This window comes from Malania oleifera, chromosome 8, assembly GCF_029873635.1.
Source record: "Malania oleifera isolate guangnan ecotype guangnan chromosome 8, ASM2987363v1, whole genome shotgun sequence".
NCBI classification, from domain to species: Eukaryota; Viridiplantae; Streptophyta; class Magnoliopsida; order Santalales; family Ximeniaceae; genus Malania; species Malania oleifera.
Window position 1 is genome coordinate 69,387,409 of NC_080424.1, and position 72,089 is coordinate 69,459,497.

A 72,089-nucleotide genomic window follows, 5' to 3' on the forward strand; every position below is an offset into this window, starting at 1 on the left:
TCCAAATAATAGCTAGCATAAAGGCAAAAATTTTCTGTGTGACGATTGTCCATTTCATGCTTAGTCATATATTGTGACAAAGATGAATTTATTATGTGCATTGCTTGTTGGACTAAAAAAAATTTATAAATGTCTAATTTAGTAAAAATATGGACAAAGCGGAATACACGTATTTAATTTTAATGTACAAATCAACATGTTAACTATCACACTATAGGTATCTTTTTTTTTTTTTTTTTTTGATTACTTTTTTTTTATTACATTGGGTGTTGTGGCTTTTCCGATACATCTAGTTGACACTCTAGTTGACCGGGCACACTCCGGTGGCGACACAAGATACTCAAACTATTCCCACACCCATGCAACAAGGCCCCTCTCACTATGCACGGGTAAATACATGATTTGGTTATTAGGGTAGGATTCGAACCTGGAACTTAAACCAGCAAGTGGCCCATCCCAAGCCCGTCCTTGCCACCCGAGCCATTGCCCGGGGGCAAGTATCTCTTTCTTCTTGTTCGCTTGATTGATCATATACACTTTTAGTGATAAAATTTAGTGGAAAAATGGTAGTGATTGACATGTGAATGTAATACATTGGTTACATTAAAAAAAATTTTAAAGATGAATTGAGACCCGCAGCGTAAATAAGCAATGTTCAGTTTAATTTATAACTATTTTAAATAATTTAAATTATATAGATAGCATCTCATCTTTGAGAGTGTTATGTAATTTAAGGTAATATTTAAAAGTATGAATTTTTCGACTTTAAATTTAGCTTGTATGGGCGTAAAAGAAATTCAGTATGATTTTATATTATATTTAATCTAAATTGAAATCTAGAATTCAATTTATATACTCACATATGTAAGCTAAGAATTTTTAGTATTGCACATGGAATTATGAATTTTGAGTCTAATATTTGGATGATAATAAAGATTAAAAATAAAAATTTACATATAGAATCCTAAGGAGCTGTTTGGTATTATTGTTAAAAATTATAAAAACGAAAATTACGAATGAAAATAAAAAATCAGAAACAAAAATTAAAAATCAGAAACCACTAACTTATTTGGTTAATATTAATAAAATAAAATAAAATTAAAAATTAATTTTAAAAAGCTCATTAATATCTTTAAGTTAAAATGATAAAATTACAAATAATACATATTTTAAAACATTATAATAAAAATAAAAATTATTATAATTATTTTACTTGATTTTTGTACTTTCAAAATGTACTTTACCATAAAAAATTTATTGGACATAATTATTGAAAAATAGTAAAGCTATCCTGCAATTGGCTTTATTATCATTTTTTGAAATTAATATATATTTTTATTTTAATTATATTTAAATTAATATGATTATTTTATTTTAATTTTAATTTAAAAGTGTATAAAATGATGATTTAATCTAAAAGAACTATTTGTAGACATTGAAATTTCTAATAAATAGGTTACCAAAACAAGTGAAAATCATAAAATCCGATTTTTAAATTTTTTGCAAATAAAACAAAATCGACAATAAAAATTAAAAATTAACAACATAAATAAATGCATTTTTATAATTTGTCATTTTATTGTATGGAAATAAAAAATAGAAATTAAAAAATAACAATATTACAAAAGATCCTAAACTTCTAAATTTTTTTTTTTTTTTTTAAAAATAAATATTGCAGACGCGGAAATGCTGGGTCGGGCTAATTTGACCCGCCCAACCACCGGCCGCACCCGCCTTTCCAGTGCTGTACTCCGGACATAGGGCAAGTGAACGCAAGAAAAACGGCGCTAGACGAGAAACGGAAAGGAAAGGAAAGGAGAATGAAGGCGTTAGGATGGTGGTTGATGCTGGTGGGCTTGCTTCGATTGGCCTCGGTTTGGTTCGGTTTCTTCGACATTTGGGCTCTTCGTCTCGCCGTCTTCTCCAAATCTGCAAGTCAGCTTCTTCTTTCCTGAAAATTTACTCGTCTTCATCCCTTTTTTAATTTAAAATTTGGGTGTATCTCATTCATCATTCTGATTGTCCAGGCTATAACTTTTGTCTGATCTCTCTATTATACTCTTTCTTTTTCTTTGATTAATTCGGTCTATTCATGTAATTAATCAATGCTATATGAACCTGATCTCGATGAAGTGCCTCGGTTCGTACAATTGTTTCTGCAATTTAGAAATAATGAAGTTTCTTTGTTAGTAATCTTCACCTCTAGAAATTGAGGATTTCGAGTACGAATGAAGTTGCTAAGCAGAATATAGATTTGATTCCGCGCACTTGGGGACCAGAAAAGTGAATTTTCTTGTTTATGGTGTTAGTTTCTTTGATCAAGTGTGCGAAGAGAGGGCAGATCCCTAAATTTACGGATAGTTGATATGCTTGCTCTTTAGCCAAAGCAAATGTTATGTTATCCGCCAACATACTTTCAGCAAACGTAACCCAGCGAATGTAGTATGTTGGGAGCAAAGTGGACTTCTATTTCTGGAAATTGAAACTTGGAAGGCTGTTTTTGTGGGATTTTTGTTTCTGGGAAGTTGCACATGATACATAAAAATGCATTTCCCACAACCCTTTTTTTTTTTTTCATTTTCACCAAGAAAGGAAATTTGATTTCCAATTTATTTGATTAAATTTTATTTACAATTTACTTTATTTTCCGTCCTAGTGAATCTTATGTGATCTTGTAACTGTATGTTTAAACTAAACTAGAATTAGGCCAAAATAAGAAGGGAGGAATATCTTCTTCCAGTGAATTCAACTGATATTAAAATTCTGTTTGTGGCATTGCAGTGACTTAAATAATGGGTATGTTCTGCCTAGTTAAGGGGCTGTTTGCTATAATGTTCAATTTTTATCTTCTATTTTTGTTGCAGTGCACTGAAAAAAAAAAAAAAAAAACTAAAATAGGCATTGGCGATGTTTATGCACAATGGTTGTTTTTTGTTTCCATTGTCAGTTTTCAACTATTGTGACAAAATTGAAAATTAAATTTTATGATATTTGTTGTATATTCAGTATTCACTTTTGCTTATTAAATCATTCTATATACAATTTTTGATAAAAAGTTAAAATAAGATAATCATGTGAATTTAAAATATAATTGAAGTAAAAATATCCATAAAATTTGAAAATATAAATAAATATTCATTCAAAGAAAATATATTCACCCATTTTCCGTTGTCACACATTTTCTTGGAGCACTAAAAACTAAGTAAAAATGTAATAATTGAGTAAGATAATTATAATTAATTTATATTTTTATATAGTATTTTATATTTTTTATTCAACTCCGCCTGTGATGCACTTAATGTCCTAATTTTTTTACACACAGCCGGTCCCAAGCCTGGGTAAAGGAGGAGGGTTGTGTTAGGTAGCTAATAGTTAGCGTAAAATTTGTCAGATCATTATGATATGAATCCTTATTGAATATTTGCTGGGGCGTCCCCTATTAGTTGGGACGAAATTGCACTTTGACACCAACACGGGTGGTTGTAGCGAAAAAAGTGGGCGAGAGGTGGGGGGCTCTAAGGTCCGTCGCCCGAGCGACCGCCGCCCCGTGTCAACGCCCGGGTTTTACGGTTGGTCCAAATATGCCGAGTGGTTCCTGGATACATGTTTGGGACGTGGGCAGGTTTAAATTATTGTTGTTCCAGGAAACTTAAGATTAGATTGAGCGGTTGGAATTAAGGGACCCACTTATGGGTTTTTTTTTTTGTTACCAAGCATGGAAATTTGTGAATACAATGATTAGAAGGAAGAATTAATGGTAATTTTTCCTTTTCCAAGAACTAAGTTGGGATGGGGGAGTAAAGTTTTAGCGGAAATTTGTATTATAAAATTATGGCTTTAAAACTTTGGTGTAACACTTGGAAAAAAGAATTTAACAGAAGAAATTTGGGAGTAGACATTTATTAAGACAAAAAAAAGTAAAAAAAAAGATTAGCGTGTTTGGAATTGCTAACTAGCGTAAGCGATAGGAATTTTAAAAACTTCACCCAGGATGGTTTATTAGGAAAAAGAGATTATGAAATTATCCCCCCCTCCACACATAGTGGCTTAGTGCGCCTCAAGTTTGGCTTAGCAGGAAAAAAGTTTTAAGAGACCCAAGTTTGGGAAGGATTATGGATAGTATTATTACAAGGGGCCAATGACCAGGGGAAGTTGAGAAAAAATTTTATACGGGAGGATTTGACATATTGGGGACCCACCGTGGAAAGAGAAGATAATAAAAAAACTTATGAAGAGGATAACCATTAGGAAGATATGGATTAGGGAGACTAAAAAAGTAGATTAAATAGAAGTCCCCCCCAAAATAGATTTTTTTGTTTTTTTAACCTCAGGAGGGGTTTTGAGATTGTTATTGAGGCCAAGGGATTTGTAAAGTATTTGCCAGGTGAAACAGCCTAAAACCACATAACATAGAGGTTCTTAGGGTTAGATATATTTCTTTTTTTAAAAAAAACATGAGAAGAAAAAGGATTAAAAAAAACCCGTTTGTAAGGAAAGAACTAAGAGATGGAAAAAAAAAGTAAACTAAAAGGAGACAAAATTATAATTTAAAAAATTTGAAAGATTAAAATTGATCAAAGATTTAGGGATTGGGGAACCAAAATAGAGGAATGGGTTTAAGATAAAACAACATAAATCTTTTGGAATAGATTAGCTAGCTCTTATTTAAAACAATAGGAAATTTTTTTTTGTTTAAAAAAAAAGAGATTTGTAGGTGAAATCATTTTTAGAAGATTCCGATGAGCAAAGGGAGAGTGGTGGGTGGGAATAAAAAGATTATAACAAAAATCATAAAGACAACAACAATAGAAGTGGTTATTGAAAAACGTGGCAAAAATGTTAGAAATAGAGATAAAAAACTTTGAAAAAAAAAAACAATTTTATTTAAGGAGCAAGAAAAGATTGCAAAACAGGCTTGTTATTTGAAGCCGAAAAATAGATCATTTTTATTAGTTTGTATGATGAGATTAGGTTTTTAACAAAAAAGAAGGGGGAAAGGAAGATATATTTTTTAAACTTGCTAAAGTTAGAAGAAAAATTTTGAAGAGTAAAGGGGGAACTTAGGAAAAGTTGTTAAAAAGTGGTATAAAAAAAAAGTGAGGGGATGATATTGGTTCGTGGTTTGGAAGGACCGAAAGTAATGTAAATTAAAAGATGGCGAAGTTAATAGTTAAATGTGTTTTAACGAAAATTTTCCCCCCAAAGTAGAAAGGCTTAAATTTTTTAGGAAATGTCAAATGAGGAAAAGGACTAAAAAATTATAAGAATTTTATTCGGCCCCCAAAAATTTTGAGTTAAAAACCAACAGGTAAGGTTTGCACAAAAAACGATGAACAAAAATGGGAACACGTTTTAGGGACCAGGATTGAACCACCATTGGAAGTTTCGGAAAATGGCTTGGGTTTGGAACGGAATTATATGGTTTTTTAAACTCATTAATTTAATTACCCCCCCAATTTTGTAAATAAAAAAAAACTAAAGAAAATGCAGATTGAATGGAGGGGAACAAAGTACTGTTAAATACCTTATTATACCAAAAATTAAAGGAGATATTCAAAATTTGTAAATGACTATCGTGAATTAAAACTTTATTGAGGGTCCCACAACGGGATGGAATTATGGGAAAGGGTTAGTTTGACCAAAAAAATCTAAGGTTGAGAAAACGAAGATTCTCCAAAAAAAAAATTTCCTCAATTTGGTGTAGGCCTGGGGAGATATACCACAAAGCTATTTATCTTTTAAGGGAAGAATTAAGGGGAAAAAGTTTTTAGGGAAAAAGAAGGGGACTTGGGCATATTGATTATTTATTTTGACATTGAGAAAAGCATATTGAATTAGGATAACGTAGGGGGAGTTTTTATGGTGGGTTTTTGCAGGAAAAAAAAGGTGTTATTGTTGTAGGGTTATATTCATCCAGTAAGGATAGTACGATGTGGAGAAGAATTTTGGGACTAGTGTAAGGGGGGACCCTATAAATGGTGAAAACAACTTTAGGAGAAAATTTCCCATACCCATTGAGGGTGCATCAAGGAATCTGCGTTTATGTCCTTAGCCTTTTGCTTTAGTGGATGGACACAAATTGACTAAGAGTATCAAAGGAGGTTTCCCAGGGTATGTGGTTTTGCAAGAATTGACTAGTTGTAATTTGAATTGACAAAATTAGGGGGACTGAGTTTAGAAGTTGAGTTAGGAATTTATGGGTGGAGGAGAAGCTTTGGGAAAATTCTAGAAGGATTTAGGATAAGTAGGAAAATTAAAAACCAAGAAATATTATGGGAAATTGTTAATTTTTTAGTTAATTGGAGGGAGGGGATATTTGGAGACCCAAAAGTTTTTAAAACTTGATTGATTTGAAAGAAAAATGTTAAAAAATTAAAGCACTGTAGAATTTTCGATTTTACCCTGGAATCTATTTATGTGTGCAAGTAAAGTGAGAAAAATTTGAAGATGATGTAAATGGTTAGAGTTTTTTTTTTTTTTAAAGGCATGTTGAGGTAAAAAGGAGAAGTGCTTGCACGTTGTTGCTATTTTGTGGACGGAGATGACCCTTAAAAAAGTGAAAGGGAAGTTTATTACGGAAGGCTTTTTATAAGATCCAAGATATTGCTTATTGGGATCGGGAAGATGGTGGGCCGACGGAAAAAAAAAAACAATAATATTCCCAAAAAAGTAAAAAAAGTTGTCGAGATGTGGGAAAATTGCTTAGATGGAGGGTTGGGTGTAGGTTAAAAAACATTGGGAAAAAGGATTTTAAAAAATTAAGGAAATAACATATTCGTGGGTAAGTGGTTGTAGTCCGTATAGAGGAGAAGATAAGGAGGGGGGGGACAACTCAGGATGGTATGGGGAACCCACTTGCAACGTGGGCAAATAGTTTTTGCACGTTGGAGAAAGAGGACTTAGGTATTGTGGAGGGGCATGGGAGGAAAGGTGGTTTTTAGGAGAGATCTAAAATAAATTGGGAGGGAGATAGTGGAGTTAAGATTTAAAATTATTTTCTGAAATCTATTTTAAAAAGAAAAATGGTTCCTGGATCCGCATAAAGTTGGCGGAAAAAAAGATTTATTATAGCCCGACCACCACCCCCCACTTAAGTGGGAATAACGGCGTGGGTTTTGGTTGGTGGGTGTTGTTTTTGTAATTTTCCAATTTTATTTCCATTTTTATTTTTTATATTTTTATTCATATTTGTTAATTTTTTTTTATTTTTTTGAGTCAAGGAAAAAAAATGAAACCCAGTATTTTAGTTAAAGGGGAAATTTTAATTGTCCTTAGGTTTGGAACATTGCCCAATTTAAGTGTGACTAGTTTTGCATTTTTTTAGTTTATTGTGTCTTATTTTCATTTCCCACCAGCTCTTGTTCGTGATCGCAAAACGACCCTAATTTGAACTTGTGGCTTTATATTGGGCCTCAAAAAAGAGGGTGTTCAAGCTGGTTCCCCCCACCCACTTTAACCAAATGCTATGAGGATGATCAAATTTTTGATGGAAGGAATTTAAGCCTGCACTCTGACAGTTACCCTCTTCCTCATGGCCTGATTTATGGTCCAACATCTCTAAAAAACTGCATTTGTTTTGGGAAGTTTATTGGTTGTTTGTAAGTAAAACTATTGCGAAAAGTTAAAACCTGCACTTGCTGTGAAACAAAACCAATTCCAAAAACAATTTAGGTGAAAATTATGGCTCATAAGAAATATTTTTTGTTGTTGTTTTAAAATTGGGACTAAATGCCATGCTTTAACAAATTTATTATTGGAAAGGGAAAACTGGTTGGTTGGGTTTTCATTCCTTAGGCTGCCATTATTTGCAGTTTTTCTCATTTTTTTATAGTTTTTATTTTAATTCCCATTCGGAATATGGCTTTATTTTTAAAAATATTAACTGTATAGTTTTTTGTCTATATAAAATTTTTTTTCAGGTTTTTTAAACTGTAATGTGCTTTCAATAGCTTTTAAACTTTGGTCTCTGTTGGGGTTTTCCTTTTAAACAGTTGAAAAATTTGGTGAGTGACTTGGCGGTTCATTGGAAAAGGACCATTTGGGAGTTTGGGGGGAAACCACTTGACTTGCCACTCTTTGCTTTATTTGTGCATTGTTAACACTTGAAAAAAAAAACACCAGGGAGCACCCTCTATTCTGGCTTAAATTTTTATAGTTTATTATTGTTCTTGGTTTTCATTTCTTGACTTGAATTATTCCTCATATATTTCCCATTTCCAATTGGGCCATTGGGACAATTTGGGGGACAACATTGGCATTTCTTTTGCAGGATGGGCGTTCTTTTAATTAAGTGTTTCTACTTATTTGTTGAATAATTTAATAATGTGGCCTTTTTTTTTTGAGCTTGCTTTGGAAATGGCCAAACTGTTTGACGCGCCCAGGCATTGTTTCATCAGGAAGGTCTTTTTATATAGTTTGAAGTAAGATGGGAATTTTTGTGCGGATTTGTTATTATTTAATTCTAGACCATTTAATGTAATTGTTCTGTTTATTGCAAATCTTTTGGTCGGGAAATTGGGCACTGTGCCAGTTTAAATGTTTCTAAGGGTTTCCCGAGATGGAGGTAATGGTGCACCTTCCCTGGTTTATTAGGGTGCAAAAAATTCTTGCCCAATAACCGAAAAGCCGCCATTCAGGGGTCTGGTGGAGGGGGACTGTTTTGTAGTGAAGCTCAGCAGTGTTGGGGACATGGGATTTTTGAACTTACAAGGTGTCTACGTGGCCAATTGTCATTTCAAATGTCCCCAATTTTCCCATTTTTGATAGTTTGATTTGGGGGGGACATGCTCTTTAGCCTGTGGATGGGCCACCATTGATTCAGGCTTTTGTAACTTTTTTTGAAATTTGTTCTGAAAAAAAGGCAAAAGCACACCAGAGACAATTTTATTTTTCAAGAAATGTTTTGCAAACCATACCCCTCCTTTACTTATGAGCTTTGAGAAAAGGTGGGAGAATTCTTCTTGACTTCATGAGGGGGTTTATTTACCAAAGGAGAAACAAGAAATGGGAGGGAAAAAAAAACTAATTCTCAAATTCTCTAATATTGGTTCCAGTTCCTCTGCTTGTGACTTACAAGCTGGCCCCAGGCCTTTGACTCCCCAAATTACTACATATGAAAGGGCCACAAGGAATCTCTTATTCTTCAAAGGGATCCGCCTTGCTGACTCTCTTGCGCAAAGAGCCCCCTTTTCTTGCTGAGAGTATTTATTACCCAGAAAAAATGCTTTTTCAGTCATAAGGTGATTGTCAAGACTTTTTAAAATTCTTGGGTTTTTACCCCTCATGAGCTTTAATAAGCAAAAGCCACACAGCCCCAAAGGGAACAGAAAAGAAAATTTAAAAAAAAAAGGAAATACACCAAAAAAGATTTTAAGTCTTTTTCTGTGAAAACATCTTACATTTGACATTGAAAAAGGGGGGAATTTTCGGGTTTAATTTTAACTTCAGAAAGAAAAGGGGATATTGCTGGAAAAGAAAGCAGCCAGGCTTTCTGCTGAAAGCTAAGCGAGCGCCTTTGCTTTTTCAATTATGTAGTTTTTTAAATTTTGAAGTTCAGGGGCCTCAATGGGCCAGCTTGTAATTTCACACAGCCCAGCGGGGGGAATGAAGGCCAATATTAAGAGGAATTTTGATTTAGTTATTTTATTCCAGGGCTAAGGCGTTCTTTACAAGAGGCGCTCAAAAAAGTTGTCTGTGGAAAAAAACAATTTTCTCAATATGGTATAGTTGATGACATGTGAATGTAATACATTGGGTTACATTAAAAAAAATTTTTAAAGATGGAATGAGGGACCGAAGAGTAAATAAGCAATGTTCAGTTTAATTTATAACTATTTTAAATAATTTAAATTATATAGATAGCATCTTCATCTTAGAGGTTATGTAATTTAAGGTAATATTTAAAAGTTGAATGTTTCGACTTTCTTTAAAATTTAGCTTGTATGGGGGTAAAAGAAAAATTCAGTATGATTTTATATTATATTAATCTAAATTGAAATCTAGAATTCAATTTATATACTCACATATGTAAGCTAAGATTTTTTAGTATTGCACATGGAATTATGAATTGTGCGTCTAATATTTGGATGATAATAAAGATTAAAAATAAAAATTTACATCTAGAATCCCTAAGGGCATGTTTGGTTATTATTGTTAAAAAATTATAAAAACGAAAATTACGAATGAAATAAAAAAATCAGAAACAACAAATAAAAATTCAGAAACCACTAACTTATTGGTTAATATAATAAAATAAAATAAAATTAAAAATTAATTTTAAAAGCTCATTAATATCTTTAAGTTAAAATGATATTTTAAAATTACAAATAATACATATTTTTAAAAAAAACCCATTATAATAAAAATAAAAAAATTATTATAATATTTTACTTGATTTTTGTACTTTCAAAAGGACTTTACCATATAAAAAATATTTATTGGATCCATAATTATGTAAAAATAGTTAGTTAAAGCTATCCTTGCAATTGCTCTTATCATTTTTTGAAATTTTAATATATATTTTATTTTAATTATATTAAATATTATTAATATATTATTTGATTTTAATTTAATTTAAAAGTGTAAAAATGTGATTTAATCTAAAGAAAAACTATTTGTAGACATTGAAATTCTAATAAATAGGGTACCAAAACAAGTGAAAATATAAAATCGAGTTTTAAATTTTTTGCAAATAAAACAAAAATCGATAATAAAAATTAAAAAATTAACAAAATAAATAAATGAATTTTTATAATTTGTCATTTTATTGTATGGAAATAAAAAATAGAAATAAAAAATACCACTATTACAAAAGATTCCTAAACTTTCTAAATTTTTTTTTTTTTTAAAAATAAATAGGCAGACGCGGAAAATGCTGGGTCGGGGCTATTTGACCCGCCCAACCACCGGCCGCACCCGCCTTTCCAGATGCTGTACTCCGGACATAGGGGCAAGTGAAACGCCAAAGAAAACGGCGCTAGAACGAGAAACGGAAAGGGAAAGGGAAAGGAGAATGAAGGCGCGGTTAGCGATGGTGGTTGATGCTGGTGGCTTGCTTCGTTGGCCTCGGTTTGGTTCGGTTTTTCTTCGAAAACCTTTGGGCTCTTCGTCCGCCGTTCTTCTCCAAATCTGCCAAGTCAGCTTCTTCTTTCCTGAAAATTTACTCGGTCTTCATCCCTTTTTTAATTTAAAATTGGGGTGGTTATCTCATTCATCATTCTATGGTCCAGGCTATAACTTTTGTCTGATTCTCTATTATTACTTCTTTCTTTTCTTTGATTAATTCGGTCTAAATTCAGTAATAATCCAATGCTTATGAACCTATCTCGATTGAAAGTGCCTCGGTCGACAATTGTTCTGGCAAATTTAGAACATAATGAAGTTCTTTGTTCGTAATCTTCACCTCTAGAAAGTGAGGATTTCGAGTACGAATGAGTTGCTAAAGCAGAATAGAAATATAGATTTGATTCGCGCACTTGGGGACCAGAAAAGTGAATTTCTTGTTTATGGTGTTAGTTTCTTTGATTCAAGAATGTGCGAAGAGAGGGCAGATCCCTAAATTTAGGATAGTTGATATGCTTGCTCTTTAGCCAAAGCCAAATGTTATGTTTCCGCCAACAATACTTTCAGCAAACGGAACCCAGCGAATGTAGTTATGTTGGGAGCAAAGTGGACTTCTATTTCTGGAAAAATTGACAACTTGGAAGGCGCGTTTGTGGGAATTTTGTTTCTGGGAAGTGAAAGATACATAAAAATTGCATTTCCCACAACCCTTTTTTTTTTTCCCATTTTCACAAGAAAGGAATTTGATTTCCAATTTATTTGATAAATTTTATTTACAATTTACTTTATTTTCTCGTCCTAGTGAATCTTATGTGATCTTGTAACTGTATGTTAAATAAACAGAATTAGGCCAAAATCAAGAAGGGAGGGAATTTCTTCTTCCAGTGAATTCAATGATATTTAAAATTCTGTTTGTGGCATTGCAGTGACTAAATAATGGGTATGTTTGCCTAGTTAAGGGGCTGTTTGCTATGCTATAATGTTCAATTTTTATCTTCTATTTTTGTTGCAGTGCATGAAAAAAAAAAAAAAAAACTAAAATAGCATTGGCGATTGTTTATGCACATGGTTGTTTTTTGTTCCATTGTCAGTTTTTCAACTATGTGACAAAAAATTGAAAATTAAAATTTTATGATATTGTTGTAATTTCAGTATTCACTTTTGCTTATTAAATCAGTATATATACAATTTGATAAAAAGTTAACATAAGGGATTAATCATGGAATTTCAAATATATGAGTTAAAAATATCCATTAAAATTGAAAATATAAATAAATATCATTCAAAGAAAATATTATTCACCCATTTTCCGTTGTGCACACATTTTCTTGAGAGCACTTAAAACTAGTAAAAATGTAATAATTGAGTAAGATAATTATAATTAATTTATATTTTTTATATAGTATGGTATATTTTTTATTCAACTCCGCCTGTGATGCACTTAGTCCTAATTTTTTTTTTACACACAGCCGGTCCCAAGCCTGGGTAAAGGAGGAGGGTTGTGTTAGGTAGCTAATAGTTAGCGTAAAATTTGTCAGATCATTATGATATGAATCCTTATTGAATATTTGCTGGGGCGTCCCCTATTAGTGACGCATTGCACTTGAACCACCCGGGTGTAGCGAAAAGTGGGCGAGAGTGGGCTAGGTCGTCGCCCCGAAGCGACGCGCCGTGTCAACGCCCGGGTACGGTGTCAAATATGCGAGGGTTCCTGCATCATTCTGGACGTGGGCAGGTAAAATATGTTTTAGTTCAGGAAAACTAAGATTTAGATTAGGCGTGAATATAGGGAACACTTATGGGTAAAAGCATGGAAATTGTGAATAACAATGACTTAGAAGAAGACTTAATGTAATTTCTTCAAGAAAACTCAGTGGATGGGAGAAAGTTAGTAGAGAAAATTGATATAATTAGGATTTAAACTTTGGTACACTGGACGAAAAGAATAACATAAGAATGGAGTAGACATTATTATAGGACAAAAAACTTAAAAGATGAGCGTGTGTGGATGTACACTCGAGTAAGAGATAGAATTTATAAAAATCAAGATGGTATTAGGACAATGAGATAATAAATATCATTAGTGCTTTGCTCCTCAAGTTGGCTTAGAAGAAAAATTTTCGAGACACTTTTGGGAAGATATGGTAAGTATTATACAAGCATACCAGGGAGGGAGTGAGTGAGGAAAATATTTATACGAGGAGATTTGAATGGACACGTTGGAAGAGATAATAAAAATTATGAGAGGATACATAGAAGATATGGATATGGAGACTAAAAGTAGATAAAATAGAAGTCAAATAGATTTTTTTTTTTTAACTAGGAGGGTAGATTGTTTATCATGCAAGGATTGTAAAGTTATTCCAGGTGAAAGCCTAACCACATAACATAGAGTCTTAGTGTTAGATATATGTATTAAAAAATAGAAGAAAAAGGATAAAATAAACCAGTGTAAGAGAACTAGATGATGGAAACTAAAAGGAGAAAATATAATAAAAATTGAAGATAAAATGATCAAAGATAGGGATTGGAACATAGAGGATGGGTTAGATACAAATAATCTTTGGAATAGATTAGCTAGCTCTATTAAAAAAATAGTAAAAGAGATTTTAGGTGAATCAATTAGAAGATTCTCGAATAGCAAAGAGAGTTGGTGGTGGGATAAAGATATACAAAAAATCATAAAGACAAAAAGAAGTTGGTATAAAACGTGGCAAAAATGTAGAAATAGAGATAACTTTGAAAAATATAAGGAGGCAAGAAAAGATGCAAAAAAAAGGCTGGTGTTAGTGCAGCTAAATATAGATCATTTAAAGTTTGTATGATAGATTAGGTACCCAAAAGAAGGGGAAAGAGATATATTTAAACTTTGCTAAGTGAGGAGAAATCAAGAGTAAGGACTTAAGGAAGTGTTGTAAAAATGTAAAAAAGTGAGGATGATATGTCTTGGTGAAGGACGAAGATATTAAATAAAAAGGATGGCGAAGTTACTTAGAAATTGTTTAACGAAAATCAAAATAGAAGGCTTAAATTTTAGGAATGTCAAATGAGGAAAAAGACTAAAAATTATAAGATTTATTCGCAAAATTGAGTTAAAACAAAGTTAAGTTTGCACTAAAAAAGATTGAAAAAATGGAAAAGTTATGGGACCCAGATAACATCCCAATTGAAGTTTGGAAATGCTTGGTTGATAACGGAATTATATGGTTAACTAAGTAATTTAATACATTGTAAAAACTAAGAAAATGCCAGATGAATGGAGGGAAAAAGTAATTTAATACATATATACAAAAATAAAGGAGATTATTCACAATTGTAATGGACTATCGTGTGGAATTAAAACTTATGAGTCACACGATGGAAATTATGGGAAAGGGTAGTTGAACAAAACGTAAGGTTAGAAACGAAGATCTCAAAAAAATCATTGGTTAGCCTGGGAGATCTACCACTAAGCTATTTCTTTTTTTAAGAGATAATGGAAAAGTTTAGGGAAAGAAGAGGGAGACTGCATATGATATTTAATTGACCTTGAGAAAGATATGAGTCGGATATTAGGGGGAGTTTTATGGTGGGTTTTAGAAAAAAAAGGTGTATGTTGTAGGTATATTCATGTCATTAAGGATATGTACGATGGAGTAATGACTAGTGTAAGGACTATAAATGGTGAAACTAGAGAATTTCCAATTACCATAGGTGTGCATCAAGGATCTGCTTTGAGTCCTTATCCTTTTGCTTTAGTGATGGACCAATTGACTAAGAGTATTCAAAAGGAGGTTCCATGGTGTATGTTGTTTGCAGATGATATTGTATTAATTGACAAAATTAGGGACGGAGTAGAAGTTGAGTTAGAATTATGGAGAGAAGCTTTGGAATCTAGAGACTTTAGGATAAGTAGAAATAAAACAGAATATATGAAATGTAATTTTAGTAATGGTAGGAGGAATATTGGAGACAAAGTTAAACTTGATGATGAAGAAATAAATAGCACTTGTAGATTTCGATACCTTGGATCTATTATGCAAGTTAAAGGAGAAATTGAAGATGATGTAATGCGTAGAGTTAAAGCAGGTTAGGTAAAATGGAGAAGTACTTCAAGTGTGCTATGTGATCGTAGAATACCCTTAAAATTGAAAGGGAAGTTTTATACGACAGCTATAAGACCAGCTATGCTATATGGATCGGAATGTTGGGCGACGAAAAAACATAATATCCAAAAAGTAAAAGTTGTCGAGATGAAAATGCTTAGATGGATGAGTGGTATAACATTGAAAGATAAATTAAGGAATAAACATATTCGTGGTAAGTTAGGTGTAGCTCCTATAGAAGATAAGATAAGGGAGGGACAACTCAGATGGTATGGACACTTGCAACGTAGGCCACATAGTGCACTTGTGAGGAAGAGTGACTTAGTTATTGTGGGGGGCAGTAGAAGGGGTAGGAGTAGATCTAAAATAACTTGGGAGGAGATAGTGAGTAAGGATTTAATATTCTTGAATCTATAAAAAGAAATGGTTCATGATCGCATAAATTGGCGGAAAAAGATTTATATAGCCGACCCCACTTAGTGGGACTAAGGCTTGGTTTTGTTGTTGTTGTTGTTGTATTTTACAATTTTTATTCATTTTTATTTTTTATTATTTTATTCATATTTTTTAATTATTATTTGATTCAAGGAAAAAAATGAACATACTTTTAGTTAAGACTTTTAATTTGTCTTAGGTTTGGAAATATTGCCCAATTAAGTTGCTAGTTTTCATTTTTTTAGTTATTGTTTCTAGTTTTCATTTCCACAGCTCTTGTTAGTGATCGCAAACGACCCCTAAGTTGACTTGTGCTTTTATATGTGCCTCAAAGAGGGTCTGTCAAGCTGTCACCCACTACCCAAATGCTTATGAAGGATATCAATTTGATGAGACATTAAGCCTGCACTCTTGACCGTAACTCTTCCTCATGCCTGAATATGTCAACATCTCTAAAACTGCATTGTTTTGAATTCTTGTTGTTAAACTATAGAAAGTTAAACCTGCACTGCTGTTTGAAACAAACACATCAAAACAATAGTGTGAAACTATGCTCATAAGAAATATTTTTGTTTGTTGTTTATAAATTGACTAATGCATGCTACAAATTTATTTATTGGAAAGGGAAACTGGTGGTTGGTTTTCTATCCTTAGCTGCATATTTGAGTTTTTCTCATTTTTTATAGCTTATTTTTAATCCCATCGGCATATTGCTTTATAAAATTATTAACTTATATTTTTTTATATAAAATTTTTTTCTAGGTTTTAAACTGTAATGTGCTTCATGAGCTTAACTTTGTCTCTTTTTTGTTTTTCCTTTAACATTTGAAATTTTGTGTAGTGACTGAGGTTCATGGAAGGACATTTGGAGTTTGGACACTTTTGACTTGCACTCTTTGCTTTCTTTGTGCATTTAACCTGGAAAACAGGCCCCTCTATTTGGCTACATTTTTATCGTTCATCTATGCTCTTGGTCATTTCTTGACTGAATATCTAATATATCATTCAATGGCCATTGGGAATTTGACAACAGTTGGCATCTTTGCAGGTATGGGCGTTCTTACTAATGTATACTTTATTTTGAACTCAATTAATATTGTGCCTTTTTTTGCGCTTGCTTTGAAATGCAAACTTGGTTTTGACGTCGCCAAGCATGTTTTCATCAGGAGGGCTATAGTTTGAAGTAGAATGGGAATGTGATTGATTTTATATTTAATTCTAGACATTAATTGTAATTTCTTATGCCAATCTTTGGTCGGAAATTGGCACTTTGCCAGTTTAAATTGTTAGTCCTTCTTAGATGGAGGTAATTGCACTTCCTGTGTTATATGGGTGCAAAATTGCTGCAATAACGAAGCCGCATCAGGGGTCTGGGGAGGGCCTGTTGTATGCAGCCTCCGCATGTTGGGACATGCATTTTTGACCTACAGGTTTCAAGTGCAATTGTCATTTCAAATTTCACTATCATTGATATTGATGACTGCTATTATTGCTGTGATGGCACCATTTATAAAGGCTTGTACATAAATTTTTCTGAAAAATGAAAGCACCAGAGTACAATTTATTTTTCAATGAATGTCCAACATACCCCTCCTTTTACTTATGAGCTTTGAAGAAAGGTGAGAGAATATATTGAGCTCATGAGGGTATACAAAGAGAACAAGAAATGATGAACTAATCAAATTCTCTAATATTGGTTCCAGTCCCTCTGCTGTGATCTACAAGCTGGCCCAGGCTGACTCAATTTACTACATATGGAAAGCAAGGAACTCTCTTATCTTCAAGCATCGCCTGCTGCTTATCTTTGAGCAAGAGCCTTTTCTTGCTGAGAGTATTACCCAGAAAATTCTTTTTCATGTCAAATGTAGATGTTCAAGACTTAAAATTCTTTGTATACCCTCATGAGCTTATAAGCCAAAAAGCACAGCAAGACAGAAAAGAAATTAAAAAGGAACAAAGATTTTAAGTCTTGAACATCTACATTTGACATGAAAAAGAATTTTCTGGGTAATACTCTCAGCAAGAAAAGGCTCTTGCTGAAAGATAAGCAGCAGGCTCTTGCTTGAAGATAAGAGAGCTCCTTGCTTTCCATATGTAGTAAATTGAGTCAGCCTGGGCCAGCTTGTAGATCACAGCAGAGGGACTGGAGCCAATATTAGAGAATTTGATTAGTTCATCATTCCAGCTAGAGGATCTTTCACGAGGCGCTCAAAAAGTGGAACACTTTTCTCATATGTACATTAAAAAAAAAGTGATCCCTGCTCTCAGCTGAATCAAGACAGACTGGTGAGTTAACCTTAACCCAAAAGAATAGTTTTTTTCCCCATTGTCCTTAATCTATCCTAAGCCTGCAACCAGCATATAAATGAATGCCTAGGTATATGATGCTTGAACTATAGGGCTGTGTGCTGTGTGCCATCTAACTTCTAGATTCTTTTCTCTGATAAGCATTCAACACAACAACAAGAACGACAAGAAGCCCAAGTCCCATCAGATGGGGTTGGCTACATGAATCCTTCTCCGCCATTTCACCTAATCCAGAGTATTTTCCTCTATTGGATTAAGGGCTATTAAATCCTTCCTTATTACTTCATCACCTAATCCAGAGTATTTTCCTCTATTAGATTAAGAGCTATTAAATCCTTCCTTATTACTTCATTCCAAGTTATTTTAGGTCTACTCCTACCCCTTTTCATGCCAGAAACCATAACTAACTCACTCCTCACAGGTGCTTTAGTAGGCTTGCATTTCAAATGATCAAACCATCTAGGTCGCCCCTCCCTTATCTTGTTTTTAACTAGTGCTATGCCTAAATTATTCCATATATATTCATTTCTTACTTTATATTTTAATGTTAAACCATGCATCCACCTTAACATAGGCATCTAAGAAACTTTCATTTTTTGTACATGTTGTTTCTTAGTTGCCCAACATTTTGAACCATAAAACATAGCTGGCCTTATAGCCGTCTTATAAAACTTTGCTTTTAATTTTAAGAGTATTCTACGATCACATAATACACCTGACCCACTCCTCCATTTTACCCAATCTGTCTTGACTTAATTCTATGTGTTACATCTTCTTCAATTTCCCCTTCACCTCTTGCGTAATAGATCTAAGATATCTAAATCTATTAGTGCTATTAATCACTTGATTACCAAATTTAATCTTCTCTCTAGTGCTACTCCTTACCTTGTTGGAATTACTTTTCATATATTTTGTCTTATTCCTACTTATCCTAAACCCTTTAGACTCTAATGTGGCTCTTCAAAGTTCTAGTTTAGACTCCACTCTGCTTCTACTACCATCAATTAACACGATATCATCTTCAAACAACATAAATCATGGGATCTCATTCTGGATACTCCTAGTAATTTCATCAATTACTAAAGTAAAAAGATAAGGACTCAAAGTAGAGCCTTGATGTACACCTATTGTGATCAAGCAGGGAAAAAATGAAAGAGGCCATTGTAGTTAAATTCCAGCTAATTTTGTGTTCTGCAGCATAGTTAGGAAGAGAATTCAGATTATTTGTAATAGCAATGATGTTGGAGGAGAGACTTATTGGCAAGACCATGAACTGCCAACAATAATACTTGAAGCTTTTGCACAATTTGCAAGACCAAACTCACAGGGAAGTTGTGATCCATAAAAGTCATACAAAGGTGCCAATTTGTCATAGGATAGAAAAAGTTTTTGTAAATATTGCCAATGATGTTTGAAGCATTTGTAAGCAAGGGGCCTGACCTATAGAATCATTCTCCATGTTCAAGTGCAGCTGGGAGGTGGTTTGATGGCCCAAATGCTTCTGCCTCTTAACTTGTAGGTATTAATCCAATTCATCCAAAGGATAGACTTGAAACTATAGATATTTTATAGCATTGTCAAAGCTGAATCCTGGTTCCAATCTGCAGTTAGCTTTAAACCTAGTCCATCCTCTGCAAAAGGATTACAAACATCTTTCCATTGCACCTTTTATGCCCTACCTAGCAGAAGAAAAGGAACTTTTACGCCCTCCTGTATTTGAGTCATTTCCTTTCCAAAAGACTTGCTTTAATCCTTTAATTACTACTTTGGGAAGGAAAAGAACTGAACACCAATACCCCTGAATGTTAAGGAGGATACGTTTTATGAGTTGTAACTAGTCAACATAAGATAGATAAGAGTTACACCAGCCATGAATTTTAGATGTAATATTTTCAACAAGAAGATCATGATTAGATGGTAACTCTCTTGGTCACTAAAAGGAAGACCAAGATATATGACTCGAATTCCCAAAATATCATTAATTCTAGCCCTTAATTGGATCTGAAGCATTAACAAAAAAAAAACTCTTAACTTCGCTGGATTAGAATCCAAGCCTGATATGATACCAAAAAGAGCAAGAACATGCTTGATACTACTTGCAGATTGGGTAAATACACTCGTGGTTGCTGAAATATTGGCTAATTTTTTTTTTTGTATGAAGGTCACTCATCTACCGAAATGTTGCAATTCCTCTTTTTTCGTCCAAGATTGACAAGCCTATGTTAAAAACGTTAACATGGTAGGTCTTTTTTGTATGCATAGCGACTAGGGTCCCACCTTGATTGACTTTAGTTAGATTCCTTGCAAAAAAAATCAAGTGACTGCTTCAGGCCATCACCTTTTCCTCCCCATTTCGAAGCTCTGATGACCTTCTTCGCAAATATTGAACCAGAGAGGCTGAGAGTCCTAGTGGCGACATTGTCCTAGAAGCTTGAAGGCTATTGATTGAAGCATGTGTGCTGATGCACCATGGATGTACCATCAATAGTTTGGTTCCAAAGTGTATCTTTCTCTTGTGGATTTAGGAAATACCAAACACATACATGAAACCAGAAAATTTGGACCATAGTTGTCAAATTGAGATTCAAATCGTGAATCGAAATTCCAGTTTTGGGAATCAAGAATCGAATTGAATCGTAAGATTTGGTACAAGTTTCCAAAATCAATTCTAAATGACATGCATATATTGATATACAAAAAAGAAGCAAAATAGTAAAATGCATTTAAATTTTGAATAAAAAATCATATTTCATGTGTATGCTTCCCGTAAACAAATGAAAGGTAAGAGAATAAGTCAGAAAATATTAATAAAAAATGACCTTTATGCTGTTTAAATGAAGGAATCGAGAAAAAAAGAATAAAAAATTGAACTTTTGGTGTTAATGAACAATTAAAAAAATAATAATATTTAATGCATATTTTTTATTAAAAAGGAAAAAATTAACCTAAAAAATGATAATAGTTGAACAAACTACTAAAAAAACCAACTTCTGAACCTAAACAACACAACGAAACAAGAGTACCACCTTAGCCAGTGAGTGTTCTGTTGCTTCTTCTCAATGGCAGGACACTATACTCCTCCTAGAGTGAAGAAGATTTTGTGAAGATAACATCAGACCTAGAGCTCTATGTTCTCTTTTTTAGCACAAAACTGACATAGACAAGGAATGGATGGTAATTGTGTAAAAATAAAAGCAATAAAAAAGAAGTGTTGTTTTGGGGGTTTCAAACTAGTCAGGTTTGTCAGGATATGAGAGGGTTACAATTGTGTGAATCGATAGATTCGAGTTGAATCGTTAGATTTGCGATCGTGAATCGATAGATTTGCAATGATTCGGTTGTTTTCAGATTCACTAGTAAAATTCAAATCGATTTGGTGTAGCAGTGATACAAATCGTATGAATCGAATCGCAAATTGCAAGATTCTAACAATTATGATCTGGACAATTCCACATTTTCTTTTTTCCTGATCCTTAAGTTTGGAATATATCTTCAAATACATTTGTTCCTTTCCTCAGAAATTTCACTATCTGCATGTGGAGCAACACGATTTGTACCCTCTGTAAGTCATTATTGGCTATAAAACCTATAACAATTTACATAGGTTTGTCAGAAAAGGGAGTAATAAGCATATAATTTATGGAACTTGAAAAAAATAAAATAAAAAATTACCTAAGAGTCAAAGAGTCAGCCAAGCAATGAAGTGGTGTACAATTTTTTGTCTTTTGAGCGACTAATATGGTATACACCACCTTATAAAAGGATGATGAATCCCCTGCTAACAGGCCTTCACATTGATATTATTGGCGTCCACACTTCTTCAATCATGGTGTCCCACATTACTTGTACCAAGTGCAAAGTAGGTTTATCAGTATCAGCTGCTTGAAGCATATCATAGATAGGATTGGTGAAGGATAAAATGTAATAAAAATTTCCCCCACCAAACATCATTTAAATTGATTTCCTTCACATGCATAGCTTTTCCAATATCATCTTCTCTATAAGAACCCCACTCATAAGTAATGAGCATGGCTTGGAGTGATTTGTAATGAAAGTGCAATTAAATGAAGCATCCTCCACTACATCAGTGATCGAACTACACTCCTTATAAGCAATTTCATTTTGCTCGGTATTTTTTGTTGTACATATATTCTTCAAAGCAAGATTAAGTGTATGCACCACACATGGAGTTTAAAAAATATGTGGATAATGGGACTCCAGAATTGATCCTGTAGCCTTCATCATAGGTGCATTATCAGTAATAATTTGGACCACATTTTTTGACCCAGCATCTCTAACAACATCCAATGTCAACTGGGTAATGTAACGCTTGTCCTTGTATTCTGTAATTCCATCAACAACTTTCGAGAAAACTGGATCCCTTCCTGTTATAGCCATAAAATAAATCAACAACCTTTTTTGTGGATCAGTCCACCCATCAAACACAATGCACACCCCCTTTTCTTTCCAACTTCCTTTAATTGATGGCAACTTCCTCTCAATGTGCACCTTATCTTTTTGTCAAAGAGTTGTTCTCAAAGCATTATATTCTGGAGAAACAAAACCAACAATATTTTTGTTGGCAGCATAACTGAAAGCTTCCATTTCTAGCAAAGTGGAAGGGCAGACCACCAGCAAAAAGCATCCTTGCAGTCAAGCATTTCAATGGTCCCTTGCCTTTCATTTGAAATGCCTTCTCCAATGGAGAATTTCCTGGTGCTTTTTTCCTCTTAAACAAAGATGAAGCTGAGGAATTAGATTGGCCAGGAAGTGGTGGCACAGTTTGGACAAGGCAATGACACTTGCTTAGGCTTTTTGTTATTTCCTATTTCATTTTCCAATCTTTGCATCTCAGCAAGATATTCCATAGACACCTTAGGACATGCCCTTATTCCTACTCTTGAAGTTTTCAATAAATGAGCTTTTACTTCTTAATATGTACCTTTGTAAGATTGTTAGCAGTATTTGCACTGAAAACTGTAGTTTCCACCTCCCTCGTCCAATTTCCCTAATTTGGTGACATATGCTGAAAGAGGGGTGTTATCATCCAATGCCCCAGGTGCAAATTTACTAGTGAGAGTTATAGATGATGAAGAACTCTCTAAAGTCATTACTGTCACAATCACATAAGAAATTAAAGAAATGAAAACGCACTCCTATCTAAGTTCCTAAGTGATGTTTTCATTGCTGCAACTTTAAGTGGATAATAATAATTTTAAATGGAGCATATTCTATTCACACAAGTAATGCATCATATCTTATTCCCACAAAGAAATGAAGGGATTGTGGAGAGGCTAAAGTCATATGACCCATAACTTCATTATCTAATCATCTTGCAGGAATTTTTTTTTTAATTTTTATTTTTTTTATATATATATATATATATGGAAAAAAAGCACGAGCATGTTCACTTATGCTTTATAGAATCAAATTTGAGAACAGTACCTGCATACAAACCTCCAATACTACAGTAGATAATATCTAGTAGATATGCTACATGGTCTCTAGGGATGGATTTTTCCTATAGAGGCTAAGGAGTATACAAAACACAATCATATTATGATGAATATCATCATCCACCAAGACACCAATTAACCATCAAACATTCAGTATTTCAGTCATTCAAAGTCAATAATTAAATAGGTAAGGAGATGGGGAAGAGGGAGTCACTCCGACTCACGTTGCAACCTGCAAGAAGACTGAAGAGTAAAGAGGCTTCAAGGCAAGCACAGAGGCACTGTTCATTGTTTGACTTCAAGCTTACCTTTGGTGGAGTCACATTCATAGTCTTGTGTAAAGGAATTTTGAAGCCTGTGATGAAGCTGAGTCCTAAAGGTGTCTGGCGAGGGAGGCTTGGAGGGAGATTCCAAGACTCTGTGATGTTCGGCGAGTCAGCAGCAAAGGTTGGGGAAGGAGGTTTGAAGGCTGGGAGGAAGTTCTTCGTCGCAAGAGAGAGAGAGCTAGGGCCAGTTGTTCATGTTCATTTTTGTGTTTTCTCCTCTCTGCCTCTGTTTGTTTGTTTGTCTTTTTAGGGGCCCTAAAATCACTGCATTTCAAGCCAACAATGTCTGCATGTATCCCAGACGTATCCTAAATTATCCAAATGTAAAGAAAAATAAAAAGGCTATAGATGCATATGGACACATATTTGGCCGTATCTGAAGAGTATTTGTGTTGGATATGTGTCCAGCACCGGGTACCTTCACCCTTTTGGAGTATCTGTGCTTCCTAGGTCAGGCAGCAATGACTGATTCAATTTTTGTAGCTTGAGCATGATCATGAGAGGCATTTCTGGTGACATCCTTACCTTGGGTGCCATTGACCAAGTGGACCAATGATTGAGTGATATGCCCTGATTTTTTTTTTAAAATTATTATTTTTTAATGCATGGAAACCCTGGGATTTGAAATTCTAGCAGGACACATAGATTACCGCAATTCCTTTTGCAACACTCAAATCACATGGGATTTGGCATCAAGGAATGGGCAAAAAAATAAAAATAAAAATACAAGCTACCACAATTTCTTCTGCAACACTCAATTTCCCAAATCACAACTCCTTCATGTCCTCCATTATCACCTCCTTTGAGGCCACCACCAAGCATCTTGTCCAAATCAATGTGATGCAGGACAAGAAGATCTGTGTTGGAGAATAATTAAGAAGATTTAGGTTATGGGTTTAGTTAGTAGTTTCTTATGTGTTTAGTTTAATTAGTATGGTATTTTAAGTGTATTTGGGGCCTTGGGGGCTTATTTGTAGTATTTGTGTATTCTAGAAATATGTTTGTACTGTAATGCAGTTTTAGGGTTTATGTTTAATTTCATGTGAGAAGCTTTCTTATAAAAAGTGTGTGAAAAAGCCATGTTGTAGGCAGTTGATCTTGAATTTGAGTTGAAGTGAACGTGGGGGATCTTGAATTTGAGTTGAAGTGAAAGTGAGTTTCCCCCTTGTTCTCTCTTCCCTCTTCTTATTCCCTTCTCCTCTCCTACATTATTTCATGGCTGCAGATCCTTGATGCTGCCCCTGCATCATTTGGTATCAGAGCCGAGTATGGGTCTCTGTTCTCTCTTCTCCTATTCTTTTCTTCTTCCTCTCTTCTTCCTGCTGATATTTCTCTGGTTCTGATCTTTTGTTCTGTTCATAATTCCTTGCTGCCCAGCAGTATCTTCTTCTTCTTCTTCGTCTTCCATAATTTTCCCAAATCTCTCTCTGATTTCTAATTTTCTGCCTTTATCCTCTGTTCTGTCTAAAGTCTGTTTCTGTCTTCGCCTTTTTCCTTATTCTTTCTTCTTATTGTCTTCTTCAATTTCTGTTTTTTTTCTTTCATTCTCTATCTGATTCTTCTCTGCCCTGAAATTTCAGTTAAAAAAGAAAAAGAGAAGCAATTATGAACTTATTAGAAAATGCCAGTCATGTCCCATTGATTTCAGATACCCCATTCCTGGAATATTCTCGCAACGCCTCCCACACCATCAAAATCAGAACCCCATGGAACCCCTTCCCCCTAAAATTTTGTCATCGTCTAACCACTGGAGGGCCCCCATGCCCCCAATCGCCATCCAAACCTTCTCCAGCCATCAGCCTTCTAGAAACCCTAGTTTCCTGTGCTTTGTTCTTCACACTGCCACCACCATTGCAATCCCCACCCCTTGATCTACCCTTGCCTGAAATTTCATCATCAGAGGAGCCCTGTTCGGCCCATGGGCGCCACATGCTAGAAACGAGCATGGGGGTGTTACTGAACTCCTCCTTTATTTGCTGCACTCAGGAGAAACTGCTGCAGCCATGATATTTGGGTTTTCTCCACAATTTTTAACCTGCTACAAGATATTTTGATTGTGGAAACAATATATTGCAAGCAAGCACAATAGTTTGCTACGAAAAGTGAGAAATTGTTGTTGCCAGATTAAAAAAAAATCAGGTTTATTTGCTGCATTTTATGAATTTTCAAAGTGAATTTGGTTTCATTTCATCATGACAATCAAGGCTACATGTGAACTGAAGAAGGTTCTTGAGAAATTATGTCAGGCTTTTGGGTAAATTGTGTTTAGGCATTTGGTGATATTTAGTGGCAGTATATATATATATATCAATAAATCCAGATATGGTGACAGCTTATTGGAAAAAAGAATGGCTTTTATCACACTTTGCGCATAATATAAAGCCATTCCATACTTTTCTTAAGTTTGAGGAAAAAGTCTGCAAATTGATTTTTGATGGAAGATGTCCTATGAATGTGATTCCTTGAAATGGGTTTATTTGTATTCAACTTCATCCAAAACCCCATCTAAAGCCTTATGACATGTCTTGAATTGATAAACTCTACATGTTTTGTAAAAGATGTTGGTTCCAATCCAAATGGGTGACTATTTTGATACTGTTTGGTGTGATATCATACCTATGAAGGGTGGCCAAGTACTTTTTGGTTCTCCTTGGTTGGATGATTTGGATGTGACTGAAGGACATGAGAACACATTTGTGTTCCACTATAATAGGGAGAAAATCATTTTGAAGTCCATTATACCACCAAGACAAAGAATCGGTCACAATTTCTCAACTTGAAGACACTACGAACAAGGAAATACATGTGTTTTGAAGACATCCAAAGTCTCAAACATTTCTATTGTTGAGTTTATCATATTATGTTCATTGATGCTAATTTTCAATTCAAGTCTATGGTGCTGCCAATGGAGTGGTTTCTTGTATCACTCAAGCATGGGCTTTCGAAGGGTCTAAGTTTGCTTCTTACTTTTGATCCTCTAGCATTTCAAAATTCAAGGTTGAATTTTTTCCGAGGGAGATTTAATGTAGGACAAGAAGCAAGACCTTGGAAAGATCTATGTTGGAGAACAATTAAGAAGATTTGGGTAAGGGATTGTTGGGTTTAGTTAATAGTTTATTATGTGTTTAGTTTAATTAGTACGGTATTATGTGTATTTGGGGGCTTGTTTGTAGTATTTATGTATTCTAGGTGTATGTTTATAATGTAGTGTAGTGTAGTTTTAGGGGTTTATGTGCAATTTCATGTGAAGAGGCTTTTTTATAAATACTGTGTGAAAGCCATGTTGTAGGCAGTTGATGTTGAATTTGAATTGAAATGAATGTGAATTCGCCCCCTGTATGTCCTCTCTTCTCCTCCTACTTCCCTTCTCTCCTACATTCTTTCATGGCTGCAGATCCTTGATGCTGCCCCTGCATCATGGCGTCAATGAGGTCTTCTGCCCCTCTGGTAAGTTTAAACTCACTCTCAACCACCTTCCGGCTGAACCTAGCCTCTTCCTCGCTGGCTGCTGGAATGAGCTCAATGCTAGGTACATCATTGATGGCTATTGCCACTCCTGCAAGCGTTGGTGCCTACTTTGGAGCCTACAGCCATAACCTTGCCCTCATTTGCATCATTGGCGATCAATCAAGGATGATGAGAGAGTGATTTTTATACAAAATTGTGGGGCCCATAATCTGGTGAAACACTTGCGATCTCTGGCTGGTGCCATTAATGGTGGTATCATAAGAGAACAAGAGGGGGAAGAAAAAGATGAAAACAACGTACTTCCTTAAATTTATTATTATTTTTATTTAAATAAAAAAGTTTAAAAATAAAAAAGTAACTTTGACCTTCCACGTAAGCAACACTAACGAAGGCTTGTTAGTTACCTCTTAAAAAAAAAAAAAAAGGCTTGTTAGTTTTGGACTAAAATAGGAACATTGCAACGTTTTGGTAGTTGAGTGACCTTTATGCACAAAAAAAATCCTGGTGATCTCATTTATTTTAGTCAGTAGTTCAGCGACCATGGGTGCATTTAACTCATAGAGCTTGAGTACCCATGAGCAAAACTAGTAAATCATATGCAAAACACAAGTTGGTTATACCAAGCTTGCTGCATTTACTGTGATGAGTCATCGGTAGGCAGCCATGAGTAGTAGCCCTCCTTAGAATTGTAATAAAAACCTCCATTACCATTGCAAAACTACAAAGATATAGGGGAAGATAGGATCACCTTAATGTAGGATCACCTTGCCTTACATCTTTTCTCCCTTTAAGAAACCCCTCCAAGGAGCCATGTAGAGCAATAGAAAAATAGAGAGTTGTAATACACTCTTGAATCCGATTAGCAAAATTAGATGGGTTGCCAATATACCTTTTTTATCCACCTTTGTGGAAAATTTGACGGATCCTAAATGAAGATGATAGTTATGAAGAAGCTCTCCGGCTAAAAGGACATTGTCTTGAACACACCTCCCTTCGATGAAAGCAGTCGAATTAGGTTTTACAAAAGCAGCCAAGAATTTTTGAAGTCTGTTAGCAACAATCTTTATGATGTTGTAGATGAGGCTACAGCAGGTAGTGGGTCTGAAATCAGTGGGAGAGGCAAGTTTTTTACCTTGGGAACTAAAGCACGTACGGTTGCTCTAAATTGCTTTAGAAGCTTAGTCACTAAGAAAGGATTGAAAGGGCAGCAACAACATCTGCGTCAATGATAGACTAACAAGATTTAAAGAACTTGGAATAAAAATCATCAGGGCTTGGTGCCTTGTCTTCAGAGAAAAAAAACATAGCCTTCCTATTTCCTCTTTTCCAATAGGTTTGGCAAGGATCTACTTGTCTGAGTCAGACCAAGAGAAATCCAAGCTGGACTATAGAAAATTAGGGTTGCAGGAAAATACATCTTTGTTGGTGGTTCCCAAGAGGTGGGAGTAGTAATCAGCAAGCTCCTTTTTGACTTCACCATGGGAGGAAAGCTTGGGCTTATTTTTATCTCAATAAATCTGATTTGAGATCTTTTACTTATGAGCTGTTTTATAACCCAACTATGATGCTCATCTCAACTTGATGCTTCAATGGTTGCTACTACGTAAATTTTTGCCGTTGGTATTGGTGGAAAACTCCTGTCTGCATTGACCTTCATTTGTGGTTTTGTAAAGAAATTTATTCTGAAAACATGATGAAGCAGTTAAATATTTGTCCATTGTCCAAGCCTGTCCTTGTTCTGTTTATAAGTGGTTAATGCATCACTTCGATGTGCACCTCAATCTGGTATTGCAGTAGGGTCAACATGAACTTACCTTTTTTTGGGTGCTCAGCTCTACTTTTGGTTAAGAGATAGAATGATGCATAGCTTTTTATATTGTCATTGTTGTAGGTAGATGATGAATGTTCAATTAGTTCATTCGGGTTTCTTAAGGCAGCGAAACAGGTTATTCAAATCATCTTACCTTAGGCTAATGGCTTTGTTTTTCCTTTAACAAGAGCAATTTTATTGAAAATCCCTTGTGATGGAGACCCAGAGAAGATAAACCACCATCAGGAAAATGATATGTACATATATACTACCCCACTAATAAAACCTGTTGAACTCTCCGTCAGCATTCAGCTTCATATAAGACCTTCCACACAAGTACCGATTGCCCTTCATCAGAGAATTGCCATGCCTTATTTATTAATGCTAGCAGGCCTAGTTAGGTAATGAATAGCTTGAAGCTGTATGCAGATGTTTTCTTATATAATTGACTTGTTCATATAATTGGCTACATTCCCAGTTTCCACTAATGCATAACCTGGGTTTAGGTCATTTTACAAGTTTGCAATATAGACTGATGCTAATTATATGATGAAACTACCAGGTTGAACATTGACTCTGGTGCATATTAGTATTTTCATGCATCATCGCATCATCATCTTCACTGGTGTTATCTTTGTCTCTCCTACTTAAAATTTTGGACAAGTAGTTTCTTGATAGTCCAATGCTTTCAAAATCATGGCTAGTGGCTAATTATTGTTTGGATGTGGAGAAACTGCTTATAAGTTTTCAAATTCCCAAGTTGCAAGTGATTCCATGCTCCTCTTGTAGAAGAGTAAGACAATTGCTTTTGAGCATAACTTTGTGGATGTTTGAGATGATGCAGAACTTTTGCTTATTCGTGTGCTCTGGCACCTTTTGCCTCTTATTCTGCTCTTGGGGTCAAAGGTTAACCTTCGGGCAAGAAAATTATTTTGGAGAACAGCCCTTGGTCTCTCTTGGCGTGTTGGAAGGAGTGGGATAGGATAATTTTCAAAGGCAAATAACATTGTTATCCTAAAGCTTAAGGGTATTGTTCCTGTAGTCCTGTGGATTCAGAAGTATCAGCAATTTTTTATTTCAATCTGTATTTTCATAAAAAAAAAATATGAACAGAAAAGACCTTAGTTTAACCAGACAAGACTTTAAGTACAACACATATATTCCTTGTTTTTTTTTTTTGGATTTGTAACCTGTATGCTTTTTGTTATTTCATGCTCTGCACATATAATTGTCTCTAGGTATGCTTGTTTTTTGTCAAATTATTCCACTAGTGCGACTAGGTTGAGCTGAGTTTGATATCAATCTGTATTTTCATAAAAAATAAAAATAAAAAGAAAGGACCTTAGTTTAACCAGACAAGACTTTAAGTACAACATATATTCCTTGTTTTTTTGTATTTTGATGTGTAACCTGTATGCTTTTTGTTATTTCATGCTCTGCACATCTAATTGTTTGACTCTAGGTGTGTTTGCTTTTTGTGGAATTATTCCACTAGTGCGACTAGGTTGAGCTGAGCCAAGCCTGAAGCACTAGAATGTTAACCAACCTTTTCTTGGCAGGACCTCGCTTTGTTTTTCTTGCTTAGAATCTGCTGCAAGTATCTATGGACTGTTCTTATGCATAAATTTGTCCTTATATTCTAGTTATACTTGATGGATACCTCTACATTGACTTTGAACAAACTGAAATTTTTACTGTTTCTAATCAGGCACATCAATAATATGGATGCTGTTAGAGTGGAATGCGGATAAGCAGGTCAATCTCAAGAATCACTGAATATGGAATGAGACATTGTCCATTTTTCTGTTTACCATTGATGCAGAGTGGCATCTTTGTTTCTCATTCCTGTTTTCTCATATCCTTCATCCGTTCAAAGATTTGTGGTCATAAGAGGGTAATTGAGTTTCCAGTTCAAGCTTCTGTAAGATATCTGCTTTAAGATTCCAGTTTACTTGATCTAACCTCAGTAATCAGATGTCTCTTTGTCAGAACTTGAGCAATCCTCTGGTTTTTTGCTCTTGGAGGACTCTTTTAGCCATATACTGAGCATTTTGTATTGTGATTTGTGCTAGCTGTTGTAATTAGAAACATTTTTTGGCTCCAAAGCTGTGAATTATGCCTGCAAGTTGTTCTAACCTGGAGATTTTCAAGCTATTTGCACATATAGGCAGACAGGCTGATGGTATTCTACCTTGTGTATGTAATAACGAAATAAAATCAGATGGTAAAAAATTGAATGTCAAATAATTTCATCATCTTTTCATGTTTTCCTTTTGATCTTTTGTTTCATTCCATTTCCATCCAATTATATTTCACAAACCAAACATGGGTTTTCTTTTGAAATTGGCTTGCATCTAATGCCAATAAAATAAAAAAAAAAAAATAATAGTGAAAAAATAATGCTACTCTCTTTCCAGTGAAATTGGCAGCTTTCAAACACATTATAGTAGGTGAATTTTCTGTTTCATCAGACATGGTTGACACACCAGCAGGAAAAGATGGCATGTGGTGGCATTAAAGAACCGATTTAGCAATTGTAACACAGCTTTATGGAGGAGGCCGAGGCTAGTCTTTGGGTATCTAAGCGACTATTACGATGTGCCTAGCCGAAAAAAAACAACAAAACAAAAAGAGCAATATAACAGTGAGCTAGCGTATAAATTGCAAGGACCCAACTAATCTTTTGAGGCTAAATGCTGCCATACGGCTCATAGGTCCCCAGTAGTATCCCAACTAGACCTATGGCAGTGGGAAATGCATGTAGGGATACTACTGAAAAAATAAACAAAATAAAGGACACCTAGCATAGCCCATCGTATGGGATTACTCTATTTCACAATTGCATATCATGTAAAGCTCACAGGAAACTAATTCCATGGATGGAACATTAACATGTGAACAAGGTAATTCACCTTAGTTTTATACTTTGTGACTTGAACTCGTGCATGTAACATCCTTGTTATTGGGTCGACGTTGATCCTGAACAACATGAACACATGCATTCAAATTGCAAAGGGCCCTGTATCCTATGCACCTTTGCTCACAATCTAGTTAAACCCTTCAATCCCACACAAGATGCTGCACTAAAAACATGAATCCATGCCCTGCTTCAAATGGATCAATGAATTAAAAGCATCGACATATCTTCTTACTTTCTCATTTATGCACTAACCACCTCAATCTTTGATTGTCAAATGATTGAAGCATCAGTGACTGTCCAGCAAAATAAAGCAAAGCCTCTGTACATTTGTTTTCATTTTACCTTCATAGATTATACACTAGAAAAGTTGAAAAAAATAAGAGAAAAAGGAACAGGCTTATATGCAAAGAGCATTTGCTCTCCCAGTACTAAACCATGATAAGGTCCTTAAGAGTTCAATCCTCCCTATTTTCAGTTTCAGTGGTCATTGCTTTTAATTTCTGGACCATAGCCGTGGAGGCATCATTCCCCTTGTGATGATCTTCTTGTTCCTCCCGAGCAGTTCTCTCAGCTCCATCCTCAGATGAAACCGTGTCCTCGATATCATCGTCCTCTTCGGTGTCTTGCTCTTCATTTTCATCTTCCCTATCCTTCAAGTCTTCGTCAAGGAAATCCTCCAATTTCTCAATTTCTTCCTCTTCAGCATCATCTTGATCATGCCCATCTATCTCATCATCTCTACCCAGTCCTTCTTCGTCCTCCCTTGCTTCAGGTTTAACTTCTTCATCCTTTTCTCCTGGTTCTTCTTCTTCTTCTTTCTCACCATGTCTCTTGTTGTCCATGGCCTTCTCCATTTCCTCTACTTTTGGTTGCAGGTGTTTCCTCCCAAATTTTAAGATTCCATACTTGCTCTGCATCTTTTCTGATATTTCTACAGAACTCTCTTCATAACCTTCCTTCTTGGCATGTGAGTGCTCCACTTTGTAAAGCAACCATACGCCAATGACAATTAGCAGGCATATCTGAACAGCATGCTTAACCTTGAGACCTTTTGTCCTCTGGTTTCCGCTAGGGCATTTCTTCAACATGATTGATTTCCAAAAATCAAACATATATATCACCAGGAAGCTCCAAACCTAATATATAAAAAGAAGACCCAGAACCAAAATAGTGAAAATCGAGAAATGAGTGATCAATCCAAAGCAATTCGTAGAATCAATATCCCTGCACAGTTCAATTGTTTAGTAAATCTAAAATTCCTACTACAACACAGAGCACTGGAACTTAAAACCCTACCTCAACCTCAAGAAAGCAAACTTTCCCAACGTTTGCATAGAAGATGGATCAAATCATCAGTAGATGCAAAAGAAGAACAACACCCAAACAAAAATGCTAAAAAAGCACAATTTCTTTGATACGCCGATAAAGATAAAGATAAAAATCAGAAGCCGACAAATCGTACACTTATAGACAAAAAACCTCCATTGAAATCCAACTACAAAACAAATACCACAAAATCACAATACCAAATTACCCTGGTTAAATCTTCCACCGACAAACCAATGAAATTCCGAAATGTAAATGAAAAAATATTAACCCAGGACTCCAAACAATCTCAACCTTGGCATTCAAAATTTAAAAAAAAAAAGAAAAAAAATAGAAATTGTAGAGGAAATAGATCTGAGGCGAACTGGAGAAATGTACCGGCGAGGGAAAGCTGAGCAGTAGATCCGCGATAGAAATAAATACTGAAGTGTCAGACTTGGTAAGGAGGTATATGTCTAATATATAGTGGATTCCAGCAATGAATTGGTCAGAGAAGGGGGGACAGTGGTGGTTTTCGGATGCGACGTGGGAGTCGAGTCCGGCGGAGAGGGACGTCGGAGCTTGCTGGAGATGGAAATCTCATCTGCGGGGATTTTATCTTCTCCAGTAGGCAGTGGTCGTGTTTTGGGGATAGGGGTTAAGCATTGGAGCATTGGTTTGACCGTGTGCTGCTATTTTACACGGACCCGTGACAAATAAAGACCAATAAGAAAAACACAAGTGGGTAAAAGACTTTTATTGGCTCTAGATTAGTTATAATATATTATTATTATTTATATATAAAAATATATTAATATCATGAAAATAATAATAATGTGAAACTATTTATGTACCAAACAAAAAAAATAATAAGTTAGGAGCAATCATTCTCAAATCATCATGGAAATATTTATTTATTTTTATTATATATTAAATAAAATAATAAAAAAATATATAGAGAAATTTTTACATATTTCTTATTATTTTAAAAAGTAGTAATTTCATAAATTAAACGAGTTGCAACTCTATGATTGATTCACAATATGTTTATTCTTAGAAATATATTAGTTATAATTAGTTATACAAAAAAATTATGTTAATATTATAAAGTAAATAAACATTGTGAAATATTTTTTGTGTCCATAACAAGTTATACACAAGGAGTAATTTTTCTCAAATGTTACCATGAGAAAATCTATTCTTTTCTTATTACATGCCGATGAAATAATAAGGAACATATAGGGAATAGTTATAACCAATATTCCCAAAATTTTTACTATATTCTATATTATTCTAAGGAGTAGTTATTTTGTGAAACAAACGAATTGTAAGAGTATCAAAACAGTGGCATTACGGGTCCTTGTAGTTGAAGGAGAGAGGAGAGCACTTGCTTGGTCCACGCTACTTTCTCCTCTCTTTTTCTTGCCATGTAAAAATTCGTGATAATCAAAGACCGTGAAAAATAGCGTAATTAATTTTGTTAGGGTCCTTGTAAAAAAAGCTAAACCATATCCATCTTTTGAGAAATTATAAATTGAAATCTAACCATAAATAATTCATTGTCGAGCTAACTTACGATTAACAATTTAGATCATGATTTTATAATTCAGACCGATCATCAACCCTACAAAAGCATTGGGTCAGTCAAAATAGTCAAGCTGATAGGTCAAGCTAGTGATGTCAATGTGTGTGTATACAAGAATATATACAATATAAAACAAACGGTAGTGAACTAATGCTATGTTTGGAAGAAAAAATTTCGAACCTTCAATTTTGATTTGGTGGATTTGAACAAATTTCAATACAATTTTATATTACATTTTATTCAAATTTAACTCAAATTCAAATTTAAGGCCTCTAAAAACATGGAGTAAGAAAATTCCAAGCTCCCAATTCTAATTTGTGGAATTTTTGAAATTAGAAACACAACTAAACTTAGATTGGTTGAAAGTTAAAATCTTTAAACTTGAATGGTTAAGAGGGATTGACACTTTCGAAACGAGAAAGAAAGATGAGTTTTGGTGAAAAAAGATAAAAACATTTGAAAACAAAGTTATCACTTTATTTTTATTTTTTTAAACACAAGGAAAATAAAGAAAAACCCTGCAAAAGGTCTGCAAAAACCAGACTTAGAGTGTGAGAGTACACTTGTGTGTAGGGAAGGTGATTAGCCAATCATTTGAGTAGCCTCTCAGCACCCCTAACGACACTCGTTCACAGAATGGCTATCGCAATTATGTAAGTGTTGCCTTCAAATAGAAAAGAAAAAGAAAAGAAGAGAGAAAGACCCCTTTTGGTTATCAGGTGATAGAATCACTCCGAACTCTAACATGACTTCAAGAAGCCCGAAGTATTGCTCTAAAAGGGGTTGGCCTCAAAACGCTAAGTTTTGGTGAAAATATAATGATGATGGTGATGGTTATTAATGAAAATAAAATTGTTGGTTTGAAAAATGTCGGGCTTATTACTAGCCTAAAATCAAAGATTAGAAAAGGGGTATGAGCTTGTATTACCGGTATTTGAAAGGAGTGAGTTTGAAAATGAGAAAGTTTGAAATGAAATGTGTAGTGAAATGTGCGAGTTTTGAAAATGCTAAGGTTTCATCATTGACCTAATTAAAAATCGAGGAAACCTCTTAAAAAAAATAATTTTGAAATTTTTTGAAAATATATTTGACAAAAAGAAGACTTTGACAAAAAATAAACTAAATATAGCTTGTTCGTTTTAATTCTGTTGTTCTCGAGTGTGCACAGCAGAAGCCTTCACACAAACGCACGAAACAATCACAAAACAAGCAATGCAATCACTTAATGATGAACTATACAGAACAAGCAATCACTCTACAATGAGAATCAATGAAAGCAATAATCAAATACACAAGACTTACGTGGCTCGACAATTTTCCTACGTCCATAGGAACAACAATCGACTTTTTCACTATCACAATGAAGCTGACATCAAGCTTATTAAACTAGGGTTACAAAATATGATTATATACTAACCCTATGTGTACAAAAGACTTCTATTATATTTAAAACACTTCTGTAGTGATCCTTCAAAGGAAGATCCTCCAAAATCTCCCAATTTATGAATCTCCAATTCAAAATCCGTGACTTGCACCGAACGAAACCATCGGCGGTGTAGGCCAAACGTTGATAGTTTGAAGTAGAGAAGAATTCCCTACATTCTGCTTGAAACCGTCGATGATTACACTCAAACTGTAATGACCTCAAAAATAATATGCATGAAAGTGTAAATAATAATAATAATAATAATAAATAAATAAAAAAATAAAAAATAAAAAATTATTAATATAATATAATCATATTCTCCCTCTCTCTCTCTCTCAATTTCTCTTCCATTTCTCTGTCAAATTGAAGAACAGACATCATTCTCAGGTCCCAGCTCCGCTCTTCACAAATTTGACCGGGGAGATTTCATCTTTTGCACGCCATAGGCACCACTTTAGGGCAAGGATAAGTGGGCTAGATTATCTCAAAATTTATTTTAAAATATGTTTGATTTAAATTGAGTACAAGAATTTAATTATTTTCATGTTTATATTTTATTTTAAAAATATGCATGTTTTAAATTTATTATGTGAATTTAATTATATTTATATGCTTGATTTAAATAAAGTTTTTTAAATTAATTATATTGATTTTATTCAAATATATAATTGAGTTAAATTAAATTTCGCGGATTTGATCGATTAAATTTGAGTACGTGAATACGGTTATATTTGTGTTGACCTTACAAGACTTAATATCTTGTTTTGATGCTAACAAATAAGTGAAACTTAATATATTTGGTGAGTAGTGATATTTCAGGACTTACAAGGATCAAGCATGTAAATGCAAGGTCAAAGATCCTTTGCAAACTTATACTTCAAAGAAGGATGATCATACGAAGCTTAAATAATATGAATTTAAAGAATAAAACTTGAAGATCATGAAAGCATGGATAGTAAAGAGAACTTGATGAAAAGCTCAAAATATTTTAAAACTTGAAGACAAGTAACAGACCAAAGCATGAAGACTTAGGTGTTTAAGAATGACAAATGGCTTAGAAGTCTTTATGTAAGTGCTTTGATGTTTAAATATCTTTTGAAATATTGTTGAAGCTCTTTAGGAGATATTTATGGACTTAGAGACCTATTTTAAAATCCCAGAAAATGTTTTATGAAAGATCGAAGCAAGAGAGAAAAACTAATTTTGAAAAACTAAAAATGAAAAACCAGAAAAATGACTGGTCAACCGACTGACCAGATTACACTGGGTTTACTCAACCGACTAATAGGAAAACACCAGAATGAATAACTGCCCAGCCGACTGACAGTTTGCACTAAAATCAGTCAGCTGACTGATAATGTCCAGCCGACTGACAACTTTTGAACTTGGTCGAGCTAGCTGACTGACAATTTACTAAATTTAATTTCTGGCAGACAGAAAGGTGTTAGCCCCCTGTCCAGCCAACTAACCCTGTGAAAAACATTACCCTATCGCTTATCTAGTCGACTGACTTCATGGGATTTCAAAATTTTAAACTTCAATGGGAAAATTTAAAAATTAATTTTTTAATTATGAACATTATAAAAACTTGGTGGACACTCCAAGTAACTTGGGGAACAAGGAAAATAATCCCAAAAAGTCTATAAATACTACCTTAATCCCAAGAAATTATCAACCAAACAATTACACAGTACACTTGCATTCAAATTCTCAATCTATTTCAAAGTTCTCTATTGCTCATACTCTTGCTGGGGGAAATCATCTGAATTGCTGCAGAAACATCAACCTACAGTTCTTATACTGATTTTTCTCAATCACTAAAGAACCCTTGGTGAATTCTACACTTGAGCTTTAATTCTATTTCATATTGGTATTTAATTTCTTGAAGTACATAGTGCTGAAATTGTACTAACTTGCTCTTTGTGAGAGTATACTTGTACGTAGATTGTATCTTGTATTTCTTATAGTTCTTTGACGTTCTAAGGTGTTTGGATCATTGGTTAAGCGAGGGAATATCGTTTAGAGAGGCGGGCTCTAGCCTATTGAAGGAGTGACCGAGTGAGGGAATATTGCTTGGAGAGGCGGGCTCTAGTGTAATGACCCGAAGAATAATAGTAATTAAATAATGATAATTTAAAGAGGGAGGAAAGGAAATAAAAGGGGGCAGCAGGTCTTCGTTGACAAGAGTGCCCTCATCAATGAGAAAATACTGAGAGAGGTTTTGGGTACTTCTGAATTTCGTTGATGAGGAGAGAGCTCGTCGATGAGTTGTCTTCATGACTTCGTCGATGAGGTGACGTGGCTCGTCGACGAAGGCCACAGTATAAATAGTTCTAAATGCCATTTCTTGGCTGAATTTTGTCGCAAAAGTCCTATTTATCTCCTCCTTCGGTTTCCCTCTTTTCTTTCTCAATTTCTGGGCCGAATTTCTATCGGTTCGACGATCCGAAGCCACCATGACACTCTTGGGAAAGTTCCCTGCAAGTCTACCGGAGCGGATCATTGGTGGGGCTAGTTCGAAATCTATCCCAAATTCAGGGTAAGGCTTTCTACTAAGTATTTGATTTCTTAACAGTTGTAGAAAGCGTAGTATGCATAGAAATACTGAAGTTTAGTTCTGGGAAATGCCATTTTTTAGGGTGTTGAATCGGGAACCCTGTGAGTGTGGGATTGCTTATTTTAGAGGCTTTTTAGGAATCAGGTAAGGGAATAAACTAAGCTAGTTATTTTTATGAAAATGTATGTATGTTATTACAACATTTGATTTCAGGAAAATAATTATATCTATATATGTTTTATATTTGGGGAATACTGTTGAAAGTGATGGTATGTTAAATATACAAAAAACCTATTTCGTGTGGCATGAGTAGAATTTATAATGAAATACCGTTTTCTGGGAATATGATAATGATATAGATATGATTTGCCTGCGTATGAGCTGTGCTATGTATGCGATTTGTCGGCATACGGGTCGTGCTATGGATATGATTTTCCAGCGTACGGGCCGTACTATGGATATGATTTTTCGGCGTATGGGCCGAGTTATGTATATGATTTACCGGCGTACGGGCCAAGATATGGTAAAATGTGAAATACCGGCGTACGGGCCGATGATTTTCATGATATACGTATATATGCAAAATGATATGATGATGTTTGTAATGACCCAAAGAATAATGGTATTTAAATAATAAAGAGGGAGGGAAATAGAAACAGTAATAGAAGGAGGCAGCCGACTTCGCGTTCATCGACGACGTTGCCCTTTGGATGTAATAATCCCAAGAAATTTTTCAAGCCTCGTTGACGAACACAGGGTTTTGTCGACAAGGGTTTTTCAGGATCTCGTCGACGAGGTCCCGTCTCGTTGACGAGAAGATACTGAGAGAGGATTTCTGGGAAGTCTGAAATTCATCAATGAAGGTGCAGGTTTGTCAACAAACTTTCTACAGGACTCATCGACGAGGTGACGTGGCTCATCGATAAATCCCACAGTATAAATAGCCTAAATCTTGGTTAAATGCATAATTTTTTAGCAAAACCCTCACATTTTCTCTCTCCTACGGTCTCTCCCTTCTCTCTCTTCGATTTTGGCCCCGTTAGTCACCGGATCGACGATCTGAGGACACCACGAAGCTCCTGGGGAAGTTCTCTCCAAGTCTGCTAGAGCGGATCGTCGGTGGGACGAAGTTGGATTTCATCCGAAATTCAGGGTAAGGTCTTTTAAGGAAAATTTGACTTTCCTATAATTGTAGGAAATGTAATAGACGTAGAAATAATGATGTTTTGTTCTAGGATATTTGGTTTTCAGGGTGTTGAGTGGAAAACCCAGCGGGTGTAAGACTTGTCACCGTGAGGGGTTTTTAATAGGAATCCGGTAAGGAAAATATGCTATGCTAGGCAGTTTCAGAATAATTTTCAGTATGAAATTTATATTTTTACCAAGTTATTATTCATTGAAAAAATTTATAAAGTTTATCATTTATGAATTATATGTTTTAAATTACTATGTGGCTTGAGAACATAGATATAGTATAGAAACATGTTTTACAGTATTTTTCAGAGTTATGTTTTACAAAATATACAGACAGTGGATATGTTTTACAGTAATTACTGAATACTGTGATTATACAGTTTACAGTACCATGACATACAGTTTTACAGTTCAATTCAGAAATACAGTTGATACAGATACAGTTTATTACAGCGTCATGGTTAATACATTTATTACAAAATCATGATAAAACAGATAGTTGTATATAGAACTGTATTATATAGTATCAGACTCTGTTGGACCATTATAGTTTACAGAGCACGGTACCATTGCTACATATAGTATAGAGTGCAACCACCTATTCATATAATACGTGGTATGAAAGTCGATCGTATAGAGCCCACGAGTGGACAGGCTCCTCATCAGATATGGGTTGAGGAGGGCTGATCAGACTGATGGAGTACAGTGGTTTATCCTAGTTTGTCAGTCAGGGTAGATCCCGCCTATGGGCCGCACAACCCTGTCATGAGAGGTTAAATCATGACATACAGTTATCGACAGAGAAGTTTTCAACTATTATACGAGTATACAATTTTACAGTAATAGTGGGTGTACTTATAAATAGTAGAAGTATTACGTATAGAAACTTATAAAAACAGATACGTTAAGCAACATGGGTACAGGTGGTGGTTTTATATATTATATGTACTATATTTACAGATACAGTTATACATGATTATATAGTAACATATCTTCTCAGTATTGTAACTCATTTGCCACACACTAGCAATAGCATATTTCGTCTTACTGAACGTCGTCTCATCCCATTACTTTAACATTTTTCAGGTGATCCATATAGGCGAGCAGATTAGGCTCCCAGATAGAGGGGCTTCAGTACTGCCCTGTCAGTAGAGTGAGTATTTTTGGAAGTATTTATGTATAGCCCTAGCAAGTTGAGGGTATTCTGGGAAATAGTCGTATATGTATATTTTGGGAACGTTTTAGCACTCTGGTATTGTATATTTTGATTATGATTGTATGAATTCAACTTATTACTGTTTAGGTTGATGGCTTGGTTTAATTTAGTAGGTACCAGAGCTTTATAAATTTTACAATATATATATATATATATATATATATATATATAATTAGAACTAGAAAATAAATAATAGGTCATTACAATATTGATTTGATAATTAATGGTATGAAATATCCATGTATCACAGTTTCAATATATGTTATATGTTATCAAAACCTAGTTGGCTTGGTTTAGGTTAGCACTTGCACGGTACCGTTGCTATGTGTTTATGTTCATCATGATATTGTGTTAATGCTGCTGTACGGAGTAGCGTGAGGTTGGATGGCCGATGTGGTTTTAAGAAGTGTGAGCGCCCTTGGTGTACGGACCAGGTCTAGTAGACCCCTTGGACTTATAGACTGTACTTTTAACTTGGTAGTGGTCGGCCAACCATTGTAAGGTCGTGCCTTTGGGTCACACAACCCAGTCATGTGAGGGTAATACATGACAACAACCAGCTAACCTACCGGAGTTTTTTTTGTATTATATTATATGAGATGAATTATGTTTATGAAAATCTTGTATGTTCTGCCATGATATGAAAATATATATTTCCCAGATATGATACAAACATTTATACTGATATGTTTATGTATGATTTTATATAGAACACATAAATACTCATGTTGCCACACACTAGTATTAGTTTATTTCCCTTACTGAGAGGTGTCTCACCCCTAATTATATGATCATTTCAGGAGCCCTTGATAGGAGAGTGGATAAAGCTCCGATGAGATAGATATAGTAGTTGGTTTGCCCTTTCTGAAGGGTAAGTGTTTTGGTTGGGTCAGATGGATTTTGTGGAAGGTGACCCTAGGTTTTTTTTGGGTTGTGTAATATGTATACATAAATATAGTGGTTGTAGTAACTCTGGTATTGTGATGAGTGATGTTGGGTTTATGATATTATGTGATTTTATGTTTCCTGCTGCTTAGGCTTCCGTATTGTGTTTCTAGTATATTCTTGGGACCCACGGGTTCAGGTTGGTTATGACCTATCGGATTTAATATGTTGATATTGTATTTTATTATTTAAGAAAAAAAATGTGAAAATTAAGCAGGTCGTCACATATAACCTACTAAAGGAGTGTGTAAACAGTGTTATTCTGTCTGGAAAAGGAATTGGTTTTAGTGAATCCTTTGGTGGTTTGCCAAAGGCGAGGATGTAGGCTGGGTACAAGCTGGACCTCGTAAAAGCCATGGTCTTACTCTCTTTTTCCCTTACTCTCTTTACATTCAGCATATATAAACTGCGTGGATGATTTAATTTTCTTAATTATACAAACTACCTAATTTGGAAGTTAAATAAACTTAAAGTTTAATTTTGATTTGGGATTGCGGAAACTGAAAGGGAGTACATTGGTTGATCAAAACTTTGTGAAAATCTCAAAAGGAAGTACGTTGGTTGGTTAACATCCAAATACAAATTAACTAAAGAGTTTATTTAAATTATGAGTTTGGGAATTGAATTTTGGTTTGCATTGAAGGAACATATATACAAAGCTTGGTTCAAATTCACATTCATTACAGGGCTTGAATATAAATTTATATACCCAGGGCTGACAACAAAAGATGAAAGTTGTATCTAGTACATTGATTAAATATATTGTGGTTGAATGATTTAAAGTTTGATATTGATTGGAGTGTGTTTATATTCCAAAGCTGTGGTTAAGTTTACATTCTAAATCTTTGCTTAGAAGTGCTGAAACTTGCAAGCATTCATCAATCTTAATAGTGCTGCAGTTAACTTGTACTTAGCAAATCAATTGGTTGTTTGATTGAGCTTTGTTTTGATTACTTGTATTGTGTGGTTGTGGATTGAATAAAAGAACATTAAATTTTATTAACAAGAAGTCAAGAAATCTTGGAAAGAATTAAAAGAGGTTAAGAATTCTTTAAAAGATTTGAAAGAAATTTTAATAACCTAATTCACTCCCTCCCCTTTTAGGACTACACCTTTGTTTTCAATTGGTATCAGAGAGGGGTTATAACAAATCCTAACAAGTAGTTATATAAAGATTTTAATAGCACACTTATGCATAGCTCCTTTTGGAGAAGGCCAATCCTCAACTCAACCATCCATCTTTTGTGGTTTAAACTATACTTTTTGAAAACAACGTATGAGAATATATCTCCAAACTATGAATTGGAAAGCTTGGGAGGTTGTCACGAATGGTAACCTAATTCCCTTCAAACTAGTGGACGGAAAACAAGTTCCTAAGGAGAAAAAGGATATGATTGATTTAGATCTCAAAATGTTGCAACTTAATTCTAGTGCTATGAATGTTTTATATTGTGCTCTTGATATGAATGAATTTAATAGAGTAATGACTTGCAAATCGGCCAAAGAAATATGGGACAAACTTGAGGTAACCTACAAAGGCACTATTGATGTAAGGGACAATCGAATTGATATGCTTACAAGTGAATATGAAGCTTTTAAGATGAACCTAGATGAATCCATAACTAGCATGTACACTAGGTTCACTCACATAATAAATTCCCTAAATGCCTTAGGAAAAACCTACACTACCTATGAGATGATAAGAAAAATTCTTAGAGGGCTGCCACCTATATGGGAAACAAAAGCCACTTCCATAATGAAAGGAAGAAATTTGAAAAGCACCTCCTTAGATGAACTTATAGGTTCTCTCCTCATATACGAAATGTCAATGAATGAAAGGAATGGAAAAACCAAAGCCCAAGAATTCATAGCCTTGAAAGTCTCAAAAGAAAACTCTAGTAGTAATGAGGATAAAGATGAAATAGATGAAGATGAATTAGCCTATATATCCAAGAAACTAACAAGAATTCTTAGAATAAAGAACAAATTCAAAAGAAGAATCCAAACCTCTGAATCGGATGAAGAAGAAATCAATACAAAGAAATCAAAGAATAAAATCCCCACATGTTATAATTGCAAGAGAACTTTCAGCTTTTGAACAAATTTTCAATTTCTTGGTGTAGTTTAATTTGCTAAAACATGTATTGATAGGCTCATAAAAGTATTTTCATGTTGCCGAAGATTACTTGGAGTATTTCCCAAGTTTTTATGAAATTTGGGGCATAAGAAACCTTAGTTTGAATTTTAAAACATTTAAAAAATTATAGCCGTTAACAGTCGACTAGGTATACATGGTTCAGTCTTCTGAACTTTAGGACCAGTCTACTGAAGTTCAGGTTCAGTCTACTGAGGATACACTGCCTCTTCAGAAATTCATCCAAAAATTTTTCAATAGACTGAACTTAATCTTCAGTCTTCTGAGGAAATTCTTCAGTCTTCTGAGGAAATTCTTCAGTCTTCTGAAGATAAACTTCAGCTGTTTGGGCAGTTAAAATTCTGGTTTTTCAGTTTTACTTTTCAAAAACTCTTTGCTCTCTTGCTTTGATTTATAAAAACTTTATCTAGGGTTTTGTAAAACAAATTCTCTAACTCCACAATGACCCCTAAAGAGCTTTAACATATTTCCATATGATATTTCAATATGAAGTACCTACATCATTTGTCTTAAAGCCTTGAAACACTCTAAACTTAAAGTCTTCCATAGTATTTTTGCTTTGAATCCCCTTCGACTTGAGCTTTGAGTCAGCTTTAGATTTCCACATACTTTACTCATTTTGGTGTCGCTTGAGCTTCCCTTGGATCACTTTAAATATGAATGTTGATTTTGAGTTCTTAGTGATCTTGAACTTTCATTGCTATTCTTTCTTTTGAACTTTGTCTTTAAATATTCTTGAAACATCATCACTTTAACAACACATGTTAAATCATCCTTCATTTATTATCATCAAAATGAGATTTGAAAGCCATGTTAGGCCAACAATCTCTTTTTTTTTGATGATGACAAATAAGGAGCAAAGATGAGAGATCCTTTGACAAGGCTCCCCCTTACTATAAGCATGCCTTTTAATAATTTTGAAAAATGATGATATCAAATATGAGTAAGTTCAAAAAATCACAATTAAGCATATGAACACAATCAAGTACATTAAGCATATGAGCACACACAATCAAGCATATTTCATTATAGCATATGTCATCATGTAGTGTGCTTTAACTGCTTTATTTATATTCCTTTAACATTCATATTTTATTTAACATGTTTTCTCATATTGTGCTTTTCAAAATTCATATCATATTTGCTCAAAATTCATATTGTAGACACCCCATTTTTACCCCGGCCCAATATATTTATTATCATTATTATTATTATTAGTATTTTTAATATTATTAGTATTTTTATTATTTTATTTATTATTATTATTATTATTATTAATTTTCATTAGTTGTATTATTATTATTATTATTTTTCATTAGTATTATTATTATTACTTTTATTTTTATTTTTACTTCTATTTTATTTATTATTATTATTATTATCTATTATTTTCATTATTATTAATATTATTTTTAATTTTTATTATTATTGGTATTTTTATCTTTATTACTACTATTATTATTATTTATTTCTGTTATTATTATTATTATTATTATTATTATTATTATTATTATTATTATTATCTTTATTATTAACATTATTTCTATATTCACTTTATTATTATAGGGTTGCTAAAAGTTTTTATATAAGGAGGCCCTGCACACACTCCAGCCTGGGGGCGCTGCACAGCAGCACGCAGAGCAAGCCAAGGAAGATTTTTTCCTTCTTCTTCTTCCAGCAACCTCCACTCCGACCACGGCCACACACAGCCTCACTCCTTGCTGCCTCCTTCATCCTCTGACAATCCTCCCAGCCACCAGGCCTGACCACCCTCTCCGGCCATCCATCCCCACAGCAGCCCCTCTATCCACTGCAACCACCACAGGCACCCACAGCCAAGCAGCAGATGAGCATCCCAAAGCAGCCACCTCCCATTACGGTCTCCTTGCAACTCTGAGCATCAACCTGCAACCCAGCTCCGACCTCTTCACCGCCCTTAACCTCTCCGGCCTCACCGTCGAGCCAGACTCCGACCCAGCCGTGCACAACCTGTGGAAGAGGATACAAATCTGCAAAGCCTCCATCCGCGCAGACCACAGCACTCACAGCAACAACCAGCCCCAGCCACAGTCGCAGACGGCTCCTCCGCGGCTTGCTCTCTTGCTCTTCACGCCATCGCCGCCATATTCCGGCGGCCATGTCTCTCTCCCACGACCCCGTCACCTTCTCCAGCCACCACGCAAGCCACGGCCAGCTTCCAGGACTAGCCACGATCAGGATCTCCAGCTGGTCGTCATCTCTGTGACCCAGCTGCTGCTTCCTCACCACTCGGCCTCCACACACACACGCAACACAGCTCCTCCCTAACCAGTGGGTATGTATGTATATATTTTTATGATTATTATTTACATATATAGGTATGCATCTCATGTATGTCTTATTTTATAGTCAGTATACATATATTGTTATTATGATTGTTAATATTTTTTTTACTAATTGATTCATTTTTCTTGGGTGCAGAATTTTTTGTTCATATTTAAATCTTTATTATTATTTTTTATTTTTGTTTATGCATATTAAATACTAACTGATCTATTATGGTTGCAGGATTTTTATTGAGGATTATTTCAATTTTTGAAAGGTCAAATTACATTATTTGCACATATTAGATATTTGATATTTTTTTGGTTTGGGGTTTTAACACTTAAAGTTTAAACTTTTCATATATTTGCCTCTATATGTATACACTATATTGACCATATTAGCATTATTATTTGTATATTATTGATAGTAATATCATTATTATTTATATATTATGTTATTATGTTGTTTTGTATGTTATTATTAATAATGTTGTTAGATTGTTCGTATATTACCGTTAATAATATTATTGTATGATTTGTATAATATTTCTAATATTGTTATCACATCATAGGTGTATTGTTATTATTAGTATTATATGATTTATATATCATTATTAGTAATATTATTATATAGTTGGTTTATTAATATTAGCATTGGCATTATATTAATTATATTAGCATTAGTATTACGTAGTTTGTATATTATTATTAATTATATGATTGCGTTATTCTTATGTTACTGGTTTGTATATTACTATTAGTAAAATTACGGCATGGTTTGGATGTTATTATTATATTAATTATCATATTGATTTTATTAGTATTAATATTCTATTGTTTGCATACGGTTGGTATTGTTATTATGTGGATTGTTTTATTATTGTTATATGCTATTATTGGGTTTATTATGTAGATTGTTTCATTATTATGTTTAGGTTTATATAGTTGATTTGCATATTTTATATTTTGGTTACGGTTGGCATGTTGATATATCTAGTAATATTCTGTTTAGTATTTTAGTGTATTTAGCATGTTAGTTTTAAGGTATGTTCAATATTATAATGGATATTACATATAATATATTTATTACTATCATATTTGTAGTATTTTAATGTACACAATATCATTTATCCTGGTAACCTTAGTATTTTGAGATTATGTTATTATTGTATATTAGGGTATATTTAAAATTGCTGCCTTACTACTATATATTCTTAACATTGTATATCATGTTTTGATTTATTGTATTCTCATATTTTGATTTATTGTATCTTGATGTACTTTTAGGGTTGAAATTGCTTTCATATAAATTATGTACTTAGGGTTTTTTTTTGGTCATTATTGTACTCACTTTGTATTTAATATGTGTATAGTTAGGGTTGTGTATTAATTTTGGCAACCATCTTGTATTTATTATTCTCAGCAATACCTTGTTTCCATAATTTCGTTATTTCTTTACTTGTGCATAGGTTTCCATGTTTTAATTTGAAATTTGGTTTATCTCTTTTATCAATTATTTCCATATGGGTGTAAAGGTATTTATAGGATATTAGGGGTGTGTACCATTAGGAAGATTATTATTATTACCTTTTGTTTATAGGGTATTATTATTATTATTATCATGTGTGAAATCGTTATGTTACCATTATGATATTTAGAATACGTATTTATTGTTAATATGTGCGTATTAATATTATTTATTATTGTTATTATGGGATTACTACTATTAATATTAATACTATTATTATTATTATCATTAGTACCATTATTATTATTTTTACTATTGTTATTTATTATTATTATTATTATTATTATTATTATTATTGTTATTATTATGTTCATTATTATAATGATTATTATTATTTTATTTTATTATATATTTTTTTATTTAAATATTTTTGATTTTTATAATCCCTATGATTTTAATGCGGGGGTATGAGCCTTTGGGCTTCACGTACCTTAAGCTCTGAGGGAATATATTTATTTATTTATTTTTCATATGTAATTATAAATTCATAAAAAAATGAGTAATTTAAAGACTTATTAGATTAACTTAGGGATAATTTCAAATTAATTAGGTACCGTTCGTAAGAACGGGCGCGTAGGGGGTGCTCGTACCTTCCCCTCGCGTAACCGAACTCCCGAGCCTAACTCTGGTAATGTAGACCTATTTTACCCCTAACGGGGTAGTCATCACGTGTTCTAACCACACTAAAGGTTAGTGGCGACTCCGACATTCCATGTTTTTCCATGAAAATATTAATTGATTTTTTATTTCGCCACCCTTGGGCACACGCGCTCCCGGGACGCCGCGACACATATCATAATTCATATCATATTTGCTCAAAACTTCTCTCCCCTTTTGACATCATTCAAAAAGAATGAAGGGGCATAATGCAAAAAGTCATTAAAAGAGCATATGTATTACAAACATAGGAAAGTCAAGCAAGGCGACATAGAAACTAAGAGTTTACATCAAGAGTACATCATAAAAAAGTTTAAAACTCCGCTATCAACATCATCATCTTCTTTTGCAGCTTCTTCATTACCTATCTCTTCTTCATATCCTTCTTCTTCTTCATTACCTTCCTCTTCTTCACCACCTTCCTCTTCTTCTTCACCTTCGTCACTCCCTTCCTCTGAATCTTCATCATCACTTCGAGGGGCTGAACTAGTGTCCATAGGATCAACACCTCAAGATGAGCTAGCCTTATATTCCTCAATACGAGTGAGGCATTGATCAAGGGAGGATACCTTATCCTGAAGGGTCTGAAGTCCTGACCTCATATCCTTGTTGAAGGTGGATAATTCACTATGAAAGGACATGAACCATGAAGGAGTGTCGGCAAGAGGTCCTTGGTCATAAGCTGAAGGAGGAAGAGGAGGAGCTACTGCTGGTGCTCATTGAGGCCTTCCTCCTTTGAAGTACCAACCCTGATCACTCTTGTTGTTGACCCTATGGGTCATTCCCGGTTTTGATAATGACAAATACTTTGGTATTTGATGACTTTCAAGTTTGTGTGCAGGATCATACTAACTGAATCACATTGATAGCTTGCAGCAACTTGAAGAATTATGAAGACCCAACATCTATATATATATATATATATATATATATAATTTGTTGTAATTTTTATTTGGGTCTGTAATTTTTAATTAAGAAAAGGTCTGTAATAATGCATATCATGTATGTAGGAGTTATAAGCTCAAGACCTTAGGGATTCGGTTGACCGATGCTGTAATTTTTCGGTGTCCTCAAAAGACCTTAGAAAGACTCTAAGTCCCAGCACTAGCACATAAGATGTCCCCAAAATCACTTAACATATCAGGGGAATTAATTGAAGAAAAAAATGAACATAAATGCCAAATTTGCGAGTGTTCGGGTGACCAAACTTGACAGTTCAAATTGCCTCAGTCGACCGAACCATGGATTGGTCAATAAGTTGACCTGTGTTCGGTAGACCGAACCATATTGTACACATCTTCCTTGGGCGACCGAATCTGTGTCAGGTTACTTTTCACCAACCTGAGCACCCGAACCTTAGCGTTCAAAATAGCCACGGGCGACCGAACTTGTGACTTCAGTCAATTGAATGTTGGACTGGGCACTCGAACTGTGGTGTTTTTGAGGAATCGCCTCGATCAGCAAACTAAGCCCATTTTCGGGCACCCAAACCTCAAACAACACCTTTTTGCACTGTGTCTATTCAGGCACCCGAAAACTCTCGGGTTGTTTATTTTTTTATCGAGGTTAAAGTGGTTAAATGGAGTTATTTTCTTTAAAAAGATTTAAAACTTTTTTAATAATGCCCTTTGAGTCCCCAACGGTCAGAATTTTGCCTATGCCTATATATACAAGCTCATTTGCAAAATTAAGGGGGGATTAGCAAAATCATTAAGCCAAAATTCTCTCAAAATTTTCAAAACCTATTTGGCTCATACTACTCCCATTCACTCTCATACACTTATTCCTTGATTATCCAAGTATTGTGAGAGTTTCTAGATTGCTTGTCCTCTATTCTAAAAAGCTCACTACTCTCATTTGAAGTTTGTATTGTTTTATTTTTATCTTGAGAGTTAGGCTAGAGTTGTTCCCACTTATTTTAACAAATAAATATTGTGTGGGAAAACTCAGTAGCTTGAGGGTCTTTGCATTGATATTACAAGATTCCTTAGGCTTATATTTTGTGTGAAAAAATTATTTTACAAGCTCGTTTTCAAACAACTCTTGTGCTTGCTACATTGAAGAAAATATTTTTGAGTTTGTTTGAATATTATTGCTAGCATCTTTGAAACACTGATCTGACATTGAGATTTGCTATACTTGGTTTTCAAAGAATAGCCTGTTTAAACAATTTAGTGCTTGCTTGAGAATAATTATTAAACTGAGTGTTGATTGCACGCGTAAAGCACCGAGCTTATAGTTTTTACATGTTTGGTGTGCATTGATTAGTAGTTGAGCTTATTGGTACATATTTGCTTAGTGTAAGAAGCATTTTACGTGTATGCACATTATTGGTCAAATTTGTTGTATTCTAGGAATGGATCTGAAAAGGGAGACTAGCCCTATTGAATAGTCTTGGATTGGCTTAAACTCGATTAGGAAAGTTAGGCGCACCATCCTGGTAAGGTGTCGGTTGAGGTCAACCTCGTTAATTGACCTGGTTGTAAACGGTGCTGCTCCACCCATTAAGTGAGCTTATAGTGTAATCCTTGTGCGGGTGTGCCAAGGCGAGGACGTAGGCACAGTTGGCCAAACCCCGATAACATATCATGTGTGCACTGTCTATATTTCCGCAATTCATATTTCCATACGTGTATGTTAATATTGTGAATGTTGCGCATGATTTAATTTCCGCACGTTATATTTATCTATGCATTTGGGTTTATGTATATATAGACTGACCCTAGGTTAAGTATTACTGTTGCTAGATTAGTTGAACCTAGGAAGAATTTTTAAATACCCAATTCACCCCCCTCTTGGGAATACACCAAAGCTAACAATTGGTATCAGAGCATCGTTGTAACGACGTGCCTATTTTACCATAATTTTTTTTCATAATAACATTTAATATAATAATCCTATATAGTTGAATAACATAATCAACTTGGACCCATGGGTACCAGGGATATACCTAAAATACAACTCAAATACCTAAGCAACAGGAAACATAAAATCATATACATACCAAATCATCCAACCAACACAGTACCAGAGTTGTACTAAAATTGTTATATACATATACATTTCCAAAAAAGATCAAAAAGTGCCCTAGGGTCTCAACCCAAAAATCCATCAGACCCTAGCATATCGACTGACCCTTCTGCCAGGGTAGAACAGTCAACCACTAATGTTGTGGAGCTCTATCCGCTCTCTTATACGAGGCTCCTAAAATGTTTATATAGCTAGGGTGAGACACCTCTCACTAAGGGAAATAAACTAATATTAGTGTGTGGCAACATGAGTATTTTCGTGTTATACATATAATAGTACATAAATCATATCTAGTAAAACCATATGTTTCATACCTATTTAAAACATAATTTATCATAACATGATATAATATATTGAGTTTCTATACATGAAATCATCATATAAAACTGTACATGAAATAACACCCCGAATGGATAGTTGGCTGGTGTCATGTCTCACCCCCACATGATTAGGTTGTGCGGCCTGAAGGCGGGACCTAGCAATGGCTGGCCGACCACACTAGATCAACATAAGTCTACATGTCAGATATTATCATGATTACGAAATAGTTATGTATTAGTATATGAAACGTACTATACGTTATCAGAACCCGAATGGTTTAGTTTCGTTTTTCACAATGCACGGTATTGTAGCTACAAGTTCAAGTTCAAGTACAAGTTCATGATAGTGCTACTACGCATCTTATATACAGTGTGGGAGATGAAAGATGATGTGGCTTCATGGTAGTGCAGGCGCTCCCCTGGCAATCTGGACTAGGTGGAGCAGGCCCATCGTACTTACATACTTATGTTTGATCTAGCATGGTTGACCAGCCATTGCTAGGTCCTGCTTTCGGGCCGCACAACCCAGTCACGTGGGGGTAATGCATGACATCAGCTAACTATCCATCCTGGGTATTATTTATGTATTGTACAACTATATAAGATGATTTTCATGTATAGTAATTTTGTACTTTATATTATGTTATGAGGTATCATGTTTTATTCAGATACGATATCAACAGTTTTTTACCATATATGATTTATGTACTAATATTATGTATAACACGAAAAATACTCATGTTGACATACATTGGCATTAGTTTATTTTCCTTACTAAGAGGCGTCTTACCCGCTATATAAACATTTCAGGGAATCCAGCTAGATAGGCGGACCGAGCTCCGCGTCAGTAGAGGCTGTTTATACTACCCCGGTGGGAGGGTGAGTTACTGACCTAGGGTCAGATGGTTTTTGGATTATGATCCTAGATTTATCTTTTTGGTCTTTTTGTGATGTGTATATGTAAATAATAGTTTTAGTAAAACTTTGGTATTGCATTGGTTGAATGATTTGATATGTTTATGATTTTATGTTTTCCACTGCTTAGGTATCAGAGTTGTATTTCAGGTATATCCTTGATACCCATGGGTCCAAGTTGATCATGTTTTATCCACTGAATAGGATGTCAGGATTATTATATTAAATGTTATAGAAAAAAAATTATGGTAAATAGGCAGGTCATTACACAACATGCTTAAAAATTAACAAAATATCTTCCCCTCCTTTTTTAGTCTTCTTTCGCACGCATCCTCTCTTTTCTAACTTCTGTTCCACTCCCTCTCTTCTTTGTTCTACAAGCTCAAACCCGAAAGCCCACGTCTCTCCCAGACTCCTTCTTCGGTCTCTCCCTTCGGCCGTAGGGGCAGCGGCAGCACCACCATAGGACGGGGCGGCGACAACAGTAGTGACTGGAGCACCACCACCACCAGAGGCGATGTTTGTGCTGAGATCCTCAACGTTTCTCTTCTCCAGAAGCTCGCGAGCAAGCTCGGCCAACTAGCACGAAGATCTTCTCTGAAGTGATGGCAATTCTACCATCGTGAAGGATCAAGGCAGCGTAGGTGCTAGCGAGGTCACCTATCGACGTCTTTTACAGGAGATTTACAAGACCCAATAGATATTTAGGGTTCAATTGCACTGCTGAAAAAAGAACACTCCCTTCTCTCTTCCGACCCCCCTGTTTCAAGCTCTTTCTTTTCTTTCACTGTTCAAAACATTCTCCCTAAACAACCCTCGTTCACTATTCTCTTCTTTAATCTTTCCAAATCTCTATTACCTCTTCGATAAATCCTAATACTCTGAAACCCTAAAGCACCGAAGACTCAACTTATTTTTTCAAAATTTTTCTTGAAAACCCTCTTCACTTTAACTCTTGTGACCATATCTGGATCCACTTGATGTACCCCGAGGACACCACGACACAAGCACCCTAGGGACTTCGAGAGAAGATAGTCCAGTGAGTTTCGTTCAAATTCCAAAGAAAAGATAAGTTTTCTTTTCTTTATCATTTTTTATTTCCTACTTTAACTATTGATGGAAAACTGGCTTTGGTCTAGTGCCTTCGTGATTTGGGATACTGGATCTGTTCATGGTGTCTTGTGTGTGAATATGTTAAGGTTTCATTTCTCACAGTTAGGGTTGCAGACAAACAGACCTGTCTTCAACTCATTGGGTGGTGAGGGGCTGACTCGTGTGGACTCGAGCAAGTTGAGTGGATTTGGAAATTTTGGGGTATGGGCTTCTTGGTTAAATTTTGAAATGGTCTCAGGGGTTAAAGTTTAAAATGGGCTTGTAACCTTTAAGTGGGCTTGGTTCAAATTTTGCAAACAAGTGGGCTAGGTTCTAAGTTAAAAGGGAGCCTTGGATTTAGATTTGAAAATAGGCTTGGGATTTTTTAAAAGGTTGGTTGGGCTGGATTTTTTTTTTTTATGGGTTGAGGTTGAACCTTTAAAAAATGGGCTAGTTGAATTAACTTTTAAAATGGGCTTGATTGCTTAGAAAACTGGGCATAGGCTTGGTGGTTTTGAAAATTAGTTAAGGGCTGGTTGTTTTGAATGAATGGTGGGTTTTCAAATTGGGCCCGAGTTCAATGGGCTTTCTTTTTAAAATTTGAACTTGGGTCCAGAGGTTTTTAAATGGGTTGGGTTAGTTTTTGAAAGTGGGTACAAGCCTCGGGTTCAAAGCTACGCTCAGGTTCAGAGGGGATTAAGTTCGGGTCTGAACCTTAGAAAACCTAATTTTGGTCCAAGTGAGAACTTGAGACTCACAGGAGGGCGTACCTGCACCTACAGTCACATTTCAATTCACGAATGCATGCTTAGAATGAGAAGGAGGACCACACTTACCTCAAACCTCTAACTCCTCCGGTCTTCTTTTCCTTCCTCATGGGGTTTATCTGTGCTTGTATAGTACTCTGGATGAAATGTGTGCTGTGGATGTTCTGCTTCTGTGTGTTGTGCCTCTCTTAATTTTTTCTCTATTTTGGCAGAACCTTTTGGATGCTTTCTTCTGTTTTTTTTTCTTTCTATAATTTCCCAGCATTTCTCTATGCTCTATGTGCCTTTCTCTCGTCTTTTTTTTTTTTCTTCCTAATTTCTGCAAAGTATCCTCTATGCTTTTTGAGAGGTTCCTCTCTATTTTTTTAGCATTTCATCTATGCTTTCCTCTCTGTCCTTGCAGTGTGAGCTCCTCCCTATTTATAGGGAGGCTGGGCAGCCCTTTTTTGCGCCAATCCTTCTCGCATGGCTTTCCTCTAATGAAAATTTCCCCCAACAACCTATCAGGAATATTTCCTCCCATGTTATTTCATTTTCATTTTCTTTTATTTTTGAATTTTGTTACTAACTAACTTTGCTTTTTTTCTCTTCTGTGCGCAAGTGACTTGGGAAGTCCAGATTGCAGCAGTGGATTGGATGATTTGGAATTTTTCTGTGTTTTATTGTATTTATTTTTTTATTTATTATTTTCTTCATGTACCCACAAGTTGCTATTCCTGCAACCACTGTTTGTACAGGCTTTTCTTATTTGTAACATTGTATGCTTACATTACATCTCCTTGTACTTGGATTTTCATGCATGTAATTTTTCACTTGGGCTCGTGTTCCTTTTAAAGCCTGATCTCATGTACTCCTCTAAATTTGACCAAAATTCCTAATGTCAACATTAATAGTTTTGCCCAAAATGTCACGACCCCAAAATTCTTCCATATTTTTTTTTCTTCTTTTCTCACATAGTAATAATAATAATAATAACTCTGATACCGTAAAGCATATACAAAATCAACCCGAACCCCAAGGAAACCAGGGATACACCTGTTTATACATATAAGACAACTATGCAGCGGAAACGAAAATATCTTTAACCTTATATACAATACCAGAGTTTTACTGTAACAAAACATACACATATACATCCCAAAAGGACCATAAATGTCCTAGGGTCATACCCAAAAATCCATTCTGATCTTAACCAACTACATATCCTTCAGCCAAGATAACACTAACAACCTTTTTTATCTCGGAGCTTGCTCCACTCATCTGTCTGGGTTTTCTAAAATGTTTGTAATCTTGGGGTGAGACACCTCTTAGTAAGGGAGATAGACTAATATTAGTGTGTGGCAACATAAGTATTTTGTATTATAACATATACTGTACATGTTAAACTATATCTGATAAGTAAGGAAAATTGGTACATAATTTAACTGCATTTAATAAATCAGGTAAAAACTATTCTGTATAAATCTAAATAAATCATATTTCCATATAACATACTGTGTCATACTAGATTTCTGTATACACAATAATCATCTGCTATATCTGTATAATACCGAAATCATACCCTAGATGGATAGTTAGCTGAGGTCATGTATTACCCCCATATGATTGGGTTGTGCCATAGGCGGTACCTAGCTATGGTTGGCCTACCACGCTAAGCCAAAACTGATTAGTATGTAAGTACGATTGGCCCGCCCAGCCTAGTCTAGATTACCAGGGGGGCACATTGCTCTTCTTTGGACTTAATTGACTATCCAACTCCCACACTCTATCTGAGATGTATGGTAGCACTACCTGAACTGATAGCTACGATACCATGCTCCGAAACTAAACTAAGTCATGAAGGTTTTTCTATCATATAGTAATTTTTATAAATACTGTATATACTATTCCATTATTCTGTGTAAAATCTGACATAATAATATTTCTGATTAAACTGTTATATACATATAAATCTATTCACGGCATCTGCGTTGGCTAAAATATTATGGCATCTGGGCCAACTAAAATATCACGACATTTACGCTAGTTGAATAATCACGGCATCTGCGCCGACTGAATAATTACGACATTTGCGCCTGATGAATATCATATTATACTGAAAATATAATTTCTGTACTATTTATAGTTTTTTCTAAAAATAAACTGTTATCAAATCATGCTTGTTCTGTGGAATCATAAAATATTGTGACAAGTTATTAATGCGGTAAAATATATACTCATGCCACACGAGTGAGTGCTTCTATATATATATATATATAATGTTATCTGTCTAAAAAAAAAAAAACATATTTTGCTAAAAATAATTATTAAATATGTTTCTAGGGTTTTCTTAGTTCAACATCAGTATTCCCAGAAACTATACTAATCATCTATATATACATTTTTGAATTAGATACTATTTATTCAATAATAAATTTTCTGAAAATATCTGACCTAATCTATCATCTTACCTGTTTCCTAAGAAGCATGTTGTAAAACTTTAAACCACGCTCGCAGCGTTCAGAACTCCAACCCCTGAAATCGCATTATCCCCAGTTCAATCAAATCAACCCCAAAATATTTATCATCTAACACATTCCCTGGGTCCACATATCCCAAATAATTATTTAAACCCTAAAATAACTTACTTATGCTGATTTTGGAGTGGTACCCAAGGACTCCAAATCAACAATCCGCTCTGATCAACTTGCCGAGAATCATTCCTAGATCCTCGTGGTAACTTTTGATCGTCAAAACAGGCTAAAATGGAGCCAAAAATGAAAAGAGAAGGGGGAGGAACCGAAGGTTAGAGAGAGAGAGAGAGAGTGAAGAGGAAATGAATTTCCTAGTTGAAATCTGATTTTAACATAGATGTATATATATATATAGTCCGCTGGCCACGTGCATTCGTCGACGAGACACGTGTACTCATCGACAAACCACAGAAGGGCGTCTGCTACCATTGTGGGAGACCCGGGCATCGATCTTGGTCATGTCAGGGATTGCTTGCACAAAGACCAGCTCCCATACCATTTTGGGGTGATTATCAGGTGCCCCGTGGAGGCCAATAGAGGAACACAGCGTCGGCAAAGGTCTATGTGTTGACGCCGGCTGATGCCGAGGCAACTGAAGATGTAGTTACAGGTACTCTTATTGTTTTTTCGTATAAAACTATTGTTTTATTTGATACAGGTTGTAACAACCCGAAGAATAATGGTATTTAAATAATAAGAAGAAAGAGAAATGGAAACAAGAACAGAAGGAGGCAGTCGTCGTGTTCGTTGACGACATTGCATTTTGGATGGGATAATCCCAAGAAATTTTCCAGGATTCGTCGATGAACAAAGTGGTTTCGTTGACGAGGGTGCTTTAGGATCTCGTCGACGAAGTTCCGTCTCGTCAACGAGAAGATACCGAGAGAGGATTTTTGGAAGCCTGACATTCGTCAACGAGGGTTGAGGTTCATCGACGAATTTTCTACAGGACTAGTCAACGAGGTGACGTGGCTCGTCGACGAATCCCGTAGTATAAATAGGGTTAAACGTGATTTTTCAGTTCATTTTTTGCGCAGAATCTCTCTCTCTCTCTCTCTCTCTCTCTCTCTCTCTCTCTCTCTCTCTCTCTCTCTCTCCTTCTCCTCATCATTCGGTTCCCTACCCTTCTCTCTAAGATCTCGAGCCAATTTTTTGCTGGTTCGACAATCTGAAGCCACCACGACGCTCCTGGGAAAGTTCTCTGCAAGTCTGCCAGAGCGGATCGTCGGTGGGGCTGAGTTGGAAACCGTCCCAAATCTAGGGTAAGACTTTCTACTCAATATTTGGCTTTTTGATAGTTGTATAAAGCGTAGTACGCGTAGAAATACTGAACTTTAGTTCTGGAAAATACCGTTTTCAGGGTGTTGAATGGGGAACCCTGCTGGTGCAAGACAAATTTTTTTAGGGGCTTTTCAAGAATTAGGTAAGGGGATAAACTAAGCTAGTATTTTATGAATATATGTATATTATTATAACATCTGATTTCAGGAAAATAAATATATTTATATATGATTTATATTTGGGAAATACTGCTGAAAATGATGGTATGTTAAATATATGAAAAACCTATTCATGTGGCACGAGTAGAAATTATAATGAAAAATTGTTTTCTGGGAATGTGTTAATGATAAGGATTTTTATAATGGAAAACCGGCGTATGGGCCAAGATTTTTATATGTTTTGCTGGCATATGGGCCGTGCTATGTATATGATTTGCTAGCGTACGGGCTGAACTATATATATGATTTGCCAACGTATGGGCCGAGCTATGGATGTGATTTTGTAGTGTATGGGCTGAGTTATGTATATGATTTGCCGGCGTATAGGCTGAGCTATGGATGTGATTTGCCAACGTACAGGCTGAGTTATGGATATGATTTGCTAGCGTACGGGCTGAGCTATGGTAAAATGTGAAATATCGGCATACGTGCCGATGATTTTCATGATATACATATATATATGCAAAATGATATGATTGATTTAATAATTAATGATATGAAATATCCACGTATCACAGTTTCAGTATATGTTATATAATATCAAAACCTGGTTGGTTAGGTCTAGGCTAGCACTTATACGGTATCGCTACTATGTGTCCATGGTCATCATGATCATGATATTTGTGTTAACGCCACTATACAAAGTGGTGTGAGATTGGATGGTCGATGTGGTTTTTAAGAAGTGTGTGAGCGCCCCTGGTGTACGGACTAGGTTTGGCAGACCCATCGAACTTACAGACTGTACTTTTGACTTGACAGTGGTTGGCTAACTATTATCAGGTCCCGCCTTCGGGCCACACAACCCAGTCATGTGGGGGTAATACATGACATTAGCCAGCTAACCTACTAGGAATGTTTTTTTATTATTATTATATGAGATGATATATGTTTATGAAAATGCAGTATGTTCTGCCATGCTATGATGATATATATGTTTTCCCAGATATGACATAACATTTTACTAAATATATTTTGTATGGTGTATGTATGACACGGAATACTCATGTTGCCATACACTAGTATTAGTTTATTTCCCTTACATAGAGGTGTCTCACCCCAAATTTCATAAACATTTCAGGAGCCCTTGATAGAAGAGCGGGTAAAGCTCCGCTGATCTAGTTCTGTTGATCTTTCTTCTCTAAAGGGTAAGTTTTGGTAGGGACGGTTGGATTTTGTCGGAGGTGTCCCTAGATATTTCTTTTTGGTATGTGTATATAAATATAATGGATATAGAAACTCTGGTATTATGATGGATGATTTTGTATTTACTATAGTATGATTTTGTATTTCCTGCTGCTTAGCCTTCCGTTGTGTGTTCTGATGTATCCCTGGTACCCACGTGTCCAGGTGGATTGTGATCTGCTGAGTTCTGTGATTTTGGTCTTTATAAATTTTTTTTTTTGTGAAAATTAAGTAGGTCGTCACACAAGTGCCACCCATTCTTTTATTTCGTTGGTGTATGCTAAATTGACAGGGTATGAGGCACGGTTGTTGGATGTTAGGTTGGTTGTAGCTACGCTGACTGGATCAGTGGTGAAATGTAGGAGGATACTCAAGGACTTTCCAGTGACCATTCAGGAAAAAGTACTCCCAGCTGATCTTATGATATGAGACATGCAGGGGTTTGATATAATTCTGGGTATGGATTAGTTGGCAGTTAATCATGCTAGTATTGATTGTCATTTGAAAGAAGTGATTTTCATACCTCCTGGTGAGCAAGAATACAAATTTCTTGGTTCACATGTGTGCTCTTTGCCACAACTTGTGTCAGCTATTCAAGTGAGGAAATTGATTCAAGATGGTTGCCAGGGATTTGTGGCCTATATAAAAGAATTGCCAAAAGAAGAACTGAAACAAGTAGATATTCTTGTGGTCAGATAATTTCTAGACGTTTTTCCAAAAAAATTACCTGGTTTACCACTAGACCGTGAAGTTGAATTCACCATGGATCTTCTACCGAGGTTAGCACCAGTATCTAAAACACCTTACCGAATGGCTCCAGTCGAGTTAAAAGAACTGAAAGATCAATTGCAGGAATTGCTGGATAAAGGGTTTATCAGGCCCAATGTGTCTCTTTGGGAAGCACCAGTTTTATTCGCGAAGAAGAAAGATGGGACCATAAGGATGTGTATATATTACAGGGAAATAAATAAACTGACAGTTAAGAATAAATATCCTCTTCCCAGGATCGATGACTTGTTTGATCAACTCCAGGGGACCCAGGTCTATTTTAAAATTGACCTTCGGTCGGGTTACCATCAAGTGAAAGTTAGGGCAAAAGATATTTTGAAGACGACATTTCGAACTAGATATGGGCATTATAAGTTTCTAGTGATACCATTTGGGTTGACTAATGCGCCAGCAGTATTTATTGATTTAATGAATTGGGTGTTTCATCAGTACTTGGACCAATTTGTTGTAGTATTCATTGATGATATATTGGTATACTCGACGAGTTTGGAGGAGCACGAGCATCATTTAAGGCTGGTGTTGCAGACATTAAGAGAGAGAAAGGTGTATGCAAAATTCAAGAAATGTGAATTCTGGCTGAGGCAGGTTTCTTTTCTCTGCCATGTGATCTCTGAGGCGGGTGTATTAGTTGACCAGAATAAGATAAAGGCAGTGGTGAATTGGGTGAGACTAGAGAATGTCCAAGAGGTCAGAAGTTTTCTGGGTTTGGCAGGCTACTACCAACATTTTGTTAACGGTTTCTCCAAATTATCAGGTCCACTGACGCGACTTATGAGGAAAAATGTGAAATTTGAATGGAATGATGACTGTGAACAAAGCTTTCATGAATTGAAATATAGGTTGGTCACTGCCCCAATGTTAACTATCCCATCAGGAGAAGATGGGTTCGTGATATACAGTGATGCATCCTTGAGGGGACTTGGGTGCGTATTGATGCAGCACGACAGGGTTATTGTTTATGCTTCTAGACAACTTAAAGAATATAAGAAAAATTATCCTGTGCATGATTTGGAACTAGCTGTAGTGGTGTAAGCTCTTAAGATTTGGAGGCATTATCTATATGGAGGTAAATGTGAAATCTTTATGGACCACAAAAGTTTAAAATATTTCTTTACTCAGAAAGAGCGAAATATGAGGCAAAGAAGATGGCTGGAACTTACTAAAGATTATGACTATGCTATTGGCTATCATCTTGGAAAAGTAAACGTGGTGGCTGATCCATTGAGTTAGAAGTCAGTGGGAGCAGTGGTATCAGCGGTAAAGATTCAGCATCCAATTCTGATGGATTTAAAGAGATTAGGCGTGGAGTTGATAGAGGATGATTACCAGTCATTCATTCCTAACTTGGTGATTCAGCCTAGGTTGCAAGAAAATATTAAAGCAGGCCAAAATGTTGATCTAATGTTAGCAGAGTTGATAGGAAAAGTGCAAGACAGACAGGAGGAGGATTTCAGCATATCAGATGACGAAGCCCTATGGTTCTGTACTAGAATATGTGTTCCTGCAGATGGCGAGATCAGGAGAACTATATTAGAGGAGGCCCACAGGTCTCTATACACCGTACATCTAGGTAGTACTAAAATGTATTAGGATCTACGAGAATTCTTTTGGTGGAGTGGTATGTAGAAGGATATTATTGATTTGTAAAGTAGTGTTTGACGTGGTAGCAGATAAAGGTTGAGCACTAGAGACCCGCAAGGCAGTTGCAGCCACTCTTTATTCTAGAGTGGAAATGGGATCATGTCTCTATGGATTTTGTTACTAGGTTTCCACCAGTGCGACAGGGATTGAATGCAATTTGGGTGATCGTTGATCGTCTGACGAAGAATGCTCGTTTCATCCTTATTAAAATCGACTATTCCACATATAGATTGGAAAATATATATGTTCAGGAAATATTTTGCATCCATGGTGTACCGATATTCATAGTCTCAAACCGAGATCCCCAGTTTGCTTCACGATTTTGGAAAATCTTTTAGGAAGCTATTAGAAGGATGGTCAGACTGAGAGGACGATCCAGATATTAGAAGATATGCTTCGAATATGCGTGTTAGATTTTGGGGATAGCTGGACTCAGTTTATGCCGTTGGTTGAGTTTTCTTACAATAACAACTATCAAACTAGTATTAACATGACACCTTATGAAGCACTGTATGGTAGGAGGTGTCGCTCTCCTCTTTTCTGGGATGAAGTAGGTGAGAGGCGAGTTTTGGGTCTAGAGTTGGTACAACAGACATATGATAAAGTCCGACTAATCAAAGAAAGAATTAGTACCGCGTAGAGTCGGAAAAAGAGCTATGTAGACACTCGTCGCTGGGAGTTAAAATTTGATGTGGGGGATTGGGTATTCTTAAAGGTAACTCCTCTGAAAGGGATTATGAGGTTTGGAAAGAAGGGCAAGCAAAGCCCTAGGTATATTGACACTTTTGAGATACTAGAGAGAGTGGGGTTAGTTGCCTACATGCTAGCTCTGCCGCCAGCTTTGTCTAGAATACACGACGTATTCCATATAACCATGCTAAGAAAATACGTCCTAGACCCATCCCACATAATTAGTTATGCAGAAATAAAGTTTAGTGATTCATTAGCCTATGAGGAAGCACCAATACAGATCTTAGATCGTAAGACACAGGAATTGCGCACCTAAGAAATTCAGTTGGTGAAAGTTTTGTGGAAAAACCATGCTATAGAAGAAGCTTCGTGAGAACTTGAAGAAGAAATTAAACAGAAGTACCCACACTTATTTAATAAATTATAGTATTAGTTAGTATGGTTAGATATAGATAAAGTTGTTTAGTGTAGAGGGATATTTATATGCTTGTATTTTAGATTATAGGATAGGTAATGTTTTGGTTTTGGTAGAATTTTCTTTTAAGTATATTTGTAATCTCCTAGGACCTTGAATGTAACCATGGTATTCCTTCGCCATAAGTGAGGGTAAGTAATAAAATAAGTTGACAATTTTCTTCAGAAAATAGTGTATGGTACAAATAGTAAATTTCGAGGATGAAATTTTTATAAGGAGGGAAGAATGTAGAGACCCGAAAGAATTATAATAATTAAATAATAAGGGAAAGGAGAGAGAAGGAAATTGAACTTGGGATTTAAACAGGGTCTCGTCAACGAACAAAACATATTTGTCGACGAAATGGCCTCTTAGTATTGTCGATGGGGATATCAGTCTCGTCGACGAGGAGATATCGAGAGGCTATTTTCGGCTCTAAATTTCATCGATGAGGAATAAGCGTTTGTCAACAAACTTCCTTTGTGACCTCGTCGACGAGTGCAGGTGTATAAATAGCCTAAACTCGAATTTTTCTATAGAATTACGCGAAGAACTCTCTCTCTCTCTCTCTCTCTCTCTCTCTCTCTCTCTTGTTCGTCCCTTCCCCCTTCTCTCTATTCTGGGCTGGATTCTCGGTGGTTTGATGATCCGAGGCCACCACGACACTCCTAGGAAAGTTTCTCTTAAAGTCTGCTAGAGTGGATCGTTGGTGGAGCTGACTTGAACTCCATCCCAAATTCAAGGTAAGACTTTTTAGTTAGTATTTGGCTTTTCCAAAGTTATAGGAAATGTAGTACTGGAAAAAATACTGAAATTTTGTTCAAGGAGATATTGTTTTCAGGATGTTGAACGGGGAACCCTGTGGGTGTAGGACTAGACACTGCAGAGGCTTTTCAGTAGTCAGGTAAGAGAAATATGCTATGTTAGGAATTTAGAAAATTTATTAGAAAATTTTGTATGTATTAGTATTATTATTCAATGTCCCAAGAATTCTAATACTATACAAGGGGATGCAAATTTTTGAGCATGAGATTTAATTACTCTTTTGGTGTGGCATGAGTTTATTACAGTTTAGTATAGTATTTATATAGTTTTACAAATATCATGTTTTACAACTTACTAGAAGGAAAATATTGATCTCAGTTTTCAAAAAATATGATTTAAAGTATTATTCAGTATGCCATGACTTCAAATCCATAATACTCAGTTATTCTGTTTATTCAGCTATTTAGTCAGAAATTCAGATTATGCAGAGTAGTTTAAAGATGTTATGGTTATTTCTATATCATGGTAAAAACAGTAAGACAATATATATATATATATATATATATATATATATATATATATATATCAGTACTAAATAGTATCAAACCCTATCGAAATATTCAGTCAAATTCAGACAGTAGAGTACGGCACCGTTGCTATTTCAGATTAGAATGCAACCACATATCTCAGATAGTGTGTGGATTCCGTCTAACCGCACCAGGAGAGATTGCAGTCTCCCTAGAAAGTTGGGTTGAGGTGACCGGTTAGACGAGATAGAGTAGTAGTATGCCGAGAGAGACTGTAGTGGGCCAGATTGTCAATAGAGATATGGATTGACTTGCCTGGTAGGCCAACCAGAGTAAGTCCTACCTACGGGCCGAACAACCCTGTCATGAGGGGTTAAATCATGACATTCAGTTCCCAGGGTATTATCACAAATGTTTATATATATACACAGTTATATAGTGCAACAAAAATTTTATTATAATATTAGAATTATGTGTGACTAGAAAACTCAGCTATACAATTGTATTTTAAGTTATAATAAATGTGATTTGTACAGTATACTAAACTAGTAGCTTTACAATTTCAATATTATATTAGTAATTCAAATGTGTAACTTAGTTGCCACACACTAGTAATAGCATCCTCTTACTGAGCGTTGTCTCATCCTAGTGACTTACTATTTTTCAGGTGATCCAGCTAGGCGAGCAGATCGGGCTCGCAGGTAGAGGAGTTTTTGTGTTGACCTTTCTGGAAGGGTAAGTGTTTCTGTGGTTTTAGTGATTTAGGAGTAGAGCCTAGGGTTTTAATGGATGTCACTGGGTATTTTGTGATGTATATTTTGAGATTTATGGAGTTCTATTATTGTAAATATTGTTTATAGTTTTATATTTATCGCTGCTTAGGAATGTATTGCGTACAGAATTTTCCTCAGTGCTCCTTTGGGCCTGAAATGTTGTCAATAGTATTACAAAAAGATTTTCTATACATTTTCTATATATTAAGGAAAAGAAAAAAAAATGGTATGAAAAAGCAGGTCATTTCGCAGCCACTATTGGGTCTACTCCTCCATCAAAGGATGGGGGTCTCATATGTGTAAACTGTTTGATCATGCAACTCCGCTCCTCCAAACTCTTGGTCATCTCAGCCATTACCTGCTGAGTGACACTGCACAATATTGCGTCTGAATCTCTACCCCCCATACTGGAAAGTCTTATTCCATCACCCCCAACATTCGTGTTTCTGTTCCCAAGGCTCTTCTTGAAAAGGAAACTGCCAATCTCATAATTCCATCATTATCACACAATCAATATATTCATCAGACTATAACTTATAAAACATCCTTCTAAAATAATCTATCTTATTATCCTCAATTCCCATTTAGAATTCAGTCCTACCACCCAAAACAAGACCCAATGATAGTATCCATGGTTTTCCTGGACTCGTCACCCCAGAAAAAACACATAAACAACCATGGAACCCCTACTTGTAGGTTGCAAGATAGAACCCTAAATTCTAATCTCATCCTCTAAAAACAACTGACTTATATCTCATCAATATCCATTCCTATACCTTGGTATTGTATTCCGCTGTTCCCTAAAGTCTGCAGAACCTAACAAACCTAGGTTCTGATACCAAACTGTGACGCCCCAATTTTTCATACCAATTTTTTTTTTTACATATCAACCAACATAACATATCGGCCACGTCACCACCTTGATGCCATTTAAACATGACCCGACCCGGGGTGGGAACCGAATAAAATGGTCATACTAGTATTCCTATTAGCGGAAGTCACAAAATATATACATACATCATAGTGAATACACATACCAGAGTGTCAACTAACCAGAAGTTTATACATCAACATACATCCCCAAAAATAACAAAACTCTAGGGAAATCATCCATCCCTAGTTACACACTCACCCTATAGGTTAGGGTACCAGCTCCACTCTATCTGGAAGCTCTATCTTCGGCTCGATCCCGGTTTCCTGAAATATTTAAATGATTGGGTGAGACACATCTTAGTAAGATGGAATAAATTATTTACAGTGTGTGGTAATATGAAATTCATTGTTTCATAGTATATAACATATCAGTGATAGTATATTCTGAGAAAATATAACATTTCCATAATCATAATCATATAGATATACAACAAAAGCTTTTATAAGCTTTTACTTCCATTTCAAAAATCATTCGTTCATAATCCAAGTTTACCCACGAAGCTCCTAAGAATAGGGAAACTTACCCGCCCATACAAGCAGCTTCCCTCTGCCCTGAAATCATTTATAGCCTAGCCCGATTAACCCAGGTTCAACTACAACTGATGCTTATTGGAGCACTCACCTTACTCAGTAAGTCCTCAGGCAGTGTGTCTTACTTCACTTTAATTATTTATTTACTCACGCAATTTCATTTCTCATCTTCATTTCATTTCCATTTCCCGTTCTTTTCCATTCTCCATTTCCATTCTCCATTTCCATTTCCATTTCCATACCTAGCACATGAGTATCCTCGGTAAACCATACTGCCATGTCTGTAACTCATGGCTTCCTTGAGGATTTTTCTCCACGCCATGCTTCCTCCCATGGTTAGGGTTGTGATGCCCTAAGGCTGGATCTAATCGTGGTTGGCAGACCCGGTTAGATCAAATAATACCATATACCTTTCTATAGTAATGAATGGCCTACCAAATGCCCTGATCCGGAATCAAGGGGGCAATATACAACTCTTCTCTAGCCCATTCGTACTGTCTCGTCACATGCTTCATGAGTCCGTGTGGTTGCACTTTTCATCCGCTAGCATCGGTACCGTGCTCGATATCATAACCCATCGCTGGGGTTTACATATCCATTCCATCAGGGGTTTCTTTCCACTATTTCACTTTTCTCATATCAACATTTCCAAATTCAATATTCATTGCAGTTGTTAGTTGCAATGTCCACTTTCCCAATATTCACAATTACCATTCACAATTCTGTATTTACCAATCAATATTCCCATTATAATATTCCCAGTAAATTCACATTTATCTACTGATAAATTCTCAGTATTTCCATACCAACTTCCTTTCATAAAATATGCATATATATATATATATATATATATGAAAATATATTGCATATCTCATGTTTCATCATTTCTAGTATACACATATCAATATTTCATATTTTCCCCATTTCATAAAACCCTTTTCATATTTCCACATTTCCCTATATTCACAAATATCAACATTTCATACTGTCACTGTTTTAAAAAAAAATCATTTCTATACATCCTTTATTCCATTTCCTTATTATCCAAAAATCACAATTAACATTTCATCATTTTCATATAATCATATGCCACACAGATTTCATTTATTCATCATATCATAATAATTTCAAGAAAAATATAATAATTTATTTCACATATAATTCACCTAGTATTTCATAAAAATATCCGCTATAATTTATTTCCCTTACCTGGCTTACTAAGATGCTCACAACAACACCCAATTTGACGCTCCTCAGCGTTCCCAACTCAAATGCCTAAAAATGATATTTTTACCAAATTAATCACCTCATCTCCCACAACAATTTCAGTATAATACTACCTACATTTCAAATACTCCAAACAACTCATAATGCTCTTAAATCTCTTACTTACCCTGATTTGGGGATGATGCCCCAAAACTCCATACTAGAAATCTACTTCGCCTATGTTGTAGAGAATCTTCCCAGGAACAACGTGGTACCTCTCGATTGTCGATCCGGTGAGAATCGAAGCCAAAAATGAAGAGAGAAGGTGAGGGAGACACGGTCTAGAGAGAAAAAGTGAGAAAAAGAAAGAGAATCGGCGCTGAAATGAGGGTTTTCACCTTTTATAGCCCGACATTCGTTGACGAGTTCAAGTGGTTCGTCGACAAAGCCCTGTTTCGCTCCCTTTTAAAAACTTCCTTTTTACCCCTCTTCCTTTCTTTTATTAATTAAATTTCTCGGGTCTCTACAGTATGTATATATATATATATATATATATATATATCTGTGTGTGTGTGTGTGTGTGTATTGATACTCTTGGTATTGTATTGTAGTATATATATATATCTGTGTGTGTGTATGTGTGTGTGTGTATATTGATACTCTGGGTATTGTATTGTAGCTGTTATATATATATATATATATATATATATATCTATGTGTGTGTGTGTGTGTGTGTATGTTGATACTCTGGGTATTGTATTGTAGTTGTTATGTATATGCTATCTTCCGCTGTTAGGTTATATAAATGAAATGACTATTTACCCGGTACCCAATGCGGGTTGGGTCATATGGGTGGTAACAGGGTTGTTGACGTGGCCAATTTGTGAATATTGTTGATGACATGTGAATATTTATTATTGTTTATTTTAAAAAATTGGTATAAAAATCAGGGCGTCATATGTTCCTTAATTTCCCGAACATCTTGACTCACCTCCTCGTGGCTTTGCTCCAAACCCCTCATGCAATTTTCCAACTACTATCCTATGATTATGGCCTTCCATCTAGGGTTGTAAGGATGTAGAATTGACTTTTGTTGCTCAATATTGACCCCCAAGATTCTATTATATTTCTTACTTTACCACTCTGACACCTTATTTTTGCAGGAAACTTCAAATATAAGCAAGGAACCATTGGCTATGACTATACATGCATGATTATGCATGAAATGCATGAATGCAATGCAACCCAAAACAACCACTTTGCCAAAATTCTTAAAAAAACCTCATCACCTAATGAAAACTCCCAAATCAACCCACCTCTTGATATACAATCCTCACAATTTAAGAATCAAGTTGTCTTCCTTAACTTGCAGACACATTTATTTTCCTCTGCTGACTCCCAAGAGTTGACCTTATCTGCTGAGCATTCAATTCAGCTCCAGACATACCATTCCTGTTGAGGCAAGACTTGGCAACAAATCCCATCTAAAGAGTGGGAACTTCTTAAAGGCACAATGCTTGGAAATTTGGGAGGATTAATTTACTTAACACACAAAATTGACCATATTGCTCCTCAATCACCTCAATTTATTCAATTCAACTACTTTCTAATGGCTTTGACAGACTCCAAGGTATTTCTGAACCTCTATTTCCTCTTCATTGTATACCACTAGTAAGCTGTCCATGGGTGATTTGGGACTTTCTATAATTTTGAATAAGTAGTGTATATGTCTAAAATGGATGCAAAATGCAGGAAACAATACAAAGGAACTCAAAACTATGTACGACAAAAGACTAGACTAAGTCATGTGAAGAAGGATGAAGCTCCTGTCCCAACCCCAAATGGATATATTTCTTATAGGTTTTCACCAAGGCTCTATCTTAAGGGAGGAAACTAGAGTCAGATATGTGTGGTTCAAGCTCTATTCCCTATCAACAATAGGTTCCCAGCATGTCCCCTATCTTCACCCAATGAGCAAGGACAAGGTACAAACTGAGTGGAGTGGTTCACGTCCTCCCAAAGACCCTATCTTATGAAAGCTAACTGTACTTGTAACGCACCGGACCAACCACGTGGGGCCCGGAGTGTTAGGAGACCGACACATGTCTCTAATACCATTCACATGGCGAAAAATAATAAAGCAACCTTGAACATAATATACCAGAGTCCTTATATTTATACATCATCAAACTCATTTCACACATCCACGATCTCTATATTATAATACCTAGATGAAATATAAAAGAACATAAAAACTGAAACATAACCATTTAAGTCTCACTCACAAAATTACCCCACGCTGGAGCTATCTAAGCTCGGTCACCTGGATAACTTGAAAAATTTAGAACATCAACGAGGTGAGACACCTCTCAGTAAGGAAGAAATAGCTTATAATAGTGTGTGGCTGAAGTGTTTAATATATAATTAAAATATCCATAAAAAATGCATTCACAATCCACCAATAGCCCAAAATATTGTGCCCATAACCACACAAAGACAACGTCTTTTCCAACCAGTCACATACCCACAATCATCAATATTTTACTGGTAATTCTTGATAATAGAAAAATATACCCGCCTTTACAAGTAGTTTCCCTCTGCTCTAGTGCTAACACCAGGGCACTCACCTTTCTCAGTAAGCCCTTGGGTTATGTATCCAGGTAAAGTCATCGAGAATAAGGAAGATCACCCGCCTATACAAGTGTCTTCCCTCTACTCTGATATCCACATATAATTACCAGAGTACTCGCCTTTCTCAGGAAGCCCTCGGCTGGAGTAATCTACTTTACCATAAATACTTAATTAATTAAAGTCACACATACACCCAAATCATAATCAACCCACACAGGATATTCATACAGTTTTCAATTTTACCCACACAGGGTCTACATTCACATATCATGTAATCGTCCACACATGACTAATCAAACCACATCATAAATGTCCACACAAGACTAGTCCACGCAGGACTAATCAAACCACAACATAAATGTCCACACAGGACTGGTCCACATAGGACTAATCAAACCACAACATAAATATCCACACAGGACACAAAACAACGCTCCATTCATGGTAAATAGGTAAACAATCTCCTCATACCACTGCCAATGTTTACCTCCCAATATAAACATCTATATAACGACCTCCTCATACCACTGCCAATGTTATATGACGGTTATACCAGGTACGATATAATGACCTCCTCATACCACTATCAACGCTATATCGTAATTCACATGAACCACAACCCAAATCAATAGTAATCAATCATTGAACATATCCATAATTCTACCACAATATACACAACATCAGTATTCGCAATCAGGCAGTATATTCAACCAGGCAGAATTCACAATCAAATGATATTCGCAGTCTCAATAATTCTTCATTCCACATTATTCACAATCATTCAATTATCAAAAATGGTTTCATCCACACGATTTTTCCCAATATAATTTATTTATCTAAAAGCAACATTTTCAACACCAACAGGGTTTAGAAAATTATACCTGTATATATAAAAATTCATACTCGAAACTAGTCATTTAAAATTATTAAAAATCTATTATAAAATGTTTCCCCTTACCTGCTTCTCGAAATTCGACCCAAAATCAACAAAATGAGACCTTGTAATCCAAAAATTTCAAATTCCACAAATCTTAATAAAACACCCTTATAATACTTCCTAGGCTCTAAATACCTCAAAATTATGATAATACC

At 35.2% G+C, this 72,089-nt stretch overlaps 2 protein-coding genes across 3 annotated transcripts; one reads left to right on the top strand and one right to left on the bottom strand.

Annotated features, from left to right (window-relative positions):
- The first annotated feature begins 1,681 nt into the window (after positions 1-1,681).
- On the top strand, positions 1,682-31,203 carry LOC131161283 (ergosterol biosynthetic protein 28). The gene is made up of 3 exons (XM_058116932.1): positions 1,682-1,935; positions 16,423-16,629; positions 30,657-31,203. Exons 1-3 carry the CDS (start codon positions 1,821-1,823, stop codon positions 30,722-30,724), a joined length of 390 nt encoding a protein of 129 aa, XP_057972915.1. The 5' UTR covers positions 1,682-1,820; the 3' UTR covers positions 30,725-31,203.
- An 871-nt stretch (positions 31,204-32,074) lies between these two features.
- On the bottom strand, positions 32,075-33,903 carry LOC131161285 (uncharacterized). 2 transcript variants are annotated; one of them, XM_058116934.1, is made up of 2 exons: positions 33,573-33,903; positions 32,075-33,004 (listed from the first exon to the last, which is right to left on the bottom strand). In XM_058116934.1, exon 2 carries the CDS (start codon positions 32,978-32,980, stop codon positions 32,324-32,326), a length of 657 nt encoding a protein of 218 aa, XP_057972917.1. In that variant the 5' UTR covers positions 32,981-33,004; positions 33,573-33,903; the 3' UTR covers positions 32,075-32,323. The 2 variants fall into 2 exon arrangements, with proteins under 2 accessions (XP_057972917.1, XP_057972916.1); XM_058116933.1 differs by having other exon boundaries at positions 33,165-33,872.
- Positions 33,904-72,089: the final 38,186 nt, after the last annotated feature.

Bases quoted from the DNA above. Each gene is read 5' to 3' on its own strand.
- LOC131161283 (XM_058116932.1), top strand. From the start codon at position 1,821: ATGAAGGCGTTAGGATGGTGGTTGATGCTGGTGGGCTTGCTTCGATTG. The intron at 1,936-16,422 runs GTCAGCTTCTTC...AATTTTGTGTAG, and splicing joins CGTCTTCTCCAAATCTGCAA to TGACTGAGGTTCATGGAAGG. The intron at 16,630-30,656 runs GTATGGGCGTTC...GTTTCTAATCAG, and splicing joins AACAGTTGGCATCTTTGCAG to GCACATCAATAATATGGATG.
- LOC131161285 (XM_058116934.1), bottom strand. From the start codon at position 32,980: ATGTTTGATTTTTGGAAATCAATCATGTTGAAGAAATGCCCTAGCGGA.